This window comes from Phaenicophaeus curvirostris, chromosome 8 (assembly GCF_032191515.1).
Source record: "Phaenicophaeus curvirostris isolate KB17595 chromosome 8, BPBGC_Pcur_1.0, whole genome shotgun sequence".
In the NCBI taxonomy this organism is placed as follows: Eukaryota; Metazoa; Chordata; class Aves; order Cuculiformes; family Cuculidae; genus Phaenicophaeus; species Phaenicophaeus curvirostris.
Genome location: NC_091399.1, coordinates 40,914,758 through 40,985,861, shown reverse-complemented (window position 1 = coordinate 40,985,861; position 71,104 = coordinate 40,914,758). Strand labels below are relative to the sequence as shown.

At 43.7% G+C, this 71,104-nt stretch overlaps 2 protein-coding genes across 2 annotated transcripts; both read left to right on the top strand.

The window, feature by feature from the left end:
• Nucleotides 1-13,813: 13,813 nt before the first annotated feature.
• On the top strand, nt 13,814-19,115 carry LOC138723412 (quinone oxidoreductase-like). The gene is made up of 8 exons (XM_069862364.1): nt 13,814-13,931; nt 14,261-14,413; nt 15,405-15,568; nt 16,344-16,395; nt 17,615-17,764; nt 18,166-18,267; nt 18,355-18,450; nt 18,709-19,115. Exons 1-8 carry the CDS (start codon nt 13,821-13,823, stop codon nt 18,865-18,867), a joined length of 987 nt encoding a protein of 328 aa, XP_069718465.1. The 5' UTR covers nt 13,814-13,820; the 3' UTR covers nt 18,868-19,115.
• Nucleotides 19,116-24,337: 5,222 nt separating this feature from the next.
• LOC138723744 (glutamate-rich protein 3-like) lies at nt 24,338-46,789 on the top strand. Its single transcript, XM_069863102.1, has 6 exons — nt 24,338-24,357; nt 32,088-32,181; nt 34,109-34,234; nt 34,846-34,917; nt 45,912-46,040; nt 46,697-46,789. Exons 1-6 carry the CDS (start codon nt 24,338-24,340, stop codon nt 46,787-46,789), a joined length of 534 nt encoding a protein of 177 aa, XP_069719203.1.
• The last annotated feature ends 24,315 nt before the right edge of the window (nt 46,790-71,104 follow it).

Genomic DNA, 71,104 nt, shown 5'->3' with positions numbered 1-71,104 from the left:
CCATTTGGTAAATCGTTATTATTTTAAAGGGGTGTTGGGAGGCTGTTGCTGTTTGTCAGACAGTTTGTCCCTGCTGCTGCGCTACCACTTCCACCGCACTGATTCTTGCTAATGTCGGACTAGAAGGAAAGAAATGCACAGCGCAAATATATAAGAAAGAAAAGCCCAGTGCGACATTCTGATCACAGGTCTTCAGCGAGTTACAAGTTTAGATGAAGGCACACAAAGAGAGAAGAAACGGCTCCTTTTTTGTTACTGTACAGTGCCCACAGCCTTCTGTTGGGATGAGGGCTTGTGCGGAGCAGGGATGCTGTTTCTACTCCAGGAGCTCCTGCTGGAGTTGTCTTGGGTGGGAAGCTCTCCACCTCAGAAAGGCCCCAAGCGCGCAGGGTGCTGCAGTGCCTGAGATGCTTCTGTGCCTGGGCTGCTGCAGTGCCTGGGTTGCTGTGGGGCCAAGGATGCTGTGGGGGTCGGGGTGCTGCGGCAGCCTCCTCGCAGGCCATCGAGGTGCTGGGGCAGCTGCCCCACTCCTGGATGGCGGTTGTGCTGCCTCGGCCCTCACGCTCAGGGTCTCCCCAGCCTAATGGGGACGAGGCTTTACTGGCCTGACACCACCTACACCGTTCCTCAGATGCAGTGCCACCAGAGCACATTAATTATTAAATTAATAATTTAACTGACAGGCTATCAGGAAGAGAAATGCAAGTTATATTAGTGTAGAACCCTGGCACCTTAATTACATTTATTGCACTTGTTTTCCCCTTTCAAGCATGCAGAACTGCATGTGTAAATATTTCAATATTTATGTAAATATTTATTTAAACATCTGCTCCAGATCTGTTGTGATTTTCATGTGGTTTTTTCTAGGGAGAAAGCCCTGAATGAGAGGATTTGGGCAATGTGCATTCCTGCCATGAATTTGGGGATTGCCACACCGCAGAACATGGGATTCCATCAGCCTCTTTTCCGAACGACAAAGCATTGAAAAACAGATGCAATGTGACCCAGAGTGAAAAGAATGAGGGAGATCTGTGCCCGGCTTTCCCTAGGTTACTGGATCCTGCTGAAATCATGACAGTGTTTTGATAACAGCAGGCATTTGTGACCAAAATACCTCTTATTTTAGAGAATCGAGGACAAAATGGGATGCCATAATTTCCCGCATGACTGTGATACATTTTGTAAATAGGACTGTCAGTAGGTTTTGGAGGAGCGCAAAATTTCATTCACTGACTCAGGAGTTAAATGCAGCACCAGCTTTAATGCACATTATAAACCTTACTGCTGGTTTGCCTCGTGAAGGGATCTGCTGCCACGGTTATTTCAGTCTGTCTTTTAAACATGATTTGAAGACAGACTGATTCGAAAATTTTCAGCGACCTAGTGAAATCTGAACTGCTTATTGCTGGACAAAAAGTATGATGCTTCCATCAAAATAACAACTTGGAATGTGTTTTATTAAAGGGACTCCATCTAATATTACCCTGGAGTGCTGGGGATTTGAAAACACATTCTTGAATTTGAATTTTTGTATCTAGGTAATAGGAATGAGGGGGAAACGGTAATTTGTAATATTTGTAAAATACGCACATTTGGGGCCAAATTCTGATCCTGCGTAGAACCAGCCACAGTGTTGCTGCATATATTTTCCAAAAGCGGCACATCCCTGGGTGCTGCCTATCATTCCAAGGCGAAGATGGTGCGGGGAAAACATGCAGACCCTGCACAGGGCTCTGTAAAAATTGCTGTATTTTGCTCTCTCCTCACTGCTCCATTTCTGCACAATTTCTGCGGTGAATGTCTTTTCAGTGAGGGAAAAACGAAACCAGGTTCAGTCTCTGTGGAAAAATTCTGCCTAAAATATGCCGCCAAGGGATGGAAAATAACGGGAAAAAGTAAATTGTGTGCATAAACTCTGAGCGCATTTCACTTGTAAATATTCCTTGGGTTTTGTTAGCAATGTTATGCAAAAATATGTAAATCAGCGGATTATAAAAGAGCAGTACTGCCAGTTTAATATTGATACAGGACCGATCGGGACGTAGAACACTACTTAGAAAGCAAAGGGATCCATTTACATCTCAGTTAGTGGAGAAACAGCGGTCAGTCCCAGAAAAAACGGGTTTTGCAGTCGAGCTGTTTGGTATTTCAGGAGTTTAAATGATTTATGCGACACGGGTGGGACAACCCCCAGGGGCTGATTTTTCTCTTTGGAAGATGGTGGTGTGAGTCCAACCGGCCCCAGAGACCACTGAGCCAGGCCGAGGCGAGGCCTGCGGCCGACGAGTCCTGACGTCGAAGTGCAGTGACAGTTGCGTTGGGGCCCTCGAGCGAGGGGGCCGTGCTCTGCCGTCTGCGTTGGGACTTCTCAGCCCTGTACCCAGAGCCGTGTTCCATCTTTGCCTCCTGCCACTGGTGCCGTGTCGCTGGGTCACTGCGGCGCGCAGGCATCCCGGGGCTGGGAAAGGGACACTGCGGCGTCCTATTCCCTCCAAGCAGACAAACCCAGGGAACGAGAGCCATTCCAGCGGAACAGCCCGAATAAAACACACGAGGGTTTGTTTAGGGGCTGTGAGTTCCAGATGCGGGGGGACCCTTGGCTTAACGTCGCGGTGTCACTGTTGGAATGATCACAGGGAGGGGGATGCGGGTGTTCCTGGCATCGGTGTCACGGGCACCGCGAGCAGGACGCTTCCCGGTTTCGGAAGCTGCCTCTGCAGTTCACGCACCGGGGCAGACGCGGTCCTGCTGAACGCGTCACGCGGGGCGCTCGGTGCGGGGTCGCTGCGGCGTCCGGAGGGCGGCGGGACGGGCACCGCAGGACGGGCTGGGGGCCACGGACGAGCCCCGGGGGGCTCCCCGCGGTGGGGAACGCGGCTGCGCTCCTACCCGAGGCGGAGGGCTCTGCCCCGGGTGATCGGGGCCGTGTGCGGGGGCCGTGTATGGGATCGGATCCGTGTGCGGGACTGTGTGCGGGTCTGTGTGCAGGCTCCGTGTGCGAGTCCGTGTGCGGCTCTGTGTGCGGGATCCTTGTATGGGATCCACGCGCGGGTCTGTGTGCGGGACCCTTGTATGGGATCGGGTCCAAGCGTGGGTCCGTGTGCGGGTCTGTGTATGGGATCGGCTCCGTGTGCGGGTCTGGCTCCGTGTGCGGAGTCCGTGTATGGGATCAGGTCCGTGTGCGGGATTGGATCCACGCGTGGCTCCGTGTGCGGGGTCCGTGTGCGGGTCTGTGTGCGGGACCCTTGTATGGGATCCGTGTGCGGGGTCCGTGTCTGGGATCGGCTCCGTGTGCGGACCGTGTCCGAGCTCTCCCCGCGGCGGTGGCAGCGCCGCCGGCACCTGCGACCCAGCGCCGCGCTCGCCCGTCACCGCGTTTCCCGTGCCGCGTCCAAAATGCCGTAAAATCGCATTTAAACGGTATTTAGAGAACTCAGCCAGGAAATAACGCGTTTAGGGGCATGAAAGAGCGCGTCCTGCTCGACCGGGCGCAGCCCCGACGCCTCGGCTGCCACCCGCCCCCAGCTCGGGCTGTTGGGCCCCCTCTCACCCCTCGCGACTCTCGGCTGTTGGATTTTACCCTTTCTGCTGCCCTGGCCGTGCCGTGTCGAGCCTCGTCCCAGCACAGCGCTGCGATTCCTCGGCTCCGTGCCGGCGGAGGGGAAAAGCCCCGAGGAGATGCGCGTCCACCCCGCGGGGAGGTGCTGGGAGCGGCGCGGCTGCCGGCGAGGGAATGGTTAAACGACCGGCTTGTTCGCTTCTAGTGGTCGTCTTCAAAGAAATCTAATTACAGTCACTACAAAGCTTGATTACGGCGTTATTCGAGGGAAGAAATTACCTTCTTTTTGATAAAAATTCAGTTGGCTTTGAGAACAGTATTTCTCTTCTCGTGGGGTCGTGCGGAATGAAAACAAAATAAGATCTATTTCTTTTCCCCGGTATAAAATTGACCAAAGTACTGCATCTGCTCAGTTACCAGAGAGAAACCTCATCCAGAAAGCAGAATAAAAGCTTATGTGTAGTTTCTGTGTGGAACAGGGTTATTGTTCTCTGTAGTTAAAAAGGGCTGAGGATGCTCTGCTCCTGATGTCTGGATGTCTGTCTGCTGCTGTCGCACCAGAGCTGGGCGGTTTAAAACAGCAGTTTTTACAGGATTTGCTTTCTCTTCCTGTAAAGAAATAAAGAAAAAAAAAATCGAGGAAAGTTTAGGTATACGATTATCTATTTTTTTTTATAGACTCAAATTTCTTTTCAAGGAGAAAAAGCACAGCGCACACCACTGGTGTTGCTTCCAACCGGAAAGTTAAATGTCCTCCTTAATATCACATTGTGTAAAATCAAATTGAGAAGATATTGCAAACTAATTGTGTATTTTCAGTAATCAGAAGTATTAAAGACTTTCTAAGACTCCAGGGCACGGTATATTTAAGAGTACAAAATTGTTTTAAAAATTTGAGACTAAATTTTATACAATTGCATGTAGTTGTTAAGTGCAGGGAAATTCAAGTAAAGGATTAATAGGAGTGGTGGCTGAGAATGGATAACCCGTCCCATCCTGAGGCTTTAACTCCATTTGAAAACAGTGCTTTTTACTGCAATCTGATGCTGTTACTGTTATGTTCTTGTAAACTGATCTAAGTACTCAAGTTTCAGAGGAAGAAGTCGTTTCAAGCAAATACTTGTGCTTGTGACACCTGTGATTTGTATATAAAGCATTATCGCTGAGTGACTCCCGTGCTGAAGTGCCTGCCCGATGCTGTTTGTGAGCAGGACTCTAATGCCAGGAACAGCAACTTGAAGTGATTTTCTGGTACGGATGACAAATGTTATGGTGAGAGAAGATCATCAGTTACTGGAGGGAATGAACACAGCTGCCTCGCTAGAAACAATTGAATGCAAAGTGAATGAGACTGTACTTTTAAATGTTCCAATATTTAGCAAAAGCAATTATGAAAGTTGGGCTGTAAATACCCTTTTGTTAACTATGGCTAAGCCCACTTAGAAGTGGTAAAGATTTGCCAGTTTTAGGAATCTTATTGCTTCTCAGTAAGTTTCTTTTCTGCCATGAACCCCAGAATTACCTTTCCAAAGGCTCCGTGCAGCCTTCCTGTCTGCTGGGATCCCTGCAGTCTGCAGTTGAGTAATGCATTTAGGGCATGACAGAATTAGTTGCAGGAGCTGGAGATAAAACACAGCTTGACAAAATTAATCTCAAAAGGAACTTGTGAAAGTCGAGTAAGACTCAGGAGAAGTGTGGTTATCCCCTAGAATTAGGGCTAATAGGGGCAGTGATGCAGGGAGCAAGGTGGTGCTGGCATTTGGCACCTCCCCAGCAAGGCTGCAGGACCCCTGAAACTCCCCTTGGTATCGCCTCTGGAACATTCAGGGGAGGAAAAAAATAAGAAAAATTTTGTTATAACTGTTTGATCATTTAGGCAGTGAGGTAACAGGATTCTCTAATTACACTGAGAATCACACAACTACATATTTTTTCTTGTTGTGGGGTCGTTTTGATTTTTTGTATGAGGTCCCCAACAGTCTGCAATAATTGGAGTTAACAGGTATAAAGCAACAAGATGGCCATAGTTAGGGTCAACTTTCTGGGTTAAGACTGTCAAAAAATGTTCCTGAATTTGATATATAACTTCTAAGAGGAACGTGGGATCACATTGCACTGCAGTTGCTGGCAAACCTTATTTCTGAGAACGTAAATCCTGTACGGGCTGTTACACGCTGTCAAGGTTTGGGCATTATTGTACTGCTTGGACTAATTTTTTAAAAGAAAACAAAAGTAAAAGGAGTTTCCCAAAAATGAAGTAGTTTCACTAAATACCTTTTCCTCCAATGCACAGCCCCACAGCTCTGCCCTTGAAAGCACACTGGCATCCTGGGTTATACATAAAATTAGTATCCCTGCTCCCTCTCCCACCTTGCACAGGTGCAGTCGTGACCATACACAGCTGGAAGTAAAGCCTTCTGAGTTCTGAGGCAGGCTGCCTTGGACACAGCAATGGCAACTCTTTGGGCTGGGGTTGAAGTCTGATGCAGTTTCTTCCAATCTCTGCTTTTTCAGTACTAAATTTTTATCTTCCCATACGTGGGGCAAGGTGACAGCACTGTGAAGTGCACGGCAATGGCTCCCGTTCATTAATGACATCTGCAATCCCTTGCAGGATTGCCAACAGATCAGAGCCAGACCTTGCCAGCATCGCTTTGGAGGTAGAAGGTTGTTCTGGCTGCTCCAAGCAAACCCTCTGCAATCCACACACACCCCGATAACGTGTGGCAGAGCCACATCCCCAGGCCTTGAGAGGCTGCTGACTCCAGCTGCTGTGGGGACCCTCGGCTGCTCCCACCCGTGGTCCTGCTGTTGCACAGGCTGTGGGATCCCAGGTTCACTTGTCCCTGTGGTGGCAGATTCTCTCTGCCCATTCCAAGCCCACCAGGACTCAGCACTTGCTGCAAGCCTCCCAGCAAGCAGCTCCTCAGCATTAGAAATGGTCTCCCCCTGGTTCAGTCAGAATTAAACAAGGATTAGTCCACCCAGATACGAAGGCTTCTTGCAATATTTCAAGATCTTATGTACACATTCACCTCACAAGCTGATTTTCTTTCATCTTCAAAAACTTATCACTAGTGCCTCACCCCCTCCACAGGAGGAAAATTGTAGCGACTACTTTTTCTGTTGTTTGTCCAATTTGTGCTTGCAGCCAGCAGCCAAGGGCAGCATCAGCCTCCAAGTACCTCACTTGACACAACCACAATCTTCTTGCATGGATGGAACCGCGTTGTCTTGATCACCTTGCCACACTTCTGCTGAGATCCTTCGAGCCACCAGAAACAGAGTGAAAGCACGTGCACCGAACTGCTCAGGCTGTACATTAGAAACACCACAAGCAACACAAAAGGCTCAAGTTTATTTTTTCTGGCATGCATGCTGCTGGAAACACAGCCCAACAGGTCTTCCAGAATCTATTTAAAACCCCCAATTACTTTTCCCTTTAGCTGCCACGTTGTATGTCACTTTTTTTTTTTTTTACGGTGGAACTAAAACATCCCCAAGACACAAGTTTACGTAATGGAAACAATGACAACTCCCTGCTACCGCACCAAATAAACCATTTTCCTTCAGTCAGGGCCTTGTTTTGCAGTGTTAGTGTATTACTAGGGGCATAAAAAGCAGGGCAGGCTCAGGATCCATTGCTGCAAATGTTCACAAATTCACCATTCTTCTGCAAAATACACCTGGAGTAAGGAGTGAATTTTCCAGGGGTGCAATACAGGAATGTGCACATTATTGCGCTGGTTTGTGCTTAACAGTTGTTGAGTGCCGATGCTTCACAGCCTGGGAAGAAAGCCTGTTAGGGTACACTTGGGATGACCTTATGCCCGACAGCTAGAACGGAGGCTGGGCACCAGCCACATGGAATGAGATGTAAGGGAGCAAAATCAATGTATGGAGCTGGCTACAAGACTCAAAGGAAAATAACACTTAACGGCCACTGGCCAAGGGAAGCAGAAGATGGCAACACACAGGGGGCTGGAGCCTGAAACACAGCAAAGTGCAGGAAAACAACATCAACACTGCTGCCCAGTGCAACGGCCAGAAAGGATCCAGGACACAGTGGCTGAAGCTGGCACAGAGCAGGACCCAACTTCTAGTTTTCTGTTCTTATCTCCACACCAGCAACTGTCCTTCAGCTGGCTGACACGTAGCTTTGCCCTGTTCTGTGGCGGGCATCTGTACTGCTGGCAAAGCTCCTACAGGGATTAAAAACCTTCAGGGATAACAACTAGGCTTTTAGAGTTTCTCTGGTCTGTGAAAATCAGAAGGCCTAAACTCAGCATATGGACACAAAACGCCACCACTGAGGACATAGCAAAAGGCTGTACCAAACCAGTTATTTCTGTGATAACTAGCAGACAGAGTAAAAGACAGTGCTTTTAAAAAAAACAACACCCAAAACCTTCTAAGGTTTTGTTCTCTGGCATTGAACCTGTGCACAATTCTGTTCAATTACCTTTTTTCTGGTAAACATCCATGGGAGTGTTACTGCTTAGAACAGAGCAGTATTTCTGTCTCTTACAAAGAGCATTACAATTGTTATTCAGTTTGCTTTAGTCTAGATCATGATATCAGAAAAATATCAAGACTGTTTTCTATATCATCCTCAGGCTCCAGCTCTTCATGCTGATCCTTGGGAGAGGGGCATACACTTTGTCTGTGAACTGTCTTCCTCTTCCTTCTACGAACATACACAGAGCGACTCCTCTCCATCCCCTCAGAATGCAAGTCATTTGCACCAGCGGCAGTTTGCAAAGCTGACTCTAAGCTTCTGTAGAATCTAGAAAGAAACAAATTATGTCAGTATTATTTTTGTAGGTTTGCTCAGGATCTGCAAAACTAAACAAACAAATGCTTTTGTAATATCACCAAAATGTGCCAAGAGAAGAAAATTGCTACTGACATTGAGATGTTCTAGCCAACACTGGAAGGATAATCAGAAATACCAGGGCGTGTCCTTGTGCGTGTCCTGCTACTCCACTCTGTAATGCCTGGATGTTAGCAATCAAGTGGTGGAGGCACTCAAGTGCCATGAAGACCCTGTTAACCTTACAGAAACTAGAAACGGTATCAGGTTAAATGTCTAATGACTGACAGCATTAGCAATCAGATGGACTGCTGCTATGAGCAGTCACTGCTGACTTTAACCACTACAGAGATTCCCAGTGGACATATAAAAAGAAACTCCTCTGGTTACGTATACATAGGTGCCTCACCAGTATCTGTGTCCCTCGCACTCTGGCACTTCTGCCTGTTCTCTTCCTCAGCTGGACACAATTGTACTGTGTGTAACTCTCCACCACCCTCAAAAATCCTCAGTTTTGCAAACTATGCAAAGCATTTAGTGGTTTAAAGCATGTATTGCCACCTGAATTCTGCTGAGATGGCCACTGTGTTAGAATAACAAATGCTGTTAACATGAGAAAAGAAACTCAAACCACACTTAATAACAAAGTCTGCAAACTCATGTCGCTTACAGGTTTTTCCTTAAATACTTTATAGCCTTTGGAGCTCCTACAATTAATTGAAATTGTATTTTAGACTTTGTAAGAGCTGTCTAGTTTGTGTTTTGGTTTTTTTTAATTTAAACAATCTCTCCTGTGCATTTTTCACTTTCAGATTTAGATGTAATGAACAGGACTAGTGGAATCCAACAATTCAAAATATTCTTCAGAAACCATCAGTTTCCCCTTGTGTCTCAATGGAACTTCTAAGCAATGAGTGCTCCGGACAGCCTAAAAACACACAGAGAAGGATTTCTCTAGAATAAAGTTTTTTATTTTATTAAGGTTGTTTGAATATTATGGGGAATTTACTAAAGGAAAAAAACCACTCTCCCACACAATTGGTTAGTTTGCTGTTAAATGAGGCAGAAAGAATTTGCAGTGCTACAGCATGGCCTGTGAAAGCAGTCAATCACGTTACAGCACAGATCTTGGCTTGTAAAAAAACTGAGGCTACAAGTAATGATGGGATTCTGTTATATTCCTTACAGGTCAGTAGAAAAGTCCTTACCATCATAATTTTTCCTCCTCTGCCAACTGTAATACCAGAGTTCCTGAACCCAGAATCAACAGCCACTGAATGCTGAGGAAAAAAAAAGATACCTTAAACAAGTCTCACACACTTTCACAGCAAGGAAGAGCTTGCTCAGGAGCCAACATTTTGACCTTTGCAGCACGGAATATAAGAGAACAATATTATGATACTGTTACTCAATGTAATTTTACCAGAAGCTGTGCATCCTGCATCTCTTGACACTGCACATGAAGAACAAATGGTTCAAACTTGAGCACAACATCACCAGTAGCTTTCTTGAGTGCTGCCATCTGGAAAAAACACCAAAATATTTATATTAACACTGGAGATGGGCTACAAAAAAAAAAAAAAAACCAAAAAGAAAGAAAAAAAGTACCTAGTTAAAGTTGAAACTAGATGCATAAATACACAAGACAAGGGAAAAAAAAAAAAAAGGGAAGTAACTTCATAACTGTAAAATGCAAGACATCACCTTCAGACCCCCTGAGCTGTGCCAGAAGACTGAGACGCTAATGGCAATTTTTCCTGGACTTGCAAGCGTGGAGAAAGCTGTATGACATTCTACAGGGCTTATCAGTACTTTTCTATGCTATCTTTTTTGCAGAGCGGCCCTAAGGGCTGATACTACTTTTTTCCACTGAGAAAAGTTGCTTTGAGGCATTTATATTACTTATTTCATTTTATGATTATTTAACCATAAGCACCATCCCCCCCCGTTTGCCTTCACTTGCTCAATTTACAGCACTAAGAAATGTGATGCATTAACTGGAGAGATGTCAGCTGTTACCCTTTCCGTTCCTGTCTTGTCCAGCCCTTCTCATCTTTCTTGTAAAATGAAAATATTCAATAAAATAATCAGATTCATATGCTTTTTTAAGACACGATGGCATAAAAGAAAACTGCTGAAGTAGCACTCTCCACTTCCCTTCAAAAATTGAAAACTACTTAAATGTGTTTGTGTAGAATCTCCTCCGTAAATGTTCTTATTTTAAGTTGGAAGCCGGTCTTTCTGAACAGCTAAGTTAGTAATTCCTATTTTCTCTGGAGCGCTGCTTTTACAGAAAGCATCATCTCAATGCTGCCTGATACAGAACTTCCACCAGTGAAATGCGTGGTTTGATACAGCAATTGTCACTGTGGTGTCAGTGAGGAATACGTTTTTTGTATTTCACCCTGTGGCACCTGCTAATGACTCTTATATCACTGCCCAAAGACCAGCAAGCATTCGACAGAAACTGAGCTTATTTCACTTCTGGACAGGACAGCTTTCATTTTGAACAGAGCCACGGCTTTGCAAAACCAAGACTCACTTCATCCGAGATTTTCATAAATCATTTTCTGAAAGTCAGTGTTCTGTGACAGAAGCAACACCTATTCCTGACTTCCTGAGAAGCTATTGAGACGTGGGGATTATGTGACTTCTGACCATACAAAATCAGTCACATTTCATATTGGCTGCATTTACAACTACGCAGGGAACTTGGTCTTAAGCTTAAAAGCGTTCTCCTAAGAACAGCTCTTGAGAATCTGTTAAGTAGAGCAACTAGAGGACAGTTTATTTTTTAATTAGAGTGCTGATTCATCTCAGTAACAGTCATAAAAACACCTGAACATTTCTTTCCATTTACATGCCATTTTTTCCATGACATTAGGAATCCTGCATTACATAAATACAGAAGTTGTACCATAATGTCCTCTTACCACATCGTCTTTGTTACACATTTCATGTGTTACCGTGAGCCAGGTGCAGATTTTCTTCTGGATCTCAGACCTGTTTATATCCTGGAGACAGAGAGAAAGAATTAAAGCGGCACTACAGATACATGATCTTTGATTTTGTGTAAAGAAAACAGTCCTTCATCATAAATAACGTTGCTTTTAAAAAAGCGTGTTTTCTCAAGGTACGAAAATATATTCATATAGGAGTAGTTTAAAACGGATTTATCCATGCTCCTCATAGAAGAACAGAATGTAATCCAGAGGGACCTGGACAGGCTGGAGAAATAGGCCTGGGGAAACCTCATGAGGTTCAACAAGGCCAAGGTCCTACACCTGGGTCAGGGCTATCCCCAGTTTCAATACAGGATGGAGGACGATGTGATTGAGAGCAGCCCTGCAGAGAAGGACCTGGGGGTGCTGGTTGATGAGAAGCTCGACATAAGCCAGCAATGTGCACTCACAGCCCAGAAGGCCAACCGTGTCCTGGGCTGCATCAAAAGAAGCGTGGCCAGCAGGGCGAGTGAAGTGATTCTGCCCCTCTATTCCTCCCACCTGGAGTATTGTGTCCATGTCTAGAATCCTCAACATAAGAAGACTATGGAGCTGTTGGAATGGGTCCAGCGGAGGGCTACAAAGATGATCAGAGGGCTGGAGCACCTCTGCTATGAGGACAGCCTGAGAGAGTTGTTGTTGTTCAGCCTGGGAGAAGGCTCTGAAAAGACCTTCTAGCGACCTTACGGTACCTGAAAGGAGCTACAAGAAAGCTGGAGTGGGACTGTTCACAAAAGTTTGTGGTGACAGGACTAGCTGCAGTGGATATAAACTGGAGAGAGGCAGATTTAGGCTAGACATAAGGAGAAATTTCTTCCCAATGAGGATGGTGAGGCACTGGCACAGGTTGCCCAGGGAAGCTGTGGATGCCCCATCCCTGGAAGCGTTCAAGGCCACGTTGGACAGGGCCTTGAGCAGCCTGGTCTGGTGGAAGGCGTCCCCCGCCATGGCAGGGGAGTTGGAACTGGATGGTATTTAAAGTCTGTTCCAAAGCAGACCATTCTATGATGTTATGATCCCGAGGGGCAGAGCTCTCTGTACGGGCTGTGCTGCTGCTGCTTTCCCTGCTTCCCCCACTCTCAGGCCCTGGGCCCTGCCCCATTCCGCAACTGGTTTGTGCCGATGAGTCTGGGGTTCCCCAGGTGCTTGGAGCCACTGGGATGATGTCTGCCTGCCTGCAGCCACTCCAGCCAGTACCGGGCTGCTTCCAGTCCTCTGAAGGCGGCCCCATACTAGGTTCATCACCGGGCTGCAGAATAGTTTATTAAAACTTATGGGTCCATTTTTTTTCTGAGCAGAATAGAAGCTGCTTTTTGGTTTGTTATCACAACATATAAAAGTGACCTGTACTGCAGAAATTGCTTGGCAGAGTGGATTTTTGCCACGTCCTAAGGGAAATCTTAGTAGTGTACATCCCTGTGACCAGTGCTCTTTCTGGCTTGAACAGACAACCAAAACTATGCAGGCTTCTTACAGACTAGAGTTAGGAAAAAAATAATGTTGAAGTCAGGTCCTTGTGAAAGCTGTAATCAGCTTTGGGAAAAGCCTGCCTCTGTCTGCAGCCCTGAAGTTCCATAACTGGAGTTGGCCAGCAGTGGGATCTCCTGATACCTATAAGGTTCCTATGTGCCTCTGCTGTTCCGTGATTTTTTGCTAGGTCACCAGTAAAGTGCTCCTCTCTGAGTGGATCAGCTTCCTGACAGACCTGTGTGTAACTGTCCTGTGGTGGGAGTACCGTGCTCATGGTGGTTTGTTGGAGCCCATCAGGAATGAGTGTGGTTGGAGCAGTTGCACCTCCCTGTGTTGATAAGCTCTCCTTGTGTCCAGCAATGCCTGTGAGCTGTGAGCTGCAGCACAGGGCTGTCACATACAGATGCAGTTGTGGAATTAAGGACTGGAATCTTAAATGTCTGCATTTCAGTCTTTCCTGGCTTGTTTTAATGTTCTAGGGGTACCTTTGTTTGTGATAGCTGATTAATAGATTTTTTTTGCCTTTTTTACCTGGAGGTTTGACAGCCTGCAGGAGCGGTGACTGGAATGTCACTTGGTTAGACAACCCTGTTGGCCTGTGTGTAGCAGGCTTTTTTTTTGGCAGAGTGTAGCAGTAAGTTGTAGCAGTTTTCCCCCCAAAGTGCTGTATATCTGTACAGATGTGACAGCTCCTGTTCACAGGAGCTGCTGTAGAAACATTGCTATGGGAAAATTATTTGCATGTGGTTCTCTTAATACCCATAAAGCCCTGCAAGTGGTGGGGTAAATGTTCTGCGTTTTGCAAGTTTTGGGAAAAAAGCCCAAACCAACTCTCCTTCCCCCAGTTTAAATAAAGAGTGAAGCTCTGTTTAATCAGTTGCTTGGCAGGTGGTTGTTTGATTTCTTTATTTTGAAAATGCGAAATAAATTATGATGGCAATACCATATTTTTTTTCCTGCAGATATTCTGATAACTATGGCAGCCACAAGAAATCTGATGAGAGCTGTCAGAGTTTTTGAATTTGGTGGCCCTGAAGTGCTTAAAATCCAGTCAGACGTCGTAATTCCTGTTCCAAAAGAAAATCAGGTATATATGAGTTCTGTGTACTGAAATAATGGCATTGAATGATAATAGGCTACTCAGAACAGAATGAAGAATGCAAACCGAAACTTTTCATCTTGAATATGTAGTTTTTGGTCAGTGTATTGGTACAACCTGAGACATCATGTTTAACAAGTGTGGGCTTTTTACTTTTACATGGGCTACATAATCTATAGAAAGGATTTCCTGAAAATAGCCTCAGTTCAGATTTTTGCTTACTCTGTTAAAAATCTAGTTAAAGTGCCATGATCCTGTGCTGTGGATTCAATTTCTAAAACTCTTTAATTATTGCTTAAGGAGCATCTTTTCTTTAGGTGCTAATTAAAGTCCACGCCTGTGGGGTGAATCCTGTCGAGGCATATATTCGTTCTGGGACTTATGCTAGAAAACCAACTTTACCCTACACTCCAGGCTCAGATGTGGCTGGTGTAATTGAAGGGGTTGGAGAACATGTTACTGCATTCAAGGTAGGTGTAGAAAATACATTCATTTTTAATTCATGATTGTTTATGGGATCATCTTTGTGTGGTTGCTCTGCTGCTAATCCTGTTTCTATTGCTTTGCTGGCTTTTTTCACCTTTGCCGGCTAGTGGCAGCACACAGTGGGGTCACCCTGACAGTCCAGAGTGAGAGCTGATGCAATGCGTGTGTGTGCCCCAGACAGACATCCCAAAAATGCCGAGTGGCCAAGCTCGTGCATTTGCATGCTCGAGCTGCTTGGGAAACCATTGCACTACCCTGCAGCAGTTACTACCCGGTGTCCGCAGACCGGACCCACCCCATCCACATGCTGGATGTTTATGGAGGTCACCATGCTGGCAGCAGAAGACTCAGAGCTGTGTATCTGTGCCTTCTGTGGGCCCTGGCATTGCTCTGCCAGTGGCCAAGGGCCAGGCTGGGTGCTGTCTTGGCCCCACAGCTGGTGTCGTGCCACGGCGCTGGGCATACATAGGTGACGTGCTGCCCGCTGTGCATGTCCACATCGCCTGTGGGATTTTGGCTTGAGCCGGCCCTTCTGCAGAGCAGTGGCAATATTGAGGTGTTGTAAGGTTTATTAAGAGAATATCTCTTTTCCACGTTTAAGCAAAAATAATTGAGAAATGTTTATTTTGTGTTTGTGAAAACTTTTTAGGTTTTGCATTTGGAATCTGTGTTTGGAATTCTCTAGTGTTCAGGTTCATTAAGGTCAATATTAATGAGACAGTAGGTTTGTGTGTTACCCTCTAGAGCCGGGGTTCTAATTATGACACTTTAGGTGTATGAAATTATATGGTTTGTATTGCATGGATTGTATGTATTAGCATTATAAAAATCCTCTCTGTGACAAATATAATTGGTTAGTTTTAATAGGAGAGCTGTTAGAAATCACCTTAACATCTGTGAACTGGTTCTTAAACTATATTAAAGAAAATATAAGCGAGATGATTAATGTCTCTATTTTTTTTCCCTCCTTTCTAGAAAGGTGACAGGGTTTTTACCATTGGTACGATCTCTGGAGGATATGCAGATTATGCAGTTGCTGCAGCTAATAAAGTGTTTCCTTTGTCGGATAAACTGGACTTTAAACAAGGAGCAGCAGTTGCAATACCCTACTTCACTGCTTATCGTGCTCTTTTCCAAAAGTAAGGTGTCAAATCTAAGTTTATCCATTTTGCTTATGAATATTTAAAATATTGAAGCCCGCATTTTCATTGCCCTCTAAAAGGAGAGGAGATCAATGAGTGGAAATGTTTAAAACTCTTAAGTTAAATTTGTTATGCTGATGGCATTGTCATATCATTGTCAACTAGAAGCTAGCAACGGTGTTCTCCTGTTACACATTTCTTCTCAAGAGAACAGGCCTGGAAAGGCTTCTCCAATAAGATTCTTGTAATAAAATGTATAACTCTCTCTCAGTGCTAATTGTTACTTTAGCCAGTGAAGAACAGGAATAGTTCTAATTTCTTCTAATTTCTTCTTCTAATTTCTCTTCTTCCTGAGCCTCTGTGCCAGAGAGGCTTCATGTACAGCCCTGTCTGTGCCATAGGGCAGGGTAATGAGTTAAAGCCAGGCTTCATGTCAGCTAGGTGAGAGCTTAGGTCTGGACATCTGGTTTAGTTTGATGGAACAAATTGTTAGAACCAGCATGGTTTACTTTTATGTTCTGTAACAGGTGAAAATCTTTAAGTTCAGTACCAGACCATGACTTGCTGCTAGGTGCACAACATAACTGTGCAGTACGTAAATTTATAAGTGATATAGTTTATTTTGCCTCCAGCTGATTGTACCTGTTTAGCCATAACATGAATTGGAAATCATACTGTGTGAAAGATGAGATTTGACGTTGGTTTATACAATCTGACGCGTAACGGCTGTGTACTGCAATCTTCATGCCTATATTTTCTGTTTTCCACTCAGAGGGCATGCCAAAGCAGGAGAGAGCGTGCTAGTGCATGGAGCCAGTGGGGGGGTAAGTATTTGGAGAAGGCAGCTTATAAGAAATGCTGCTTTCTGTCTTTGCATCTGCTTTTGTCTGTGGTATGATTTATGGTCACATTTATATCAATTAGTGGATTAACAAAATTAGGTTTCTGTTTCAGATGATTTAGATGCTTTTTTTTTCTGGAGCGTGTCCAGAGAAGGGCGACAAAGATGATGAAGGGGCTGGAGAACAAGCCTTACGAGGAGCAGCTGAGGGAACTGGGGTCGTTTAGCTTGGAGAAGAGAAGGCTGAGGGGAGACCTCTGTAACTACCTGAAAAGAGGTTGTGGAGAGGAGGGAGCTGGCCTCCCAAGTGACAGGGGACGGGACAAGGGGCTGTGGCCTCAAGCTCCACCAGGGGAGGTTCAGGCTGGACGTCAGAAAAAAATTTTTCGTGGAAAGGGTCATTGGGCACGGGAACAGGCTGCCCAGGGAGGTGGTTGAGTCACCATCCTTGGAGCATGCGTTTCGGAACATATCCTGTAACTGTGGCTGCTGTGGGAGCTGCTGAATCGGTAGCCTCCGGGAGCTGACCAGCTGGGACTGAATCCTGGGCAGGCAGTGTCTGTGTTCCCCCATCTTGGTCTCCCATGCTGTTGCCATGACACAGAGCAATGCCAAGAGATGGCATTGCTGTGCCTGGATGACCATTGGCTCCAGCACCAGGTTTTTGTGGAGGCATCCAACACCTCCAGACGTCCTCTGGAGTGCAGAGCTGGTACGAGACCCAGAGAATTTGGTTTCTAAAGGAACAATTTATCTGGTTGTGCAAGGTTCATAATGTTAACAAAATTTCTGCTTGCAGGTTTTCTTTGCAGTATGTAGTGCTGGTATCAATAGCAGATGATTCTGTGAAGGCAAGAATTTCCTTGGCTTTGTATCAAGTATCTATGGCCCAGCTTTAACAAACAGACTGCATTCTACGTGGATTTATATTAAATGCTGATATCTCTTCAAAAACCCCACAAAGTTTTACCACATCTCTGTAAATATCTTTTCTTTATTAGACTGATTCTAAGGTGCAAATAACTTATGGCTAAAAAAATGTTTCCAGGCTAACTTTTTAAATTGGTAAGTTCCAATTTGCAGGTGAAATATATGAAATCGATGCTAAGAAAGAAAGAGAAAAAAGACTTAATTACTTAATTTTTCCTTTTTGTGTTTTTTTTTTTTTTTTCCTTTTCTTCCCTCCCCCTTCATCCCCTCAGGTTGGAATAGCGACATGTCAGATTGCCAGAGCTTGTGGTTTAAAGGTTTTGGGTACAGCAGGAACTGAGGAGGGCATGAACATAGTCCTGAGAAATGGTGCTCACCAAGTATTTAATCACAGAGAAGCAAATTACATTGATAAAATTAAGGTAAGCATGTATCAGGGCTAGGTGATTCTTGTTACTAACAGAATGAGCAGTCATTTGCAGAAGTTTTTTTTTAAGTAGATTTATGTGGGAGCAATAGCGTACTGTCTTTGTCATTTCTACACAAGATAAAACTTTCCCAGGCTAGAAGAGCTGAGCTTTCTTCACTGGCGATGGAATTTAGAAACTCTTGCATTCCAGCAATTTCCAATATGGTAGCATATTACAATTCATCAGATCAAAATACTCTAAAATTAAATTTATTACCTGTCAGTCTTAGTACAAAGGCTGTATTTAAAATGTAATCAATAAACTGTAAAATGTGTGTTATTTATAGGATATGAAATAAACGGTAGTACCCAAGCACTAATTGGACTGATAATAAGGTATTATATCCTGTATAGGAATACACAAAGATGGAAGGAGTTGATATAATAATAGAAATGCTCTCTAACATCAATCTTGCTGCTGACTTACAATTGCTGTCCTGTGGAGGAAGGGTGATGGTAAGTGGTTTTGTCACTTACTTTGTGCACGTAACACCGCAGTTGAATAGTTACGAATGGAACTCGATCGTAACTTATTTGTAACAGGTTGTGGGCTGTAGAGGTCCCATCGAGATAAATCCCAGAGACACGATGACTAAGGAATCTAGTATAATTGGAGTCAGTCTGTTTCTTGCAACTGAGGCAGGAACATTTTCATTTTAAAGCATGTTTTGTTGGCATATTCCAACACTTCTCTGTTTTCAGTTAAAACCTATTGTAGGGATCATTTCACCGTAAATAACTTGTTGGTTCATTCCTTTACATTTTTATCTAATCTCAGAACATCATAAAATATTTTTGGGTTGTGAAATTTGGTTTAACTTTTGCATAAACAGTAAATACATTTCTAGAATGTAAAGGCCCTGCGGTGGTAAATGCTGTCTTTATTACATGCCGGAGGAGATGCATGAATGTGCAGCGGCACTTCTTGATGGCATAGAAGCTGGCTGGCTGAACCCAATTGTGGGCCCAGAATATCCACTGGAGCAAGTAGCTAAGGCTCATGAAGACATTATTCATGGCAGTGGTGCACGAGGAAAGATGGTGCTCCTTCTGTGAAGCCTTTTCCCATTTATTTTGTAGCTGTTCTAACTGCATCTTTGCTTACATGATTAATTGGATGTATGGTATAAAACTTACTTCTAATCAGGTTTAGCAGTAACAGCAAATGCTGATTTACATTAATTATATCAATCAATTACCGATCGGTTTTCTTTTTGTAATAAGCAGAGTTGTGTATACTTTAAAGTAATTTTTGTAGCTCTTTTGGCTGATGTGGAAATAATAAATTTTCTCTGGTGATGTGGCCTTGTGGTACAAGGGAAGCGAATACCTCAGGCAGGATTGGATCTCTTGCTCTCTGAGAAGTTACAATGAAGCTGCTGTGGGCAGTGCAAAATGATTTTTAACAGATACACATATGTCTAGAACTAGCTATACAGATATAACTAGGACTTCGTTAATTTTTTAACCGTAATTAGTCTTATTCCATTTTTGTCACATAATTTACTTGGAATAAAAGCTTTTACTGTCAAAACAATTCACTTTTGAGCTCATGGCCAAAGAATCTGTCAAATGAGAACTACTAGGACGCAGAGGCATTTTTGTTTTGCTACGTTTGACTTAGTATCTGAATTGCAAATGTCACAGATAATTCAGAGGGACTGTAACTCTGAAGTTACTTGCTGTTATTGTATTTGCTACTCTGTAGCTGATGATATTGGGAGAAACAGCTAATTCCTTGATGGTAAGTAGCTGGGTAGCGAGGATTTAAATTCTTCCTGCAAACTTTATTAAATTTAAAGTCACCTGAATCTGTGGCTAAAGTGAGGAGAAGAGAAAGGCTGAACAGCTTTCATTGGTGCTGAGAATTGTGTTAGTTCATAAATGAATGTGGATACATTGTTGTCCATATCCAAATACAATGCAGTTAAGGAAGAACAATTTCTTTGTGTTGACAGTTTTTACACTCAAAATGTTTGGTATTACAGGCACTTCCTTTTAATGATCCAATTCTCTAATGAGTCATGAAGTCATCACTTGCAGATGAGTTTTCTCAACTTCAAGGAGAACTTCTGTTCCTCTGAGGAAAAGTGAGTCCTTACTGACCATAAATTTCAATATAGAGGCATTTTTGTCTGCGAAACTTGTTTTTTAACGTTTGGTTTAGATTTGTTTACTGTCATACTATCACAAATCAGCACATGTTCTCTCAATCCAAGTGTAGTTTCCTCAGGCATTGCACTACCTTCTTTGAAGCTGTGATTTTATTTTTTTTTTCTGAGACGGCATTAATTTCTACTGATGTTTTGCTTAATCCCAACTAAGAAAATAATTGGCAAAATCTTTTGAAATGTCTGGATTTCTCCCCTAGGTTTGTCATCCCCTGTTAAAATATTAAGGTGAGAGAAGAGTATTTTACAGGGAGGCTTACGGAACTAATTCAGTTAGTATTGGTGGTGAAAGAGCAAGGTCTCAGTGTCAAAGAGGAAAGGAATGTTCTTCTAATGGAAGTTAAGTCATGTAAGGAAGACATTGTCCAGCACCAAGCTTGTCCCTGTGGAAGTGCATCTCTGGTGTTTTGCATTAACCTCTCAGTAGAGAGGAGAGCGCTCCAAGTCACCGATTCAGACTTGCAATATCAGCCTTTTTCAGGTATGAAAGCGTCTCTTTTAATGCCATGTTTGGGATTGCTACTCAAGTGATAATTTAAACTTACAGGTGAGTAAATTTTCTAACATAGCATAAATATACGCACCTCTAAAAAGCTCTACCTATTTTTCCCAGCAGGAATTAAGAAAGTGTTTGAATTTCTGATGGGGGGGGATAATGCTAAGATATTATAGCTATTAAACATAGGTCTAAAGGAATATGCTGGGTGACTGAGTTAAGTCCTCATTTCTTTCAAGATGTGTGTAATTGGTTTGGTAAACTACTTGAGCTCCGTCTTCTATAGCAGGCAGATCACAGTGCTGTTTCTTCTGTGCAAATGTAAATGTGAGGTCCTTCTGCTATTATACGGAGTCATTTAACTGTTCCTTGTTCATACAACCCTTATAGCCATTGCATCAAATGGATGCTTTTGCCAGGGATAAAGATGGGAGTGTTTCTGGAGTTAAGTATTTCAAACTAATATTTTAGTAAGTGCTTTTGAAAGTAGTTGCTGGGGAAGAGAAGGATTATGCGAACTTGGCTGTAGGAGTGCAGTAGCGTGGTCCTTGCCTGCCAGTGTCACAGGTTTGGCATCTGTCACAGCTGGAGGCTGTGTGGATGTCCCAGTGGCCAGATGCTGGCTTCCCTGCAGGTCAAAATTCCAACATGAGTAGGGAGCTGCATTCCCACTTGCTCTGAATTTGAAGGTTTAAGAATGATTAGCCTAGTGTAAATGATGTGGGTAGGTAGTGTTTAACTGATTATTAAGGTAAAAGATGCTGATTATTCCTGTTCCTTCTGGTGAAATTACGGCAGGTAGGGAATCTGTGATTCTGCTTGGCAGCACTGTTAGAAAAAGTAAAACATCTCTTAATGTGAAGGTACTAAATAGCAGGTCAAGCATAGCAGTTAATGGTTGATATGATGATGTGTGTATGAAAATACACATTTTCTTTATACACGGTATGTTTTAAAATCTGTGGTTCTTTTTAATTTGTCCTTTGCTCAGAGGGTGTTACAGGAATGAGAGGCTTATGGTTTACAGTGACTCCTTTCTTGCTTCATGCCGCCTCTGTGCTGGAGCTAATGCTCAGAGATGAAATTCAGAGCAGTTTCCCTGTCAATGCATTTGCTGATGTTCATAGGACAGGGTTTGTTACAGGCTCCTGACCAGAAGGTGTCAGAGGAGTTCTTCTGTTTCTCTGACGCTGCAGGCTTCTCCCGGCAAAGCTAAGCACATTGAACCCGCAGCACTCAGACAGCTGTGTCACAGAATCACAGAATCACTAGTTTGGAAAAGATCCACAGAATCATCAAGTCCAACCATTCCCATCAACCATTAAACCATGCCCCTCAGCACCTCATCCACCCATCTTTTGAACACCTCCAGGGATGGTGACTCAACCACTTCCCTGGGCAGCCTGTTCCAGTGCCCAATGACCCTTTCTGTGAAAATTTTTTTTTCTGATGTCCAGCCTGAACCTCCCCTGGTGGAGTTTGAGGCCATTCCCTCTCGTCCTGTCCCCTGTCACTTGGGAGAAGAGGTCTCCCCTCAGCCTCCTCTTCTCAAGGCTAAACAACCCCAGTTCCCTCAGCTGCTCCTCGTAAGTCTTGTTCTCCACCCCCCTCACCAGCTTCGTTGCCCTTCTCCGGACACACTCCAGAGCTGCAACATCCTTCTTGTAGTGAGGGGCCCCAAGAAGACATGCAATAGAGCATCTAAATTCTTGGTCTATATCTGATGTATGGTACAAATGGAAGGGGTTGTTTTCATTTTGGGACACGCAGTGTGAATAAAAATTACAGCATAGCACTGACCACAAGGTACAGGGAGGAACAAGGAGATGCAGTGGCTCTTTGGGACTGTGGGCAGGAGGTGGGCGTGAGGGATGAGAGGGCAGTGTTGTCAGTGCTGTGGCAGACATGAGCCTGGGCTGCGGCTGTAGGTGGAGGTGCAGCGCTGTGAGATCTTGTCATGCTGAAGGTGAGGGGGCCAGGGCTTGCCCACAACTTAGTTCCAGTAGCCCCAGCCTCGCATTTCAGTGCAAACCCGCTCTCACTGTAATCTGCCAGGGGGAACGGTTGAAAGTGTCCACGGATGTTCCGTGCTGTGTTCGTTGTTAGCAGAACACTCTTGTCACTGGAGGGGGAACCACTTTGGCTTGGGAACTGCTGCAGCTGAGCTTCTTGGAGACGTTGCTTGTCACATTTCTGACTAATCCTTCAGCTGCGTCTGGTCTGTCAGGGCACCCATCTGCAGAGTCTGTCAACCTAGAGATCCCTTGGTCCAGCTCTCTTTTTAGAACGTGCCATCCCCTCCACAGAGCGGAGAGTATGGAGGAAAAGGATAGCAGACAAACAAACTAGGCAGAATAATTCTGTCAGGTTGGCTGGTTTTGAGTTTAATCAGAGGAGGGGTCTGAATCAGCGAATGGTGGTGCTCTCTGTGATGGGGCTGTGAGTGGTGGGAGAGGCTACACCGGCTCTCACTGTTGTGCTCAACTTCGCACAGACAGGCAGGGCTTGGGGTTCCACGCTTGCCACATGTTATCTGTGTATCTGTGTGTGCCATGTGTAGCCATGGCAGCATCTGGAAAGGGCAGGTACGTGTATTTCTGAAAGACAGAGGGGTGGAATTGCAGCTGTGGTTCGTTAATATCATTGTGCCCAAAATAAATGGTGCTTCAAAAGTATCCCCTCTCCGTTGTAACCGAGTGGTTCCCTGCATGTGTTCCTGCCGCCTTGGTGTGTTCCAGCAGGATACAATAAATTAATGAGACTTTAATTGCAGGGTTGGGAAGATAAAAAAGTCTGGAAGATGTTGATGTTCTTGATAGTTGCTTCTTTTACAAGAGACAATTCAGTATTCCATGTGGGTGGATCATGGCACAGAGGACCATTGAAGGACAGCTGAAGTCCTTCAATGTTTTGGAGCTGGTTCATCAGCAAGGGAGGGCTGGCCCTGCTCTTCCTCGCCTTCTCAGTTCAGTTGTGCTGCAGCCTTGAGAGGAACCGCTGTGATGCAGAGGAAAAACAGGAGCGGGGAAGGATGATGATATCTCCTGTATCAGAGTCAAGCTGGAGGCCACTGAAATGCACCCTTTGGAGCTTTCCTGTCATTTGTGCTGAGAGAATGGAAATGTGGATGGATATTTGAGCAACTAATCTGGCGAGGGGGCTGGAGAACAGGCCTTATGAGGAGCGGCTGAGAGAGCTGGGCTTGTTTAGCCTGGAGAAGAGGAGGCTGAGGGGAGACCTCATTGCTCTCTCCAACTACCTGAAAGGAAGAGAGGAGGGTGCTGGCCTCTTCTCCCAAGTGACAGGGGACAGGATGAGACAGAATGGCCTCAAGCTGCACCAGGGGAGGTTTAAGGTTGGACATTAGGAAAAAATTTTCACGGAAAGGGTCATTGGGCACTGGCAGAGGCTGCCCAGGGAGGGGCTTGAGTCACCTTCCCTGGAGGTGTTTAGAAGATGGGTGGATGAGGTGCTGAGGGGCATGGTTTGGTGATTGACGGGAATGGTTGGACTCAACGATCCGGTGGGTCTTTTCCAGCGCGGTGATTCTATGAGTCTATGATTTGAAACAATCGAGCATCCTCTCATCTCCCACTGTGTTTTTAAGTTCACAGGCGTGTATTGTACCCAAAGGCCTTCTTCATCCTTCCCTTCTCCTTGCCTTTCTCTTCCTTTACCCTGGCAGCTCGCTGGTACTGCAGGGGAAGAGCCCGTTGCAGCGTCTCCTGCCAGCTCGGGGTCGGCGTCACAGGCGGCCGCCGCCGGGGGGTTGGGGGGCGGCCCTGGCAACCCCGCCCCTCCCCGCTGTGTCCTAGCGACGCTCGGGACGCGGCCAATAGCGCCGCTGGGAGCCGCCGCGATGGGAGCTCCGCAGACGGGGTGAGTGGAGCGGGGGCCGGGCCGTGCTTGCCCGGTTCTGTCGGGACGCGGAGCGAGAGCCTGGGGGGGAAGGAGGGTGGGGGTGCAGCCGGGGGCTGGCTCCGCGTAGAGCCGCGCCGCTCCGAGCCTTGGGAACTCGGGGACCGCCGTGTCGCTGCGTCCAGCGCGGGGGGGATGCGCCGCCTGTCCCCTCACAACGAAAGCGCCGGCCAAGACCCCGAGAATTCGTTGTATCCCCTCCGTCCGTGAAGGGGCTGGCGGCAGGTGTGCCCCTCCTCGGTGTCTGGCTTCGCAGCCGCGGGCTGGAACGTTCAGAGCATCCACACGGCCCCGAGGCGGCACGAATTACAGATCCTGAGGACCTGTGCACGTCCCCGTCTCTGTAACGTGATTTGGCACGTCCTGTATGCTGAGCGATGCTCTGGGTAAAGAACCGACCGAGCCCCTTGCTCCCGGCCGTGTCACAAATCGGTAGCAGAACAAGAGCCTTTTGGCTCCCGTTTCCATGCCAAGTTGTGCTCAAGATTGGAACCTGTAGAAAGATTTGCTTGTATAAAAGCCTTTGGAAAAAAGAGTGTTTCTTGTATGCAGAAATATATAGGACTCCAAACAAAATACTTAAAACCTTATTCTTGGAAGATTGTTTCCCTCTAGTTACCGTGAAAGGCACTTTTGGAGTCGGGATGATAGTTTGTTAGAACAGTTTTGGGGAAACAGTTCTGCCGTGGCTGATGGCATTTATTTCACAGATGTATTGAGGAATAGCTCCAATCTCTACCTTACAGGGAAAACACTGGAAATTGCAGAGCTGTGACTTGCAAAGACCTTGCTGAAGTGGAGAGGCCACCACATGTGGGGTTTGCCTCTGCTCCTCACTCTGGGAGCCGTTCAATAGTGCTAGCTTAGTACAGCAGTCAAATGAGCCACAGGATCACAAAATAATTCACTCTGCAAAAGACAAGGAAGATCTCTTGTCTGGTCTGCTCATGGGGTCAGCTGACATCAGACCAAGTTGCTTCATTCAGACTGACCCCTGCTCCGGCTGCGCAGCCTCTCCTCCTTCAGCCTCTCCTCACAGGGCGTGTGCTCCAGCTCCACCATCCTGGTGGCCTCCTTGAGCTCACTTCAGTGCATCCACGGCTCCTGTGCACTAGGGCCCAAACCTGGATGCAGCCACGCACATGGGGTCTAGTGGGTGACAAGGAAAGGGGACAATCGCTTCCCTCCTGCCAGCTGTGCTCCTCTTATTTCAGCTCAGGATGCTGCTGGCCGTCCTCGCTGCCCGGTGCTGTGGCTGACTCACCTCATCCAGCTTGTGTCCCCAGGACTGGCTGATCCTTTCCAGTAGAGCTACGTCCAGCCTGTCTGTCTCCAGCTTGTGCTGTTTGTAGCACAGGGTTGTTCGTTCCTGGGTGTAGGACTTTCACCTGGCCATGTTAAACTTCCTAAGGGTCCTGTGTAGCCTTTGGGCAGTGCTGGGCGAGCCACTGTCTGTGTTCCAGAGCTTCGTGACTGCCTTTGGGTGCAGGCAGAGTAAGCTCATTTCTGTCTGCTTGTTAGATCTCTGGCTGCCTTTGAGGTCATTGACCATGCCCTGGGGCAAAGTATTCATAAAATAAAGTAATTTTCACGGAGTATCTGGCCAAAGAATCTTCAGTGGTTTGGCCATGAAATAGTTCAGGTTAGGCAAAGAGTAAAGAGAGCAGCTTGAAGCTTTTGAAACAAAAGTGAAAGGTGAATGTAGCCTGTGTGTCCATGAGGCAAACAACTGGTAGTCTCATTGAGGTCAGCTGGCCAAGGCTGGAGGGGACGTGCAACTATTTAAGCAGAGATGCAGTGTGGTTTGGAGAGACTGTGACCTTCCCCTTCCTTGTTATCACCTGAGGAAGATTGTACCTGGGCTTCAGGGTTTTGTGAGCTTGAAATAATGCAATTAATTATCATTAGACTGCACAGCCCCATCCAGATTTCAAGTCATCTACTGACTTCAATGAAGTTTGGTTCAGTAGCTGGGTTCCAGCGTGGCTTCTTATTCTTATAAGCACAGCAGCAGAGGTTGAAATCAAAAAATACAGAAGCCAGAGCTGTGCCTCAAGTCCAAAGGTGGTGCAGCTGAGGGTCTGCCAGTGACCCAGCTGCACAGCAGCAGCTCCCCATATTTTGAAAAGGGCCACGGCCTAAGGCTGTAGTTGGAAAAGTCAGTTCGCAAGTGTTACAACCCTGCCACCCTACAAAGCAAGATCCTCTTTTTGCGGAGACTGGGGATTGTTTTCCTGGCTTTTCATCTTCTGGTCCTCTTTCACAGAGAGAGGAATCCAAGTGCAGTGTAGTCACTGGCCGTATTCACTTGGCTCAAGCTTGGAGGCACCAAACGGAACAAGCATTTATGTTGAGTTGTGTGGCAATGCCAGCAGTTGTCTTCTAAATGCCTGTACTGGTGGGTTGATGGCAAAATCCCATCCTCTGTGATGGAACTATGCTGTCTTTGGAATCTTAGGCCCACATGTGCCTGTTGGGCTATTCCCAGCTAAAATTCACAATGTCCTGACCTTCAGGACTTCGTGTCATATTCCAGTCCTGCAGAAAATCACTTTGCCACCATCTGCTTTCCTCTGTGGAGACCCTGACGGCATTGTTTTTTGAAATGGGATGTACTTAATGGTGGCTGAAGAGTTTCCTTAGGGAGGGTATTGCAGGCAGTGGCCAGGTGTCTGGAAAGTCTCCTGGGAGGAGTCTTTGCTCCCAAATGGAACATGTTGGGCAGGGGCCTTGCCTTGTGGGGTTCTTAACTGACAGTCTGTGTTTGAATTTGTTCTGTCTGGAGGCTGGCTGAGCCTTTCTTGTTTATGTCCCCAGCAGAAGCAATGCCAGATCCATTAGCTTGTTAAAGCGAGGAATGGTCTCCGTTAGGGCAGGACTCTTTGCTTGATTGAAGGAGCAACGAACTCCAGTGATCATGTAAAACATGGGAGCTGTAATTCCCTGTGACTCTACCGATCAATAACTAGAGCTTTGATGCTCTCTTAGATTATTTCTTTGGTGAACGGTCACTGATTTAATTGCACTGTAAATTATTAACTGTGAACATGTGCTTTACAAAACTGATGCTGGATGCCTACTGTGACTTAGTCCTTTCAAATGAATAAGAGCGGTTTTAAAGATCCTTTTGATACACAGCACAAGCTCTGCACGCAGTGCGTTGCGCTGTAAGCAGATCAAAACCAGATACTGTTAATAAATAGTAATGGTAATGATAATGCAATGAAAATCTGGTATAATACAGAGTTCTAAGTGGACACTTCCTTAATTTACTAAAATCCTAGTCACTGGCTCTGGTGTATTTTTTGTTTTGTGTACTTAGTCATCTGCACAGCTGGACTCCCTGCCACTGCAGACGTAATTCCTTCTGCGGGGCTTTGGGCTGATAATTGGTTTACTTTGGCCCTCAATACATTCTTTTAAAGCAGAACAAATTGTGGCTTTTTTGGTTTGTGCCTCCGTTCTGTGTGTTGATTTGTGTCCTTGTACTTGGCTTTATTAATTTATTACTTTTGGGAGAAAAGCAGAGTTGTCTCTAGCAACAGCAGTTTGTTTTCATGAACAGGCAGTTAAGGTGTTACCTAGGAGCGCAGATGGTACCGAAGGGTGAGTGAGCACCTGGCATGCTGCTGGTCTCAAAGGGTGGGAGGTCAAGATGCCCACATAAAGCAGAGACAGACCTGGGAATGGGATGCATCTGCCTCCCAGGGTCCCCTCCTTGTGCCAGCGGGTGGGGAACTCCCTTCATGTACTAAGTTCTTCAGGGTGTCCAGAGAGAACATGTGCTCCATGCGCATGATGGTATTTGGTAGACTTCCTTGGTGCCTGGGGGAAGGAAGTTACCTGGTTTGGTAACTCGCCCTGGCTGCCCTTGGGCTGGGAATTGCACCTGCACCTCATCCTCTGGAGTGCCGAGTCGGTCTAACTCTTTGGTGTCAGTGGGATACTCCAGGGGGACTTGGGAGAGGTGTCAGCATGGCCCGCTCCGGCTGCACTTGCCTAAAGTCTGACAGGGGAGGATGAACCAGTCAGTCAGCATGAGCAGGAACTGGGCAGCAGCTGCTAGTGGGCACAGACTTGCAGGGCTAGATGCTGCTTCTGCACACAGTTTGAACCCAAGCTTGAGCCAGTGCCCGGGTGTTCAGTGAGGCTCTGCTTGTGCTGCTCTTCTAGGCAACTGAGGCATTCACCTGGGCAGAGAGCTTGGGTGTCTCTGGGAAGTCAGGCTCTGCCAAAGCCTAGTGGATGCCCTTCCATTCTTTCCAGTGGTTTCCTGGGTTTTGTTTCAGGCCCAAAACATTTCCTCGTTTTCCCCAATACTCTCTGAACTTTGAGTTTAATTCAGCATTTTTAAAGACCAGCCTGTTCATAATTTAAATGAGAAAACGTGTGCAGAGTTGTCTTTGAAACTAAAGTTGCTGTGTCACCGTACTCAGGTGGGAATTGTGTTTTGACTAGTTACATGGTCCATGAAATATTAGATGGAAGGGAGTAAATGAAGAGGAGTTGGATTGAGTTTCTCCTCTGCCTCTGTATGCAACTGCCAGGGCGTACTGTAAGTCAACATTTAGCATAATTGATGTAATCTGATGGTTTCAAATGCAAATGGTTTTAAAAAGTAATGTAGAACAGTTGCTATAGTGCCGGTATTTGATCAACGTGCATAACAAGGTAAGCTAAATTGTTTGTTTAAAGTTTAATTTATTGTTGGTAGGCTACTTGGGCGATTATTGTGAAACCCCAGATAAAATTCCTGTAAATTCATGATCTCCTTGCTTTTTTAAAATTTTTTTTTAATCAAATTGTTCTTTCTTCCCCTGAACATGCTGTTGTGTGTGGTGCCCTGGCCTAATAATAGACATTTTTCATGAATCGTCCCATTGAAAGACAGGCAAGAGAGGTACAGTGGCATTTAAATTTAAAGCCAAAGAAAACCAGAGAGATCAATCTCTTGTTGTGTAATTAAAATATTTCCTGCCCAGAGAGCCTGAAGGTCAGGCTGAACACTATGCAATGTGTGGCTGAGTGTGTGCATTTAACAACGTGAATGGATCTAGACTATTAAAAACTTCAGCTGACTGAAATGTATTTTGTTGTTTGTCCTCTTTCCAGAGGGTGACGTACGATAAGGTTGTGCTAAGAACTCTTAAAAAAGGTATCTGCTAGTTACGGATGCTTCTGGTTTTGTGTTTAACTCTCATATCTTGGGTTCAATTTTTTGAAGCTCTGATCTTTGGCAGCTAGGAAGTTGTAGCTCTGTTGGCATTCCAGAGGTGCAAGGCATTTCTTGTGTGGAGCAGGGGAGGGCCTTACTCTGACAATCTACATGATCAGGGTCTCTATGTTTGTTGATTTGGCGGATTTTCACCAATAAAGAGAAGAGAGATGCAGTTTGTTCACTTTGGATTGCTCAGTGTATGCATTAAAGACAATCCTGAGTATTTTAGCATGGGAACTGGAAAATACTCGAGAGGTTCTTGCATTTCATATTGGACCCATGTTTATTGCTCCAAATACAGAAAAGGACTTTTGCATAACATGAGGGGTGTTTTGAGGGGCAAAGATTGGCAGCAGGTAGTGTAGCCCAGCCACGCTGGCCGCTACGACTGCCTAGTCCCAGGACTCTTTTAGACTGAGCAGCCCTTCAGAGCTGTTGTGCTACTGGCTAGTCAGTCTCGTTAAAATCTTGAGAGCATGGTGTGGCAAAAGCCTTGGGTCCTTGGCTCTGAGCTGTGCAGGCTGGTACCGAACTGAGCGATGGGTTGCCCGGTGTCTGTGCTTTCTAACCCAGGAAGACCTGGGTTCTCAAGAGAGATCCTTCATCACTTGCCTCTTTTCTGACACCTGGGTCTGGAGGGGGACTTTCTTCGGTCCTGCCAGTGCAAAGCGTGCTCTCCACAGAAAGGCCGAGGTGGTGAAGAGGTGGTAGCTGGCTGAGGGCTGGAGCAATAGTGATGGGATTCCTGCAGACACAGGAGTCTGCTTGCTGCCCCAACTTTGGCACAAACTCTTTGCTTTCCTGCAGAGCGTGTTTGGATTTTATTGAGTTTGAGGAAATAGGCTACACAGAGCAGATCTGCTGATTTTTGGTAAAAGGTAATAAAGTAAATGTAAAAATGTAAAAATGTAAAAATGTAACACAGTAACTGTATTTAGAGAGCAAAATTGTTCTCATCAATGCAAGTTGCACTTCAAACTATAGCCATGTGGGGCCAGCCAGCAAAACCGTAATGCCGTACCGTAGGCTTCCTGGCCTGTATATACCATGGAAGTTATGAATCTTGCCCTGCACAAGTTTTGTGCAATTGAATTTATCAATATGTTTGTGGGATAAACATTCTTGTCTGTCTGTTTAAATAATAGCCTGGAGTCACTGTTGTGTTCACATAAATGCTCCCTGAAATGGTTTAGGATGGTTCCTAATGTTGCTGTTGTAGATTCGTTTTCCTGAGTTGTTTGTGAGTTCTATTTGTGTAAAGGCCAAATGGAGAAATGCTTTTTGAGGCAGGCTTTTTTGTTCATGAGCAAATTAGTGGTTAGCCAGACAACATTGTAACAGATACGTAGCTGAATCCCAACTGAGAAAATTGTTCAAAACAGAAGGTTATATTTAAGCCTATTTTTTGACATCTGCAATTGAAGCAACCTAGTTTTCTGTATAGGTGTTTGAAGTGGCAAATTTGATGTACACTCCCTCTGATGGAGGGAACATTAAAGAAGGGGAAATAGCTGTTAAAATAAAAGGTTGGAAATGTGGATACAGAAGGAGGCTTCGGCTAAAAAAACAAATAAATAGTCCCTTCATCAGAGCAGAATTTGCATCCAAGTTAATAACATGTCTGCTAACTTTCAAGGCAGTGAAAATAACACGGAAACAGTGTTCTGTCTTGAAAATATATTTTGGTGCTAGCAGTTTCTGTTAACCTGAGTAGATGGAAGAAAGCAATTTTTTTGGTGTTAGAGACCAGACAATAATGGCTCAGAGCTGGCTATGAAGACTGCAGGAAAATTCTTTTGTAGAGATAAAGTTGTATAAGTGATCTGTCTGGAGCTGGGATCTGGATTAGGTGGCTTCTGAAGATCCCTCCCAAGCCAAGTTATTATTATAGGTCTTTGCGCAAGCTGCCAGAAGCTCTATCACTGCCATGCCTACCACGAGTTGGGAGGCGGGAGGAGGAAGGGGAGCATGAGGTGCATGGTAGGGCAGTGCAGTGGTGCAGGAGTTATGGGACATCCCCCTCCCTGGAGATGTACCATATACTGCACTTCTGACAAAGCCCATGGCTGGGTAGCAAGGGAGCTGGAGTCCATGCCAGTAATCCAGCTCCAGATGTTGTATGATATGGTGATGGCCTGGTGAAGGTCACCTGAGGAGGCTGTTGCGAGAGTCGGTCTTGGAGGAGACTTTCAGAGCTGGGCTTTCTTGGACCCTGTGCCTCAGTGGTGGGATGCTGGTCAATGCTGAACTGCTGTATCTTACGTAGAAGTCAGTTGTTTCTGATAGGAACATTCCACAGACAGTAAGATCTTGCTTTTACATAGTCTGATTAGCATTTATCTGACAAAATGTTGGGCTTGATTCATCAAGATAGCATTTTGTGCAGCAAACTATTGGGTAAGTATGTATAACTTAAGCTGTAATAATTTGACTATCAAAGGGATTATATGCATCTATATTGATTTTATTTCAGATTTATTGGAACCTACAATAGCCTTACAGACAAACACCTGGTTGGATATTTCAGCAATGCCAGGATAAGACGACATCTTGTGAGATCAGGACTGGTGAGACTGAAAAGTTTCCTTTTCTGAGAAAAAAAAAGAGGAGAGTTCTTTGTTTCCTCTAATAGTGGACAAATCAAACCACTAATGGATTTGTTGTTTGTTTGTTAGAGGTATGTGTTGGTGAGGAGTTGACCAGCTAGCCAAATGTGAAATCATGCTGTGCCAGATCACAGCCATGCGATCACACTGAGACTGAGGGCAGGTTTGTTTAATCCAGGCATTTTCTGCTGCATTATTACCTACCGTAGGTCATCTAGATAACAGAATCACAAGGTTGGAAAAGACCCACAGGATCGTTGAGTCCAACCGTTCCCATCAGTCACTAAACCATGCCCCTCAGCACCTCATCCAGCCGTCTTTTAAACACCTCCAGGGATGGTGACTCAACCACCTCCCTGGGCAGCCTCTGCCAGTGCCCAATGACCCTTTCCATGAAAAAAATTTTTGATGTGCAGCCTGAACCTCCCCTAGCGGAGCTTGAGGCCATTCTGTCTCATCCTGTCCCCTGTCACTTGGGAGAAGAGGCCATCACCCTCCTCTCTACAACCTCCTTTCAGGTAGTTGTAGAGAGCAATGAGGTCTCCCCTCAGCCTCCTCTTCTCCAGGCTAAACAACCCCAGCTCTCTCAGCCACTCCTCGTTAAGTCTTGTTCTCCAGCCCCTTCACCAGCTTCGTTGCTCTTCTCTGGACTCGTTGCAGAGCCTCAACATCCTTCTTGTGGTGAGGGGCCCAGAACTGAACACAGGATTCGAGGAGCGGTCTCACCAGTGCCGAATACAGAGGGAGAATAACCTCCCTGGACCTGCTGGTCACGCCGTTTCGTCCTAAGGCTGCATTACTGAAATCCGAATGACAGAAAGCCAGAGCTCGGAGCTTAGCTCTGTGTGCTAAGCAGTTTTGAAGACAGTAGTTGCAGCTGAGGAAATGCTTCACCTGACACTGAGCGTGTTTCAGGATGACAAGGCCCAAGGGCCACCTGGGGCTCTCAAAGTGCTGCCATGGGGGCTGCTGGTGAACGATGATTCCACACAAGAAGGAATGTGCTAAGAGTCAATATGGAGGCCATACTCCATGGAATATCAAGCTTATGCTTCCACTGCAGCTTCTGTAATGCAGCAGTCATAATGCCTGTCTGCCTGAAACTGCGAAGAGTTGCTGACATGGATTGATGATGTATCTAAACATTGGAGAACTTTGGCTTAGCCCTGAGCTTCTGCTCAGTAAATGCATTTCCAGTAAGAAGTTACATGTGGCACTGTATTACTGTACTGTTCTGGTGATGTGAGAATGCTTGTCAATCTGCTTGCATTTCACATCCAGGCAGAAGAAGATCTTTCATGGAGGTGTTTTGATAAATTTAGAATGTTTTATGTTTTTTGGTCTGTATTTCTTTTTGCTTACTGGATTTTTTCTCTGCAAGATCTTTCAGTTTGCAAATATACAGACTCATATTGATTCTCTTGGTTTTTTTTTTAAACTGTGAGATCTAAGCATCTTTGACTCTATTAGCAGTTTAAATAGCTTCAATGTTATTTTTCAAAAGTGTTTAATGGAAAACTGAAGGATTTGGTAAAGGTGAATGTGCTGAATATTTTAAAAAATACCTATGCACTCCTAGGTGTGATGCTGGTTAGCACAGGCAGATGCAACCCTCACACAGTGGGAAGGCGAGTGTTTAATTACCCTTCACTGACTTGGGCGATGGCCCGTGAAGAGTAAGGGTGAGCCCTCAGTTGTTAGAAAACGTGACTGCTTCTCTCCTGCTCTTGTTTGGCTGGTGGGGTCCATGCAGTCAAAGAAACTACAGTTTTGTGCTGGGAAGGTGAGCTCCAGCACCACGACAGAAAGCAGAGGTGCTACTCTGTTTGAAAACATACTTTAGTCTGTTTTCTGTTCTTTTTAGTCACTTTATATTTGATTACCACAGATCTCAAGGAGTGGAAGAATAATACCTGATAAAGAATACTGGCAAAATGTTCGGAGGAAGGATCAGCAAAGATACGCAGAGGAGTGCCTGGCTCAGGCCACGTTTCAGAAGATCCTTGATATGGAGGTATGCATTTACTAGGGATCTGTAAGCCTTTTCAAATACTTCCCAGCAGACAGACAGTGGCTATTATCTCATAAAAGTCTGTTTTCTGTAGCTGTGCCCTCATGCTCTCCTGAAAATGTATCTCCTGCTGGGAAGAGGGACAATCTTTGTACTTGGCGTCCCCCACATGGAACCTCCACTGGCCTCTAGCTGTTAAACCATACTGCCATTAGAACAGACACTATCTTGGCTCACTTAATGCATGCTGGCAGTTGTCAGATTCTGGGGTGATAGTCACAGGCTAGTTTGCTTAAAAAATTCTAATAAAACCAAAATAATTTGAACATGGTTATATATGTTACCTGAGTACAAGATTTGGTCACATTCCCACTACGTATCAAGAGTGCAGCTGGTCCCTAGAACTTTACAAATGCTCAGTTGTTCCCTTTCTGATATTAATACACATGGATGTAATGCAAATGGATTGAGTCAGTAGTAGTTTCATAGCTGGGCAAAATGAGGATAATGGCCAGGGAGCAGGTGAGTGATAAGCAGAACAGAAGCAAATGCTCTTACATTCACTGACATCTCATAATGTCTGTTAATGAGATTTCTTTCTCTGATATTGATAGCGTTATCACGAGCTGGAAATGAAAAGGAAACTTGAAAATTCTGTGAAGAAGGTGAGGGTGCAGAAAATCAAGGTAAGGCTTGAACGCTATTGAGTACTGATGGGACTTGCTAGTTTTGCCCTGTGCTAAATAACAGCCCTGAGTCAGGCCAACGATTCATTGAATCAAGCATCCTGTCTCTGTGGGTTATGGAAAAAGTACAAGGAACAAGCAAGTAGAGGATGATCCTGCCCCAGGTTACCTCTTCTAGCTCTATCGAATGGCTCAGGAGCTCCCATTCATAAACATGATTCCCTTTGAATCAACTTATTATTTTGGTTCTGCAGTATTCTTAGTTGTGGAATTTAATTGCAAGTTGAATAAAATGGTACTTGCTTGAATTTCTGCACAATAATTACTGTATCTGCTGTCTGATAATTCTGTTTGATGCTCCATTGTTCTCATTATGAACAAAATTAATAACTATTCCCCTTTTCCAAGACATTTGTGATTTTACATGCGTTTTTCATATTCCTTCTCATTTTCCCAAGCTGAAGACCCTCAGTCTGTTTTCAGTCGTTTGCCTCTCCTCACAATGTTTATCTGAACCAGCATGTAACTAATGAAAAGAGTTTGGTGTTGTGTGGGTAGAGCTTGATGCTGTAGTTGTTACAGTAGTGGAAATCCCAGAGAAGTCAATGGTTCTCCCTATGAAGTCACTTGGACGCGTATGGGAAAAGTTGTCATTTTGGCTGACATGTCCTCAACATCCTATCTCTTCGTTAGAGCCTGCATTGAGAAGCATGCGCTGAGAAGCTAGCTGCTTCTTTGAGCAGTTAAAGAACAGTTTTGAATCTTTTTAGTTTTAATAATGCGTTTGTGAGCAATTAATCAGGTAAAGAAAGGAGGAGATTTTAATGAAAACCACTGCTCACTATGATAAGTGCAAAAGCATTATTTACTGACTGAACTCCTGCTGGTAGAAAGTTGCCACTGTGTAAGCAGTGACCAAGGCACCCTATTAAGGGATTCTGGAGTTGGGTACTTTTGGAACATAAAGCAAAACTGCTTCCTTCAGTGAGAAGTGTAAAGGAGACGCCTGCAGATATACGATCTGTGTCTTTGCTGTGATGCCACGCTAGGACACAGGAACCTGTCTGCAATTAGTATTGTAATTTAATTCTCCCTTCATACATTCAGTGAAATTGGTTGAGTAGCTAATCTGAAAGGAAAGGAGAAAACCTGATGACTGGGCAAGGGAGGATAAGAAGTGTAGCTATCTATGTCCAGGAGGGTAATCGGCCCAGTGTGGAGCTCTTGAGAAGAAAAGGCAGGGAGGGGCACTGTCAGAGCAAGGAAATGGCAGATGCACTCAGATTTTGAAAAGAAAAAGGCCTTCGACTAAATCAAGAAATGGGAGATCTACAGAAATAGGCAGAGGAATTGAACTTGGGGAGATGTGCAGCTGTAGAAGGGTGCAGGGGAATCAATCAGAGACTGGAACAAGTCTTTTCCCTCATCTCTCTCTCATTCCTTAAGCAGGTGTTCAATTGGATCTGGGCAATTTGGTTATCATAGCTGTCTGATGAAAGACAGAGGGAAGGCAAGCTCAGACATTGCTGTTAAGGATATTTAGCACCTCAGAGACATACATTTCTATTCTTTTAGGTGGAAAAATCCAGAAAATCAGAGGAAGATGCTAGCTCTGTGTACACCCCACATCCACCACTCGTTCCACGAAATCATTATAGGCGCCATCCTTTTGTGGTGGGAGAACCATCTGGTCAGTCACAACTGGTGAGTTTCACCAAATGCTCTATATGCTATAATGTAAGCATGCACAGCCAAAAGTGTGTACGTACACCTATGACATCTATGCCTAGTGTAAAGCAATGATCACCCTGATTGTTCTACCTGAAGGCTTCGTCTTGCCCGACTCGAGGCTGATTTCCTTTTTGCAGGATTGTGTAGTTAAAAAGAAATCTCCAGAAGCTGAGGTTGCAAGAATGTCAAATCAGAACCTAGAGAAAAATGGCTTTGCTTTGTGATAAATCTACTTTAATATTTCCTTTTTGTGTGCCTCGTCACCCAAGGCTAGGCTGGTATCCTTACCATAAGTATTGTCAATGACTACTGTGGCTGCAGACAAGCTTACGCATGTTATAAAACCCTGAAAGCATGGGAGGATTTTTAGAGAACAGAGTTGAAGGGGCGAAGTAAGACTAAAGTTCATTCCAGAAGGCCATGCTTTGGAGTGCTGGCTCAGAAATTTCTTACTCTGTTGATGGGAAGAGAAGGAATCTTAATATACTGTTGAAAAAGAATGATACTGAAGTCCAAGGTCAACTATATAGCGCAGTTTTATCTGGTTCTCCATTTCTATAATGATAGTTGGTGCGGACTGAAGAAAGTTGTTCAGTCCTGAATGACCTTCTCCTCTCCATCCCATACAGAGGGCACGTAGGGCTGTAGTTGATGATCATGGTGAACATCCTTCTCGTCAACACCAAGCCAAGGAGTTTGCCTTTTCCAAGATGGTGACTTGAGTCAGTTAAACAGGTTTTTTTTTTGGTGGGGGGAGGTGTTTAACATTTCAATGCGGTATTCTGAAGAGTATACAAGGAAAAGATAAAATAAAAAGTCAGAAAAGTGTTCAGCATTGAACAGTCGTGCTTTTGTGGTGTAGTGTCTGAATGTCCATGTGGTGAAGCCACCGAAACAGCATGCTGCTACAGTTCCTTTCAGTTCATTACATTTGCTTCAAGGCTGCACTGTGAAGAGACAGTAGCAAAAACTATATTTATGGCCAAGAATTCTTTTGGATGCTCCAGTTTGTGGATACTCGGTTAGAGATGCCTAAAGTGGTCTGGCTCTTTGGAGGCAGTCCAGGAAATTTTGTTTCCCCAGGGTACCTGAGAGTCACTCATCACTTCCAAATATATTGATCAGTGCTATTTTTTATTTTAAGAGTCTACTCTGCACTGGAAGTGATCCACTGAGATTTTGTAGCTGTTTTCTTTTTCCTTTTTAGACTTCTTGGCGACGAAATACAGCTCCAGGAAATACGCTACAACCTCTTCGCCTCCCGCCAGTTTGTATCTCTGCTGCCATAGGGTCTGCGCCGAAGGCTTCAAGCTGTAAACAAAAGCACCACACACTTGAGCCTGATCAGCAGTTTGCCAGTGGGGTGAGGCTGGATTTCATTCTGGAGGTAATGCAGATTCATGGAGAGTTTTATAATAGTGCTTTAGTACTGCAGTTCGCAGAACTGCATACTGCAGGCAACACGCCTTCCAAATATTTATCAGCTTTTATTTAAATGCTCCTTTTTGATCTCTGTTTAATTTTCAAGACATTGTCTTAGTGGTCTAATGCCCAGTTTTTCATCACAGCCCGGAAAAATGTGGTGACTTGTCTTTTATAGTCTAAAATCTCTCTATGTGCAAATTTTTCTACCTCTACATAGGTTTTCCTTTATGTAGAGAGGGAAGCAGCCATCTGGGTAAGATCAAGAACTCAGGAATATTTTCACACAGTCTTACAAGATTTCATCTTCATCTACAGCTGAAAAGTAGCAAAAACCATCTTTCTTTTTTTACCATTACTACTACTAAATCACACTAGCGGGTTCAGAGAATGAGAGCTTTTTGGTGTAGCCAAACATGATCTTAATATGCATTCAGTTATTTTCAGGTGAGATTTGGAGTTGTCTTCTCTTCTAGGAAAAGCATTATGTAATTGACTGTATGATAGGAGTTCCATGGGAATGGAGGATGTTGGATCTGTGACCACTGACAGGCAGGAAATGCATGAATAACTTTGTGCTGCTGTGCATTTGTTCCATATTATGATGGTCATGATCTTCCCTCCAAGAATTTGCTGACACTTTCTATGTCTTCTATAATTATGGGTGATTTGCATTGTTTCTTTAATGCTCACAACAGACAAAACAGCTAAATCAGTCATAAAGCATGAAGATGATGCAGAACTCGGATCCAGAGCACGCAATGTTTGCAGAATTTATTCTCTAGAGATGTTTTGCTTTTCAGGGCCTTGGTCCTCTGTTTGCAATTCATTCAGAAGGAGGACTAAACCTCTGCTGCAAAGGCAAAGAAGCGTTTTGAACAACTTCTTGTATAATTGGTGCCAAATAGTGTTACTGTTGGAAGATTCTGGGTGACTGCTTTGGAATTTGCTTGCCATCGGAAAGAATGCAGCAGTGCTGTGGGGTTGTGCAGTATTGTGCCTGCCTGGAAGCAGAACTCTGCATGGTTACGAGTAGTATGTGTTTAACAATGATGTTGTCTAGATCTATAAGGGCCACATTTTCAAGCCGCCTGTCCGTTGCTTTGCAAATTAAACCGAAGAGGTTTAGCGTATAAGTGTTTTCATAAACGTAATGGCAAGCACCAAGTGAGGAAATTGTTCGAGAGGCATGAGTGTTACTAATTGTAAAGAGCAGTCAAACCATGAGTAGTTCAATATGCTTGGTAGCTATTTTTTGTGTCACCTACTTAACCTGGTTAACATGTTTTTGCAGGGGGAGAGGAGTGAGTTAACACTTATGAATTCAGTGGAACACGTAACTGGTATATCCCCGTATCAACTCCCAGTCATCAATCATATGATACCAGTGCCACCTCCCCCTCTGCAAAAGGGAGACAAGAGCGTAAATGCAGTGAGAGCAGTGAGAACTAGGATGCTCAGAGGCGGATTATTCCATCCCACCACTGCAGCAAATGACAGAGGGCAGCTTTTACCAAAGGTGAGTTATTCCTGTCTGCTTCTCTGTTTATTGTTACGTTACCTTCCCTGTGGGTGTATTTGCCTAAAGCTGAAAGATGTGGCTATCTAGTTTGCATAAAGATTCCCTGAATTTTTGAAAGAAAAAAAAATTATAACTATTAAAATACATAGCTGCCACCCTTTTCTCTGTATACTAAACCATTGGGTGTTTTTCATCAGCTGGGGCTAAAAAGGTGCTTGAACAAAAAGGCGTAGGAACTCTTACTCATGGCCTTCTGTCTTCGTCAATCCTTCTGTCTTAGTCAAGATCCTGCCTCTGACTGTATCTGGTGCCAGAACTTCAGCAGGATGGGGGAAATGCTGTGAGTGTGTGAAAACTTCTTCTGTTACACTCCAGCCAGTCTTGACTGCTGCAAGGAAATTGTAGGAACCCAGGACTGGGAGAGACAATCAAACTTGGTCCCTGCCATTCTGGGAAATTCAATTTCTAACGACTATCCACTTCTGACTGCTGCTGAGCACTGCATTCAAATTTTCAGTCGTTTGCCTCTCCTCACGATGTTTATCTGAACCAGCATGTAACTAATGAAAAGAGTTTGGTGTTGTGTGGGTAGAGCTTGATCCTGTAGTTGTTACAGTAGTGGAAATCCCAGAGAAGTCAATGGTTCTCCCTATGAAGTCACTTGGACGCGTATGGGAAAAGTTGTCATTTTGGCTGACATGTCCTCAACATCCTATCTCTTCGTTAGAGCCTGCATTGAGAAGCATGCGCTGAGAAGCTAGCTGCTTCTTTGAGCAGTTAAAGAACAGTTTTGAATCTTTTTAATTTTAATAATGCGTTTGTGAGCAATTAATCAGGTAAAGAAAGGAGGAGATTTTAATGAAAACCACTGCTCACTATGATAAGTGCAAAAGCATTATTTACTGACTGAACTCCTGCTGGTAGAAAGTTGCCACTGTGTAAGCAGTGACCAAGGCACCCTATTAAGGGATTCTGGAGTTGGGTACTTTTGGAACATAAAGCAAAACTGCTTCCTTCAGTGAGAAGTGTAAAGGAGACGCCTGCAGATATACGATCTGTGTCTTTGCTGTGATGCCACGCTAGGACACAGGAACCTGTCTGCAATTAGTATTGTAATTTAATTCTCCCTTCATACATTCAGTGAAATTGGTTGAGTAGCTAATCTGAAAGGAAAGGAGAAAACCTGATGACTGGGCAAGGGAGGATAAGAAATGTAGCTATCTATGTCCAGGAGGGTAATCAGCCCAGTGTGGAGCTCTTGAGAAGAAAAGGCAGGGAGGGGCACTGTCAGAGCAAGGAAATGGCAGATGCACTCAGATTTTGAAAAGAAAAAGGCCTTCGACTAAATCAAGAAATGGGAGATCTACAGAAATAGGCAGAGGAATTGAACTTGGGGAGATGTGCAGCTGTAGAAGGGTGCAGGGGAATCAATCAGAGACTGGAACAAGTCTTTTCCCTTATCTCTCTCTCATTCCTTAAGCAGGTGTTCAATTGGATCTGGGCAATTTGGTTATCATAGCTGTCTGATGAAAGACAGAGGGAAGGCAAGCTCAGACATTGCTGTTAAGGATATTTAGCACCTCAGAGACATACATTTCTGTTCTTTTTGGTGGAAAAATCCAGAAAATCAGTGGAAGGTGCTAGCTCTGTGTACACCCCACATCCACCACTCGTTCCACGAAATCATTATAGGCGCCATCCTTTTGTGGTGGGAGAACCATCTGGTCAGTCACAACTGGTGAGTTTCACCAAATGCTCTATACGCTATAATGTAAGCATGCACAGCCAAAAGTGTGTACGTACACCTATGACATCTATGCCTAGTGTAAAGCAATGATCACCCTGATTGTTCTACCTGAAGGCTTCGTCTTGCCCGACTCGAGGCTGATTTCCTTTTTGCAGGATTGTGTAGTTAAAAAGAAATCTCCAGAAGCTGAGGTTGCAAGAGTGTCAAATCAGAACCTAGAGAAAAATGGCTTTGCTTTGTGATAAATCTACTTTAATATTTCCTTTTTGTGTGCCTCGTCACCCAAGGCTAGGCTGGTATCCTTACCATAAGTATTGTCAATGACTACTGTGGCTGCAGACAAGCTTACACATGTTATAAAACCCTGAAAGCATGGGAGGATTTTTAGAGAACAGAGTTGAAGGGGCGAAGTAAGACTAAAGTTCATTCCAGAAGGCCATGCTTTGGAGTGCTGGCTCAGAAATTTCTTACTCTGTTGATGGGAAGAGAAGGAATCTTAATATACTGTTGAAAAAGAATGATACTGAAGTCCAAGGTCAACTATATAGCACAGTTTTATCTGGTTCTCCATTTCTATAATGATAGTTGGTGCGGACTAAAGAAAGTTGTTCAGTCCTGAATGACCTTCTCCTCTCCATCCCATACAGAGGGCACGTAGGGCTGTAGTTGATGATCATGGTGAACATCCTTCTCGTCAACACCAAGCCAAGGAGTTTGCCTTTTCCAAGATGGTGACTTAACTCAGTTAAACAGTTGTTTTTTTTTTGTGAGGGGAGGTGTTTAACATTTCAATGCGGTATTCTGAAGAGTATACAAGGAAAAGATAAAATAAAAAGTCAGAAAAGTGTTCAGCATTGAACAGTCGTGCTTTTGTGGTGTAGTGTCTGAATGTCCATGTGGTGAAGCCACCGAAACAGCATGCTGCTACAGTTCCTTTCAGTTCATTACATTTGCTTCAAGGCTGCACTGTGAGGAGACAGTAGCAAAAACTATATTTATGGCCAAGAATTCTTTTGGATGCTCCAGTTTGTGGATACTCAGTTAGCGATGCCTAAAGTGGTCTGGCTCTTTGGAGGCAGTCCAGGAAATTTTGTTTCCCCAGGGTACCTGAGAGTCACTCATCACTTCCAAATATATTGATCAGTGCTATTTTTTATTTTAAGAGTCTACTCTGCACTGGAAGTGATCCACTGAGATTTTGTAGCTGTTTTCTTTTTCCTTTTTAGACTTCTTGGCGACGAAATACAGCTCCAGGAAATACGCTACAACCTCTTCGCCTCCCGCCAGTTTGTAGCTCTGCTGCCATAGGGTCTGCGCCGAAGGCTTCAAGCTGTAAACAAAAGCACCACACACTTGAGCCTGATCAGCAGTTTGCCAGTGGGGTGAGGCTGGATTTCATTCTGGAGGTAATGCAGATTCATGGAGAGTTTTATAATAGTGCTTTAGTACTGCAGTTCGCAGAACTGCATACTGCAGGCAACACGCCTTCCGAATATTTATCAGCTTTTATTTAAATGCTCCTTTTTGATCTCTGTTTAATTTTCAAGACATTGTCTTAGTGGTCTAATGCCCAGTTTTTCATCACAGCCCGGAAAAATGTGGTGACTTGTCTTTTATAGTCTAAAATCTCTCTATGTGCAAATTTTTCTACCTCTACATAGGTTTTCCTTTATGTAGAGAGGGAAGCAGCCATCTGGGTAAGATCAAGAACTCAGGAATATTTTCACACAGTCTTACAAGATTTCATCTTCATCTACAGCTGAAAAGTAGCAAAAACCATCTTTCTTTTTTTACCATTACTACTACTAAATCACACTAGCGGGTTCAGAGAATGAGAGCTTTTTGGTGTAGCCAAACATGATCTTAATATGCATTCAGTTACTTTCAGGTGAGATTTGGAGTTGTCTTCTCTTCTAGGAAAAGCATTATGTAATTGACTGTATGATAGGAGTTCCATGGGAATGGAGGATGTTGGATCTGTGACCACTGACAGGCAGGAAATGCATGAATAACTTTGTGCTGCTGTGCATTTGTTCCATATTATGATGGTCATGATCTTCCCTCCAAGAATTTGCTGACACTTTCTATGTCTTCTATAATTATGGGTGATTTGCATTGTTTCTTTAATGCTCACAACAGACAAAACAGCTAAATCAGTCATAAAGCATGAAGATGATGCAGAACTCGGATCCAGAGCACGCAATGTTTGCAGAATTTATTCTCTAGAGATGTTTTGCTTTTCAGGGCCTTGGTCCTCTGTTTGCAATTCATTCAGAAGGAGGACTAAACCTCTGCTGCAAAGGCAAAGAAGCGTTTTGAACAACTTCTTGTATAATTGGTGCCAAATAGTGTTACTGTTGGAAGATTCTGGGTGACTGCTTTGGAATTTGCTTGCCATCTGAAAGAATGCAGCAGTGCTGTGGGGTTGTGCAGTATTGTGCCTGCCTGGAAGCAGAACTCTGCATGGTTACGAGTAGTATGTGTTTAACAATGATGGTGTCTAGATCTATAAGGGCCACATTTTCAAGCCGCCTGTCCGTTGCTTTGCAAATTAAACCGAAGAGGTTTAGCGTATAAAGGTTTTCATAAACGTAATGGCAAGCACCAAGTGAGGAAATTGTTCGAGAGGCATGAGTGTTACTAATTGTAAAGAGCAGTCAAACCATGAGTAGTTCAATATGCTTGGTAGCTATTTTTTGTGTCACCTACTTAACCTGGTTAACATGTTTTTGCAGGGGGAGAGGAGTGAGTTAACACTTATGAATTCAGTGGAATACGTAACTGGTATATCCCCGTATCAACTCCCAGTCATCAATCATATGATACCAGTGCCACCTCCCGCTCTGCAAAAGGGAGACAAGAGCGTAAATGCAGTGAGAGCAGTGAGAACTAGGATGCTCAGAGGCGGATTATTCCATCCCACCACTGCAGCAAATGACAGAGGGCAGCTTTTACCAAAGGTGAGTTATTCCTGTCTGCTTCTCTGTTTATTGTTACGTTACCTTCCCTGTGGGTGTATTTGCCTAAAGCTGAAAGATGTGGCTATCTAGTTTGCATAAAGATTCCCTGAATTTTTGAAAGAAAAAAAAATTATAACTATTAAAATACATAGCTGCCACCCTTTTCTCTGTATACTAAAACATTGGGTGTTTTTCATCAGCTGGGGCTAAAAAGGTGCTTGAACAAAAAGGCGTAGGAACTCTTACTTATGGCCTTCTGTCTTAGTCAATCCTTCTGTCTTAGTCAAGATCCTGCCTCTGACTGTATCTGGTGCCAGAACTTCAGCAGGATGGGGGAAATGCTGTGAGTGTGTGAAAACTTCTTCTGTTACACTCCAGCCAGTCTTGACTGCTGCAAGGAAATTGTAGGAACCCAGGACTGGGAGAGACAATCAAACTTGGTCCCTGCCATTCTGGGAAATTCAATTTCTAACGACTCTCCACTTCTGACTGCTGCTGAGCACTGCATTCAAATTTTCAGTCGTTTGCCTCTCCTCACGATGTTTATCTGAACCAGCATGTAACTAATGAAAAGAGTTTGGTGTTGTGTGGGTAGAGCTTGATGCTGTAGTTGTTACAGTAGTGGAAATCCCAGAGAAGGCAATGGTTCTCCCTATGAAGTCACTTGGACGCCTATGGGAAAAGTTGTCATTTTGGCTGACATGTCCTCAACATCCTATCTCTTCGTTAGAGCCTGCATTGAGAAGCATGCGCTGAGAAGCTAGCTGCTTCTTTGAGCAGTTAAAGAACAGTTTTGAATCTTTTTAATTTTAATAATGCGTTTGTGAGCAATTAATCAGGTAAAGAAAGGAGGAGATTTTAATGAAAACCACTGCTCACTATGATAATTGCAAAAGCATTATTTACTGACTGAACTCCTGCTGGTAGAAAGTTGCCACTGTGTAAGCAGTGACCAAGGCACCCTATTAAGGGATTCTGGAGTTGGGTACTTTTGGAACATAAAGCAAAACTGCTTCCTTCAGTGAGAAGTGTAAAGGAGACGCCTGCAGATATACGATCTGTGTCTTTGCTGTGATGCCACGCTAGGACACAGGAACCTGTCTGCAATTAGTATTGTAATTTAATTCTCCCTTCATACGTTCAGTGAAATTGGTTGAGTAGCTAATCTGAAAGGAAAGGAGAAAACCTGATGACTGGGCAAGGGAGGATAAGAAGTGTAGCTATCTATGTCCAGGAGGGTAATCAGCCCAGTGTGGAGCTCTTGAGAAGAAAAGGCAGGGAGGGGCACTGTCAGAGCAAGGAAATGGCAGATGCACTCAGATTTTGAAAAGAAAAAGGCCTTCGACTAAATCAAGAAATGGGAGATCTACAGAAATAGGCAGAGGAATTGAACTTGGGGAGATGTGCAGCTGTAGAAGGGTGCAGGGGAATCAATCAGAGACTGGAACAAGTCTTTTCCCTCATCTCTCTCTCATTCCTTAAGCAGGTGTTCAATTGGATCTGGGCAATTTGATTATCATAGCTGTCTGATGAAAGACAGAGGGAAGGCAAGCTCAGACATTGCTGTTAAGGATATTTAGCACCTCAGAGACATACATTTCTATTCTTTTAGGTGGAAAAATCCAGAAAATCAGTGGAAGATGCTAGCTCTGTGTACACCCCACATCCACAACTCGGTCCACGAAATCATTATAGGCGCCATCCTTTTGTGGTGGGAGAACCATCTGGTCAGTCACAACTGGTGAGTTTCACCAAATGCTCTATACGCTATAATGTAAGCATGCACAGCCAAAAGTGTGTACATATACCTATGACATCTATGCCTAGTGTAAAGCAATGATCACCCTGATTGTTCTACCTGAAGGCTTCGTCTTGCCTGACTCGAGGCTGATTTCCTTTTTGCAGGATTGTGTAGTTAAAAAGAAATCTCCAGAAGCTGAGGTTGCAAGAGTGTCAAATCAGAACCTAGAGAAAAATGGCTTTGCTTTGTGATAAATCTACTTTAATATTTCCTTTTTGTGTGCCTCGTCACCCAAGGCTAGGCTGGTATCCTTACCATAAGTATTGTCAATGAATACTGTGGCTGCAGACAAGCTTACACATGTTATAAAACCCTGAAAGCAAGGGAGGATTTTTAGAGAACAGAGTTGAAGGGGCGAAGTAAGACTAAAGTTCATTCCAGAAGGCCATGCTTTGGAGTGCTGGCTCAGAAATTTCTTACTCTGTTGATGGGAAGAGAAGGAATGTTAATATACTGTTGAAAAAGAATGATACTGAAGTCCAAGGTCAACTATATAGCACAGTTTTATCTGGTTCTCCATTTCTATAATGATAGTTGGTGCGGACTGAAGAAAGTTGTTCAGTCCTGAATGACCTTCTCCTCTCCATCCCATACAGAGGGCACATAGGGCTGTAGTTGATGATCATGGTGAACATCCTTCTCGTCAACACCAAGCCAAGGAGTTTGCCTTTTCCAAGATGGTGACTTAACTCAGTTAAACAGGTTTTTTTTTTTTGTGGGGGGAGGTGTTTAACATTTCAATGCGGTATTCTGAAGAGTATACAAGGAAAAGATAAAATAAAAAGTCAGAAAAGTGTTCAGCATTGAACAGTTGTGCTTTTGTGGTGTAGTGTCTGAATGTCCATGTGGTGAAGCCACCGAAACAGCATGCTGCTACAGTTCCTTTCAGTTCATTACATTTGCTTCAAGGCTGCACTGTGAGGAGACAGTAGCAAAAACTATATTTATGGCCAAGAATTCTTTTGGATGCTCCAGTTTGTGGATACTCAGTTAGCGATGCCTAAAGTGGTCTGGCTCTTTGGAGGCAGTCCAGGAAATTTTGTTTCCCCAGGATACCTGAGAGTCACTCATCACTTCCAAATATATTGATCAGTGCTATTTTTTATTTTAAGAGTCTACTCTGCACTGGAAGTGATCCACTGAGATTTTGTAGCTGTTTTCTTTTTCCTTTTTAGACTTCTTGGCGACCAAATACAGCTCCAGGAAATACGCTACAACCTCTTCGCCTCCCGCCAGTTTGTAGCTCTGCTGCCATAGGGTCTGCGCCGAAGGCTTCAAGCTGTAAACAAAAGCACCACACACTTGAGCCTGATCAGCAGTTTGCCAGTGGGGTGAGGCTGGATTTCATTCTGGAGGTAATGCAGATTCATGGAGAGTTTTATAATAGTGCTTTAGTACTGCAGTTCGCAGAACTGCATACTGCAGGCAACACGCCTTCCAAATATTTATCAGCTTTTATTTAAATGCTCCTTTTTGATCTCTGTTTAATTTTCAAGACATTGTCTTAGTGGTCTAATGCCCAGTTTTTCATCACAGCCCGGAAAAATGTGGTGACTTGTCTTTTATAGTCTAAAATCTCTCTATGTGCAAATTTTTCTACCTCTACATAGGTTTTCCTTTATGTAGAGAGGGAAGCAGCCATCTGGGTAAGATCAAGAACTCAGGAATATTTTCACACAGTCTTACAAGATTTCATCTTCATCTACAGCTGAAAAGTAGCAAAAACCATCTTTCTTTTTTTACCATTACTACTACTAAATCACACTAGCGGGTTCAGAGAATGAGAGCTTTTTGGTGTAGCCAAACATGATCTTAATATGCATTCAGTTACTTTCAGGTGAGATTTGGACTTGTCTTCTCTTCTAGGAAAAGCATTATGTAATTGACTGTATGATAGGAGTTCCATGGGAATGGAGGATGTTGGATCTGTGACCACTGACAGGCAGGAAATGCATGAATAACTTTGTGCTGCTGTGCATTTGTTCCATATTATGATGGTCATGATCTTCCCTCCAAGAATTTGCTGACACTTTCTATGTCTTCTATAATTATGGGTGATTTGCATTGTTTCTTTAATGCTCACAACAGACAAAACAGCTAAATCAGTCATAAAGCATGAAGATGATGCAGAACTCGGATCCAGAGCACGCAATGTTTGCAGAATTTATTCTCTAGAGATGTTTTGCTTTTCAGGGCCTTGGTCCTCTGTTTGCAATTCATTCAGAAGGAGGACTAAACCTCTGCTACAAAGGCAAAGAAGCGTTTTGAACAACTTCTTGTATAATTGGTGCCAAATAGTGTTACTGTTGGAAGATTCTGGGTGACTGCTTTGGAATTTGCTTGCCATCGGAAAGAATGCAGCAGTGCTGTGGGGTTGTGCAGTATTGTGCCTGCCTGGAAGCAGAACTCTGCATGGTTACGAGTAGTATGTGTTTAACAATGATGTTGTCTAGATCTATAAGGGCCACATTTTCAAGCCGCCTGTCCGTTGCTTTGCAAATTAAACCGAAGAGGTTTAGCGTATAAATGTTTTCATAAACGTAATGGCAAGCACCAAGTGAGGAAATTGTTCGAGAGGCATGAGTGTTACTAATTGTAAAGAGCAGTCAAACCATGAGTAGTTCAATATGCTTGGTAGCTATTTTTTGTGTCACCTACTTAACCTGGTTAACATGTTTTTGCAGGGGGAGAGGAGTGAGTTAACACTTATGAATTCAGTGGAACACGTAACTGGTATATCCCCGTATCAACTCCCAGTCATCAATCATATGATACCAGTGCCACCTCCCGCTCTGCAAAAGGGAGACAAGAGCGTAAATGCAGTGAGAGCAGTGAGAGCTAGGATGCTCAGAGGCAGATTATTCCATCCCACCACTGCAGCAAATGACAGAGGGCAGCTTTTACCAAAGGTGAGTTATTCCTGTCTGCTTCTCTGTTTATTGTTACGTTACCTTCCCTGTGGGTGTATTTGCCTAAAGCTGAAAGATGTGGCTATCTAGTTTGCATAAAGATTCCCTGAATTTTTGAAAGAAAAAAAAATTATAACTATTAAAATACATAGCTGCCACCCTTTTCTCTGTATACTAAAACATTGGGTGTTTTTCATCAGCTGGGGCTAAAAAGGTGCTTGAACAAAAAGGCGTAGGAACTCTTACTCATGGCCTTCTGTCTTCGTCAATCCTTCTGTCTTAGTCGAGATCCTGCCTCTGACTGTATCTGGTGCCAGAACTTCAGCAGGATGGGGGAAATGCTGTGAGTGTGTGAAAACTTCTTCTGTTACACTCCAGCCAGTCTTGACTGCTGCAAGGAAATTGTAGGAACCCAGGACTGGGAGAGACAATCAAACTTGGTCCCTGCCATTCTGGGAAATTCAATTTCTAGCTACTATCCACTTCTGACTGCTGCTGAGCACTGCATTCAAATTTTCAGTCGTTTGCCTCTCCTCACGATGTTTATCTGAACCAGCATGTAACTAATGAAAAGAGTTTGGTGTTGTGTGGGTAGAGCTTGATGCTGTAGTTGTTACAGTAGTGGAAATCCCAGAGAAGTCAATGGTTCTCCCTATGAAGTCACTTGGACGCCTATGGGAAAAGTTGTCATTTTGGCTGACATGTCCTCAACATCCTATCTCTTCGTTAGAGCCTGCATTGAGAAGCATGCGCTGAGAAGCTAGCTGCTTCTTTGAGCAGTTAAAGAACAGTTTTGAATCTTTTTAATTTTAATAATGCGTTTGTGAGCAATTAATCAGGTAAAGAAAGGAGGAGATTTTAATGAAAACCACTGCTCACTATGATAATTGCAACAGCATTATTTACTGACTGAACTCCTGCTGGTAGAAAGTTGCCACTGTGTAAGCAGTGACCAAGGCACCCTATTAAGGGATTCTGGAGTTGGGTACTTTTGGAACATAAAGCAAAACTGCTTCCTTCAGTGAGAAGTGTAAAGGAGACGCCTGCAGATATACGATCTGTGTCTTTGCTGTGATGCCACGCTAGGACACAGGAACCTGTCTGCAATTAGTATTGTAATTTAATTCTCCCTTCATACATTCAGTGAAATTGGTTGAGTAGCTAATCTGAAAGGAAAGGAGAAAACCTGATGACTGGGCAAGGGAGGATAAGAAGTGTAGCTATCTATGTCCAGGAGGGTAATCAGCCCAGTGTGGAGCTCTTGAGAAGAAAAGGCAGGGAGGGGCACTGTCAGAGCAAGGAAATGGCAGATGCACTCAGATTTTGAAAAGAAAAAGGCCTTCGACTAAATCAAGAAATGGGAGATCTACAGAAATAGGCAGAGGAATTGAACTTGGGGAGATGTGCAGCTGTAGAAGGGTGCAGGGGAATCAATCAGAGACTGGAACAAGTCTTTTCCCTCATCTCTCTCTCATTCCTTAAGCAGGTGTTCAATTGGATCTGGGCAATTTGATTATCATTGCTGTCTGATGAAAGACAGAGGGAAGGCAAGCTCAGACATTGCTGTTAAGGATATTTAGCACCTCAGAGACATACATTTCTATTCTTTTAGGTGGAAAAATCCAGAAAATCAGTGGAAGATGCTAGCTCTGTGTACACCCCACATCCACAACTCGGTCCACGAAATCATTATAGGCGCCATCCTTTTGTGGTGGGAGAACCATCTGGTCAGTCACAACTGGTGAGTTTCACCAAATGCTCTATACGCTATAATGTAAGCATGCACAGCCAAAAGTGTGTACGTACACCTATGACATCTATGCCTAGTGTAAAGCAATGATCACCCTGATTGTTCTACCTGAAGGCTTCGTCTTGCCCGACTCGAGGCTGATTTCCTTTTTGCAGGATTGTGTAGTTAAAAAGAAATCTCCAGAAGCTGAGGTTGCAAGAGTGTCAAATCAGAACCTAGAGAAAAATGGCTTTGCTTTGTGATAAATCTACTTTAATATTTCCTTTTTGTGTGCCTCGTCACCCAAGGCTAGGCTGGTATCCTTACCATAAGTATTGTCAATGAATACTGTGGCTGCAGACAAGCTTACACATGTTATAAAACCCTGAAAGCAAGGGAGGATTTTTAGAGAACAGAGTTGAAGGGGCGAAGTAAGACTAAAGTTCATTCCAGAAGGCCATGCTTTGGAGTGCTGGCTCAGAAATTTCTTACTCTGTTGATGGGAAGAGAAGGAATGTTAATATACTGTTGAAAAAGAATGATACTGAAGTCCAAGGTCAACTATATAGCACAGTTTTATCTGGTTCTCCATTTCTATAATGATAGTTGGTGCGGACTGAAGAAAGTTGTTCAGTCCTGAATGACCTTCTCCTCTCCATCCCATACAGAGGGCACATAGGGCTGTAGTTGATGATCATGGTGAACATCCTTCTCGTCAACACCAAGCCAAGGAGTTTGCCTTTTCCAAGATGGTGACTTAACTCAGTTAAACAGGTTTTTTTTTTTTGTGGGGGGAGGTGTTTAACATTTCAATGCGGTATTCTGAAGAGTATACAAGGAAAAGATAAAATAAAAAGTCAGAAAAGTGTTCAGCATTGAACAGTTGTGCTTTTGTGGTGTAGTGTCTGAATGTCCATGTGGTGAAGCCACCGAAACAGCATGCTGCTACAGTTCCTTTCAGTTCATTACATTTGCTTCAAGGCTGCACTGTGAGGAGACAGTAGCAAAAACTATATTTATGGCCAAGAATTCTTTTGGATGCTCCAGTTTGTGGATACTCAGTTAGCGATGCCTAAAGTGGTCTGGCTCTTTGGAGGCAGTCCAGGAAATTTTGTTTCCCCAGGATACCTGAGAGTCACTCATCACTTCCAAATATATTGATCAGTGCTATTTTTTATTTTAAGAGTCTACTCTGCACTGGAAGTGATCCACTGAGATTTTGTAGCTGTTTTCTTTTTCCTTTTTAGACTTCTTGGCGACCAAATACAGCTCCAGGAAATACGCTACAACCTCTTCGCCTCCCGCCAGTTTGTAGCTCTGCTGCCATAGGGTCTGCGCCGAAGGCTTCAAGCTGTAAACAAAAGCACCACACACTTGAGCCTGATCAGCAGTTTGCCAGTGGGGTGAGGCTGGATTTCATTCTGGAGGTAATGCAGATTCATGGAGAGTTTTATAATAGTGCTTTAGTACTGCAGTCCTTAGAACTGCATACTGCAGGCAACACGCCTTCCAAATATTTATCAGCTTTTATTTAAATGCTCCTTTTTGATCTCTGTTTAATTTTCAAGACATTGTCTTAGTGGTCTAATGCCCAGTTTTTCATCACAGCCCGGAAAAATGTGGTGACTTGTCTTTTATAGTCTAAAATCTCTCTATGTGCAAATTTTTCTACCTCTACATAGGTTTTCCTTTATGTAGAGAGGGAAGCAGCCATCTGGGTAAGATCAAGAACTCAGGAATATTTTCACACAGTCTTACAAGATTTCATCTTCATCTACAGCTGAAAAGTAGCAAAAACCATCTTTCTTTTTTTACCATTACTACTACTAAATCACACTAGCGGGTTCAGAGAATGAGAGCTTTTTGGTGTAGCCAAACATGATCTTAATATGCATTCAGTTACTTTCAGGTGAGATTTGGACTTGTCTTCTCTTCTAGGAAAAGCATTATGTAATTGACTGTGTGATAGGAGTTCCATGGGAATGGAGGATGTTGGATCTGTGACCACTGACAGGCAGGAAATGCATGAATAACTTTGTGCTGCTGTGCATTTGTTCCATATTATGATGGTCATGATCTTCCCTCCAAGAATTTGCTGACACTTTCTATGTCTTCTATAATTATGGGTGATTTGCATTGTTTCTTTAATGCTCACAACAGACAAAACAGCTAAATCAGTCATAAAGCATGAAGATGATGCAGAACTCGGATCCAGAGCACGCAATGTTTGCAGAATTTATTCTCTAGAGATGTTTTGCTTTTCAGGGCCTTGGTCCTCTGTTTGCAATTCATTCAGAAGGAGGACTAAACCTCTGCTACAAAGGCAAAGAAGCGTTTTGAACAACTTCTTGTATAATTGGTGCCAAATAGTGTTACTGTTGGAAGATTCTGGCTGACTGCTTTGGAATTTGCTTGCCATCGGAAAGAATGCAGCAGTGCTGTGGGGTTGTGCGGTATTGTGCCTGCCTGGAAGCAGAACTCTGCATGGTTACGAGTAGTATGTGTTTAACAATGATGTTGTCTAGATCTATAAGGGCCACATTTTCAAGCCGCCTGTCCGTTGCTTTGCAAATTAAACCGAAGAGGTTTAGCGTATAAAGGTTTTCATAAACGTAATGGCAAGCACCAAGTGAGGAAATTGTTTGAGAGGCATGAGTGTTACTAATTGTAAAGAGCAGTCAAACCATGAGTAGTTCAATATGCTTGGTAGCTATTTTTTGTGTCACCTACTTAACCTGGTTAACATGTTTTTGCAGGGGGAGAGGAGTGAGTTAACACTTATGAATTCAGTGGAACACGTAACTGGTATATCCCCGTATCAACTCCCAGTCATCAATCATATGATACCAGTGCCACCTCCCGCTCTGCAAAAGGGAGACAAGAGCGTAAATGCAGTGAGAGCAGTGAGAACTAGGATGCTCAGAGGCAGATTATTCCATCCCACCACTGCAGCAAATGACAGAGGGCAGCTTTTACCAAAGGTGAGTTATTCCTGTCTGCTTCTCTGTTTATTGTTACGTTACCTTCCCTGTGGGTGTATTTGCCTAAAGCTGAAAGATGTGGCTATCTAGTTTGCATAAAGATTCCCTGAATTTTTGAAAGAAAAAAAAATAACTATTAAAATACATAGCTGCCACCCTTTTCTCAGTATACTAAAACATTGGGTGTTTTCCATCAGCTGGGGCTAAAAAGGTGCTTGAACAAAAAGGCGTAGGAACTCTTACTCATGGCCTTCTGTCTTCGTCAATCCTTCTGTCTTAGTCAAGATCCTGCCTCTGACTGTATCTGGTGCCAGAACTTCAGCAGGATGGGGGAAATGCTGTGAGTGTGTGAAAACTTCTTCTGTTACACTCCAGCCAGTCTTGACTGCTGCAAGGAAATTGTAGGAACCCAGGACTGGGAGAGACAATCAAACTTGGTCCCTGCCATTCTGGGAAATTCAATTTCTAGCGACTATCCACTTCTGACTGCTGCTGAGCACTGCATTCAAATTTTCAGTCGTTTGCCTCTCCTCACGATGTTTATCTGAACCAGCATGTAACTAATGAAAAGAGTTTGGTGTTGTGTGGGTAGAGCTTGATGCTGTAGTTGTTACAGTAGTGGAAATCCCAGAGAAGTCAATGGTTCTCCCTATGAAGTCACTTGGACGCGTATGGGAAAAGTTGTCATTTTGGCTGACATGTCCTCAACATCCTATCTCTTCGTTAGAGCCTGCATTGAGAAGCATGCGCTGAGAAGCTAGCTGCTTCTTTGAGCAGTTAAAGAACAGTTTTGAATCTTTTTAATTTTAATAATGCGTTTGTGAGCAATTAATCAGGTAAAGAAAGGAGGAGATTTTAATGAAAACCACTGCTCACTATGATAATTGCAGAAGCATTACTTACTGACTGAACTCCTGCTGGTAGAAAGTTGCCACTGTGTAAGCAGTGACCAAGGCACCCTATTAAGGGATTCTGGAGTTGGGTACTTTTGGAACATAAAGCAAAACTGCTTCCTTCAGTGAGAAGTGTAAAGGAGACGCCTGCAGATATACGATCTGTGTCTTTGCTGTGATGCCACGCTAGGACACAGGAACCTGTCTGCAATTAGTATTGTAATTTAATTCTCCCTTCATACATTCAGTGAAATTGGTTGAGTAGCTAATCTGAAAGGAAAGGAGAAAACCTGATGACTGGGCAAGGGAGGATAAGAAATGTAGCTATCTATGTCCAGGAGGGTAATCGGCCCAGTGTGGAGCTCTTGAGAAGAAAAGGCAGGGAGGGGCACTGTCAGAGCAAGGAAATGGCAGATGCACTCAAATTTTGAAAAGAAAAAGGCCTTCGACTAAATCAAGAAATGGGAGATCTACAGAAATAGGCAGAGGAATTGAACTTGGGGAGATGTGCAGCTGTAGAAGGGTGCAGGGGAATCAATCAGAGACTGGAACAAGTCTTTTCCCTCATCTCTCTCTCATTCCTTAAGCAGGTGTTCAATTGGATCTGGGCAATTTGGTTATCATAGCTGTCTGATGAAAGACAGAGGGAAGGCAAGCTCAGACATTGCTGTTAAGGATATTTAGCACCTCAGAGACATACATCTCTGTTCTTTTTGGTGGAAAAATCCAGAAAATCAGTGGAAGATGCTAGCTCTGTGTTCACCCCACATCCACCACTCGTTCCACGAAATCATTATAGGCCCCATCCTTTTGTGGTGGGAGAACCATCTGGTCAGTCACAACTGGTGAGTTTCACCAAATGCTCTATACGCTATAATGTAAGCATGCACAGCCAAAAGTGTGTTCGTACACCTATGACATCTATGCCTAGTGTAAAGCAATGATCACCCTGATTGTTCTACCTGAAGGCTTCGTCTTGCCCGACTCGAGGCTGATTTCCTTTTTGCAGGATTGTGTAGTTAAAAAGAAATCTCCAGAAGCTGAGGTTGCAAGAGTGTCAAATCAGAACCTAGAGAAAAATGGCTTTGCTTTGTGATAAATCTACTTTAATATTTCCTTTTTGTGTGCCTCGTCACCCAAGGCTAGGCTGGTATCCTTACCATAAGTATTGTCAATGAATACTGTGGCTGCAGACAAGCTTACACATGTTATAAAACCCTGAAAGCAAGGGAGGTTTTTTAGAGAACAGAGTTGAAGGGGCGAAGTAAGACTAAAGTTCATTCCAGAAGGCCATGCTTTGGAGTGCTGGCTCAGAAATTTCTTACTCTGTTGATGGGAAGAGAAGGAATGTTAATATACTGTTGAAAAAGAATGATACTGAAGTCCAACTATATAGCGCAGTTTTATCTGGTTCTCCATTTCTATAATGATAGTTGGTGCGGACTGAAGAAAGTTGTTCAGTCCTGAATGACCTTCTCCTCTCCAACCCATACAGAGGGCACGTAGGGCTGTAGTTGATGATCATGGTGAACATCCTTCTCGTCAACACCAAGCCAAGGAGTTTGCCTTTTCCAAGATGGTGACTTAACTCATTTAAACAGGTTTTTTTTTTGGTGGGGGGAGGTGTTTAACATTTCAATGCGGTATTCTGAAGAGTATACAAGGAAAAGATAAAGTCAGAAAAGTGTTCAGCATTGAACAGTCGTGCTTTTGTGGTGTACTGTCTGAATGTCCATGTGGTGAAGCCACCGAAACAGCATGCTGCTACAGTTCCTTTCAGTTCATTACATTTGCTTCAAGGCTGCACTGTGAAGAGACAGTAGCAAAAACTATATTTATGGCCAAGAATTCTTTTGGATGCTCCAGTTTGTGGATACTCAGTTAGCGATGCCTAAAGTGGTCTGGCTCTTTGGAGGCAGTCCAGGAAATTTTGTTTCCCCAGGATACCTGAGAGTCACTCATCACTTCCAAATATATTGATCAGTGCTATTTTTTATTTTAAGAGTCTACTCTGCACTGGAAGTGATCCACTGAGATTTTGTAGCTGTTTTCTTTTTCCTTTTTAGACCTCTTGGCTACCAAATACAGCTCCAGGAAATGCGCTACAACCTCTTCTCCTCCCGCCAGTTTGTATCTCTGCTGCCATAGGGTCTGCGCCGAAGGCTTCATGCTGTAAACAAAAGCACCACACACTTGAGCCTGATCAGCAGTTTGCCAGTGGGGTGAGGCTGGATTTCATTCTGGAGGTAATGCAGATTCATGGAGAGTTTTATAATAGTGCTTTAGTACTGCAGTCCTTAGAACTGCATACTGCAGGCAACACGCCTTCCAAATATTTATCAGCTTTTATTTAAATGCTCCTTTTTGATCTCTGTTTAATTTTCAAGACATTGTCTTAGTGGTCTAATGCCCAGTTTTTCATCACAGCCCGGAAAAATGTGGTGACTTGTCTTTTATAGTCTAAAATCTCTCTATGTGCAAATTTTTCTACCTCTACATAGGTTTTCCTTTATGTAGAGAGGGAAGCAGCCATCTGGGTAAGATCAAGAACTCAGGAATATTTTCACACAGTCTTACAAGATTTCATCTTCATCTACAGCTGAAAAGTAGCAAAAACCATCTTTCTTTTTTTACCATTACTACTACTAAATCACACTAGCGGGTTCAGAGAATGAGAGCTTTTTGGTGTAGCCAAACATGATCTTAATATGCATTCAGTTACTTTCAGGTGAGATTTGGACTTGTCTTCTCTTCTAGGAAAAGCATTATGTAATTGACTGTGTGATAGGAGTTCCATGGGAATGGAGGATGTTGGATCTGTGACCACTGACAGGCAGGAAATGCATGAATAACTTTGTGCTGCTGTGCATTTGTTCCATATTATGATGGTCATGATCTTCCCTCCAAGAATTTGCTGACACTTTCTATGTCTTCTATAATTATGGGTGATTTGCATTGTTTCTTTAATGCTCACAACAGACAAAACAGCTAAATCAGTCATAAAGCATGAAGATGATGCAGAACTCGGATCCAGAGCACGCAATGTTTGCAGAATTTATTCTCTAGAGATGTTTTGCTTTTCAGGGCCTTGGTCCTCTGTTTGCAATTCATTCAGAAGGAGGACTAAACCTCTGCTACAAAGGCAAAGAAGCGTTTTGAACAACTTCTTGTATAATTGGTGCCAAATAGTGTTACTGTTGGAAGATTCTGGGTGACTGCTTTGGAATTTGCTTGCCATCGGAAAGAATGCAGCAGTGCTGTGGGGTTGTGCAGTATTGTGCCTGCCTGGAAGCAGAACTCTGCATGGTTACGAGTAGTATGTGTTTAACAATGATGTTGTCTAGATCTATAAGGGCCACATTTTCAAGCCGCCTGTCCGTTGCTTTGCAAATTAAACCGAAGAGGTTTAGCGTATAAAGGTTTTCATAAACGTAATGGCAAGCACCAAGTGAGGAAATTGTTCGAGAGGCATGAGTGTTACTAATTGTAAAGAGCAGTCAAACCATGAGTAGTTCAATATGCTTGGTAGCTATTTTTTGTGTCACCTACTTAACCTGGTTAACATGTTTTTGCAGGGGGAGAGGAGTGAGTTAACACTTATGAATTCAGTGGAACACGTAACTGGTATATCCCCGTATCAACTCCCAGTCATCAATCATATGATACCAGTGCCACCTCCCGCTCTGCAAAAGGGAGACAAGAGCGTAAATGCAGTGAGAGCAGTGAGAACTAGGATGCTCAGAGGCAGATTATTCCATCCCACCACTGCAGCAAATGACAGAGGGCAGCTTTTACCAAAGGTGAGTTATTCCTGTCTGCTTCTCTGTTTATTGTTACGTTACCTTCCCTGTGGGTGTATTTGCCTAAAGCTGAAAGATGTGGCTATCTAGTTTGCATAAAGATTCCCTGAAGTTTTGAAAGAAAAAAAAATAACTATTAAAATACATAGCTGCCACCCTTTTCTCAGTATACTAAAACATTGGGTGTTTTCCATCAGCTGGGGCTAAAAAGGTGCTTGAACAAAAAGGCGTAGGAACTCTTACTCATGGCCTTCTGTCTTCGTCAATCCTTCTGTCTTAGTCAAGATCCTGCCTCTGACTGTATCTGGTGCCAGAACTTCAGCAGGATGGGGGAAATGCTGTGAGTGTGTGAAAACTTCTTCTGTTACACTCCAGCCAGTCTTGACTGCTGCAAGGAAATTGTAGGAACCCAGGACTGGGAGAGACAATCAAACTTGGTCCCTGCCATTCTGGGAAATTCAATTTCTAGCGACTATCCACTTCTGACTGCTGCTGAGCACTGCATTCAAATTTTCAGTCGTTTGCCTCTCCTCACGATGTTTATCTGAACCAGCATGTAACTAATGAAAAGAGTTTGGTGTTGTGTGGGTAGAGCTTGATGCTGTAGTTGTTACAGTAGTGGAAATCCCAGAGAAGTCAATGGTTCTCCCTATGAAGTCACTTGGACGCCTATGGGAAAAGTTGTCATTTTGGCTGACATGTCCTCAACATCCTATCTCTTCGTTAGAGCCTGCATTGAGAAGCATGCGCTGAGAAGCTAGCTGCTTCTTTGAGCAGTTAAAGAACAGTTTTGAATCTTTTTAATTTTAATAATGCGTTTGTGAGCAATTAATCAGGTAAAGAAAGGAGGAGATTTTAATGAAAACCACTGCTCACTATGATAATTGCAGAAGCATTACTTACTGACTGAACTCCTGCTGGTAGAAAGTTGCCACTGTGTAAGCAGTGACCAAGGCACCCTATTAAGGGATTCTGGAGTTGGGTACTTTTGGAACATAAAGCAAAACTGCTTCCTTCAGTGAGAAGTGTAAAGGAGACGCCTGCAGATATACGATCTGTGTCTTTGCTGTGATGCCACGCTAGGACACAGGAACCTGTCTGCAATTAGTATTGTAATTTAATTCTCCCTTCATACATTCAGTGAAATTGGTTGAGTAGCTAATCTGAAAGGAAAGGAGAAAACCTGATGACTGGGCAAGGGAGGATAAGAAATGTAGCTATCTATGTCCAGGAGGGTAATCGGCCCAGTGTGGAGCTCTTGAGAAGAAAAGGCAGGGAGGGGCACTGTCAGAGCAAGGAAATGGCAGATGCACTCAAATTTTGAAAAGAAAAAGGCCTTCGACTAAATCAAGAAATGGGAGATCTACAGAAATAGGCAGAGGAATTGAACTTGGGGAGATCTGCAGCTGTAGAAGGGTGCAGGGGAATCAATCAGAGACTGGAACAAGTCTTTTCCCTCATCTCTCTCTCATTCCTTAAGCAGGTGTTCAATTGGATCTGGGCAATTTGGTTATCATAGCTGTCTGATGAAAGACAGAGGGAAGGCAAGCTCAGACATTGCTGTTAAGGATATTTAGCACCTCAGAGACATACATTTCTGTTCTTTTTGGTGGAAAAATCCAGAAAATCAGTGGAAGGTGCTAGCTCTGTGTTCACCCCACATCCACAACTCGGTCCACGAAATCATTATAGGCCCCATCCTTTTGTGGTGGGAGAACCATCTGGTCAGTCACAACTGGTGAGTTTCACCAAATGCTCTATACGCTATAATGTAAGCATGCACAGCCAAAAGTGTGTTCGTACACCTATGACATCTATGCCTAGTGTAAAGCAATGATCACCCTGATTGTTCTACCTGAAGGCTTCGTCTTGCCCGACTCGAGGCTGATTTCCTTTTTGCAGGATTGTGTAGTTAAAAAGAAATCTCCAGAAGCTGAGGTTGCAAGAGTGTCAAATCAGAACCTAGAGAAAAATGGCTTTGCTTTGTGATAAATCTACTTTAATATTTCCTTTTTGTGTGCCTCGTCACCCAAGGCTAGGCTGGTATCCTTACCATAAGTATTGTCAATGAATACTGTGGCTGCAGACAAGCTTACACATGTTATAAAACCCTGAAAGCAAGGGAGGTTTTTTAGAGAACAGAGTTGAAGGGGCGAAGTAAGACTAAAGTTCATTCCAGAAGGCCATGCTTTGGAGTGCTGGCTCAGAAATTTCTTACTCTGTTGATGGGAAGAGAAGGAATGTTAATATACTGTTGAAAAAGAATGATACTGAAGTCCAACTATATAGCGCAGTTTTATCTGGTTCTCCATTTCTATAATGATAGTTGGTGCGGACTGAAGAAAGTTGTTCAGTCCTGAATGACCTTCTCCTCTCCAACCCATACAGAGGGCACGTAGGGCTGTAGTTGATGATCATGGTGAACATCCTTCTCGTCAACACCAAGCCAAGGAGTTTGCCTTTTCCAAGATGGTGACTTAACTCATTTAAACAGGTTTTTTTTTTGGTGGGGGGAGGTGTTTAACATTTCAATGCGGTATTCTGAAGAGTATACAAGGAAAAGATAAAGTCAGAAAAGTGTTCAGCATTGAACAGTCGTGCTTTTGTGGTGTACTGTCTGAATGTCCATGTGGTGAAGCCACCGAAACAGCATGCTGCTACAGTTCCTTTCAGTTCATTACATTTGCTTCAAGGCTGCACTGTGAAGAGACAGTAGCAAAAACTATATTTATGGCCAAGAATTCTTTTGGATGCTCCAGTTTGTGGATACTCAGTTAGCGATGCCTAAAGTGGTCTGGCTCTTTGGAGGCAGTCCAGGAAATTTTGTTTCCCCAGGATACCTGAGAGTCACTCATCACTTCCAAATATATTGATCAGTGCTATGTTTTATTTTAAGAGTCTACTCTGCACTGGAAGTGATCCACTGAGATTTTGTAGCTGTTTTCTTTTTCCTTTTTAGACCTCTTGGCTACCAAATACAGCTCCAGGAAATGCGCTACAACCTCTTCTCCTCCCGCCAGTTTGTATCTCTGCTGCCATAGGGTCTGCGCCGAAGGCTTCAAGCTGTAAACAAAAGCACCACACACTTGAGCCTGATCAGCAGTTTGCCAGTGGGGTGAGGCTGGATTTCATTCTGGAGGTAATGCAGATTCATGGAGAGTTTTATAATAGTGCTTTAGTACTGCAGTCCTTAGAACTGCATACTGCAGGCAACACGCCTTCCAAATATTTATCAGCTTTTATTTAAATGCTCCTTTTTGATCTCTGTTTAATTTTCAAGACATTGTCTTAGTGGTCTAATGCCCAGTTTTTCATCACAGCCCGGAAAAATGTGGTGACTTGTCTTTTATAGTCTAAAATCTCTCTATGTGCAAATTTTTCTACCTCTACATAGATTTTCCTTTATGTAGAGAGGGAAGCAGCCATCTGGGTAAGATCAAGAACTCAGGAATATTTTCACACAGTCTTACAAGATTTCATCTTCACCTACAGCTGAAAAGTAGCAAAAACCATCTTTCTTCTTTTACCATTACTACTGCTGAATCACACTAGCGGGTTCAGAGAATGAGAGCTTTTTGGTGTAGCCAAGCATGATCTTAATATGCATTCAGTTACTCTCAGGTGAGATTTGGAGTTGTCTTCTCTTCTAGGAAAAGCATTATGTAATTGACTGTATGATAGGAGTTCCATGGGAATGGAGGATGTTGGATCTGTGGCCACTGACAGGCAGGAAATGCATGAATAACTTTGTGCTGCTGTGCATTTGTTCCATATTATGATGGTCATGATCTTCCCTCCAAGAATTTGCTGACGCTTTCTATGTCTTCTATAATTATGGGTGATTTGCATTGTTTCTTTAATGCTCACAACAGACAAAACAGCTAAATCAGTCATAAAGCATGAAGATGATGCAGAACTCGGATCCAGAGCACGCAATGTTTGCAGAATTTATTCTCTAGAGATGTTTTGCTTTTCAGGGCCTTGGTCCTCTGTTTGCAATTCATTCAGAAGGAGGACTAAACCTCTGCTACAAAGGCAAAGAAGCGTTTTGAACAACTTCTTGTATAATTGGTGCCAAATAGTGTTACTGTTGGAAGATTCTGGCTGACTGCTTTGGAATTTGCTTGCCATCGGAAAGAATGCAGCAGTGCTGTGGGGTTGTGCAGTATTGTGCCTGCCTGGAAGCAGAACTCTGCATGGTTACGAGTAGTATGTGTTTAACAATGATGTTGTCTAGATCTATAAGGGCCACATTTTCAAGCCGCCTGTCCGTTGCTTTGCAAATTAAACCGAAGAGGTTTAGCGTATAAAGGTTTTCATAAACGTAATGGCAAGCACAAAGTGAGGAAATTGTTTGAGAGGCATGAGTGTTACTAATTGTAAAGAGCAGTCAAACCATGAGTAGTTCAATATGCTTGGTAGCTATTTTTTGTGTCACCTACTTAACCTGGTTAACATGTTTTTGCAGGGGGAGAGGAGTGAGTTAACACTTATGAATTCAGTGGAATACGTAACTGGTATATCCCCGTATCAACTCCTAGTCATCAATCATATGATACCAGTGCCATCTCCCCCTCTGCAAAAGGGAGACAAGAGCGTAAATGCAGTGAGAGCAGTGAGAACTAGGATGCTCAGAGGCAGATTATTCCATCCCACCACTGCAGCAAATGACAGAGGGCAGCTTTTACCAAAGGTGAGTTATTCCTGTCTGCTTCTCTGTTTATTGTTACGTTACCTTCCCTGTGGGTGTATTTGCCTAAAGCTGAAAGATGTGGCTATCTAGTTTGCATAAAGATTCCCTGAAGTTTTGAAAGAAAAAAAAATTATAACTATTAAAATACATAGCTGCCACCCTTTTCTCAGTATACTAAAACATTGGGTGTTTTTCATCAGCTGGGGCTAAAAAGGTGCTTGAACAAAAAGGCGTAGGAACTCTTACTCATGGCCTTCTGTCTTCGTCAATCCTTCTGTCTTAGTCAAGATCCTGCCTCTGACTGTATCTGGTGCCAGAACTTCAGCAGGATGGGGGAAATGCTGTGAGTGTGTGAAAACTTCTTCTGTTACACTCCAGCCAGTCTTGACTGCTGCAAGGAAATTGTAGGAACCCAGGACTGGGAGAGACAATCAAACTTGGTCCCTGCCATTCTGGGAAATTCAATTTCTAGCGACTATCCACTTCTGACTGCTGCTGAGCACTGCATTCAAATTTTCAGTCGTTTGCCTCTCCTCACGATGTTTATCTGAACCAGCATGTAACTAATGAAAAGAGTTTGGTGTTGTGTGGGTAGAGCTTGATGCTGTAGTTGTTACAGTAGTGGAAATCCCAGAGAAGTCAATGGTTCTCCCTATGAAGTCACTTGGACGCCTATGGGAAAAGTTGTCATTTTGGCTGACATGTCCTCAACATCCTATCTCTTCGTTAGAGCCTGCATTGAGAAGCATGCGCTGAGAAGCTAGCTGCTTCTTTGAGCAGTTAAAGAACAGTTTTGAATCTTTTTAATTTTAATAATGCGTTTGTGAGCAATTAATCAGGTAAAGAAAGGAGGAGATTTTAATGAAAACCACTGCTCACTATGATAATTGCAGAAGCATTACTTACTGACTGAACTCCTGCTGGTAGAAAGTTGCCACTGTGTAAGCAGTGACCAAGGCACCCTATTAAGGGATTCTGGAGTTGGGTACTTTTGGAACATAAAGCAAAACTGCTTCCTTCAGTGAGAAGTGTAAAGGAGACGCCTGCAGATATACGATCTGTGTCTTTGCTGTGATGCCACGCTAGGACACAGGAACCTGTCTGCAATTAGTATTGTAATTTAATTCTCCCTTCATACATTCAGTGAAATTGGTTGAGTAGCTAATCTGAAAGGAAAGGAGAAAACCTGATGACTGGGCAAGGGAGGATAAGAAATGTAGCTATCTATGTCCAGGAGGGTAATCGGCCCAGTGTGGAGCTCTTGAGAAGAAAAGGCAGGGAGGGGCACTGTCAGAGCAAGGAAATGGCAGATGCACTCAAATTTTGAAAAGAAAAAGGCCTTCGACTAAATCAAGAAATGGGAGATCTACAGAAATAGGCAGAGGAATTGAACTTGGGGAGATGTGCAGCTGTAGAAGGGTGCAGGGGAATCAATCAGAGACTGGAACAAGTCTTTTCCCTCATCTCTCTCTCATTCCTTAAGCAGGTGTTCAATTGGATCTGGGCAATTTGGTTATCATAGCTGTCTGATGAAAGACAGAGGGAAGGCAAGCTCAGACATTGCTGTTAAGGATATTTAGCACCTCAGAGACATACATCTCTGTTCTTTTTGGTGGAAAAATCCAGAAAATCAGTGGAAGATGCTAGCTCTGTGTTCACCCCACATCCACCACTCGTTCCACGAAATCATTATAGGCCCCATCCTTTTGTGGTGGGAGAACCATCTGGTCAGTCACAACTGGTGAGTTTCACCAAATGCTCTATACGCTATAATGTAAGCATGCACAGCCAAAAGTGTGTACGTACACCTATGACATCTATGCCTAGTGTAAAGCAATGATCACCCTGATTGTTCTACCTGAAGGCTTCGTCTTGCCTGACTCGAGGCTGATTTCCTTTTTGCAGGATTGTGTAGTTAAAAAGAAATCCCACCACTGCAGCAAATGACACAGGGCACCTTTTACCAAAGGTGAGTTATTCCTGTCTGCTTGTCTATTTATTGTTACCTTGCCTTTCTTGTGTTCTCTGCTCTGGCCCTGCTGGGGCTATCGTCCTTTCCCTTTACTGAGTGCTCCCATTGCCTGCTGTAACTGGCTGACCTTGCCCTTTTTGCATGAATCCCATCTTGTTTCAGTTGACAGAGATTTAAAACAAAAAAAAAGACTGGGGAGAGGCTGCCCTTGCTGAAGTTTGTCCAGGGCTGTTTCTTGTGGCAAACCAAGATATTTGTGGTATAAAATATTTGTGATATAAAAATGATGCATGGCAGGTCCAGCTGCATGCTCAGGATGTGCCATTTCCCAGTGCCACCTCAGGCCAGTCGCTGTGGCCAGCAGGCTGCCTCCAACTCTGCCTGCCCCTGTGGGAGAGGTGGTGAGCTCAGGCTGTGCCTTGACTTGCTCCTTATTGTAATGCCTTTTTCAGAGAAAGTCAAATTTAGAGAGAGACTTTAATTTTTACTTCCTATTCCTATTTTTACTTTTGTAATTCTGCAGTGCTACTGCTTAGCTTCCTCATTAATCCCTGTGGATGTGTGTTTGTGATTAATCACGCCTTTTTCCTTCCAGGAGGTGGGCACCTTTCTGACAGGTGCCTAAGGAGGCCTCAGTTCTAACAACACAGTTGGAATCTCAAATGATTTTTTATACGGAAAATAAATCTCCTTATTCCCTTAATTCTCACTGTCTGGGTAATTGTTTATTTGCCTAATTGGTTCTGCATCAGATACTCTTCATTTCTGTCCTTGGCATTCTGTCACTTCAGTACTTGAGAAGCATTGATGGGAAGAAAAAGAGATGAGCAATAAAATCGGAAAGGTGAGAAATGATGGCCCTGAGGGACAGCTGGTGTGTCAGCAGTGGCAGCTCTCCCTCACAATTTAGCTTTGTGGCCTCGCTGCTCTATGTGCGGTGAGCTCACTGTAGCCGTGGAATGACTGAATTTTAAGTGGAAATCACTGACATCCCTGTGTCTGCTGGTGCCTGAGATTTCAAACAGTGCAGCCTTGGCTGGAAAGAGAAAGATTCTTTTATGCGTATGCATGAAGAAAGTCTTTACCTGTAGATCTGAGCAAAGTTATCTGTCAAACATTACAACTCATCAGGCTGGTAGCTTGGAATGAAATCTAGACCTTGTTGATGTAAGAATGCTAATTCTGCGGTAGCGTCATTTGTTTTAGGATTTCACTTGGGACCTGAGTGAGGAGATGAGAGTAATGTGATAACAGACCATTCCTCTGCAGAAGCCTTTGGCTGGATTTAATTAATTCATTTAGTTTGTAAGCCACTTTGTTACTAATTAGCCATGTCAATCCACATTTATCTTACTTTGTGCTACAATATGTTAGCTTTCTCCAGCTTTCTCCATTACTTGTATTTTTTTTTCATCACAACAGATTTTTCTCCTGTAATGAAAATATCTTGCATTTTACTTTTGACTTTGCCCAGCTCTTAATTTTTCTGATCCTTTCAGTGGCTACTGATTTTGTTTGTTTTGTTTTTAATGTGTTAATCATACTTGATGCATCATTCAGTAACTTTATTACATTTTTGCTACTCTGTCTGTGAAGAACATGATACTTTTTGATGATAGTGTGCTCCTGTGATTCCTGTCTGTAGTCTTAGATTCTCTAATGCCTTTAAAAAGAGCAAATGCAAAGGCAAAAGGAGATTACTGAAGCTAACTTCTGTTTGCTTAAAGAGAACTTCATTAGTTGTGAATTCCGTTTCCTGTCTCACAGTATGATTGTTTTATTTTAGAGTATGAGGAACATTTTGAAGCAGATGAAGAAGGTAATGATTAGGAACAAGCTAGCGAGCAGATGAATGGAGTGTCAAAGTCATCTTCAGATGATAAAAACCTTGATTTAGACTATGAAAAGGAGAGTAACTTATCACAGAAGGCAACGCGGGCCTCTGACAGTGAGAAAGATGAAAGTGACAGTGCGTCAGAGGATGAAGGCATCGAGTGCACCCTTAGCAAGTTTGCGGACGACACTAAGCTGGGTGGAAGTGTCGATCTGCTGGAGGGTCGGGAGGCTCTGCAAAGGGATCTCGACAGGCTGGACTGCTGGGCTGAGTCCAATGGCATGAGGTTTAACAAGGTCAAATGCCGGGTCCTGCACTTGGGGCACAACAACCCTGTGCAGTGCTACAGACTAGGAGAAGTCTGGCTGGAAAGCTGCCTGGAGGAGAAGGACCTGGGGGTGTTGGTTGACAGGGACTGAACATGAGCCAGCAGTGGCCCAGGTGGCCAAGAAGGCCAATGGCATCTTGGCTTGTATCAGAAACGGCGTGACCAGCAGGTCCAGGGAGGTTATTCTCCCTCTGTACTCAGCACTGGTGAGACCGCTCCTCGAATCCTGTGTTCAGTTCTGGGCCCCTCACCACAAAAAGGATGTTGAGGCTCTGGAACGAGTCCAGAGAAGAGCAACAAAGCTGGTGAGGGGGCTGGAGAGCAGGCCTTACGAGGAGCGGCTGAGAGAGCTGGGGTTGTTTAGCCTGGAGAAGAGGAGGCTGAGGGGAGACCTCATTGCTCTCTACAACTACCTGAAAGGAGGTTGTAGAGAGGAGGGTGCTGGCCTCTTCTCCCAAGTGACAGGGGACAGGACAAGAGGGAATGGCCTCAAGCTCCGCCAGGGGAGGTTTAGGCTGGACATTAGGAAAAAAATTTTCACAGAAAGGGTCATTGGGCACTGGAACAGGCTGCCCAGGGAGGTGGTTGAGTCACCTTCCCTGGAGGTGTTTAAGGCACGGGTGGATGAGGTGCTAAGGGGGATGGTTTAGTGTTTGATAGGAATGGTTGGACTTGATGATCTGGTAGGTCTTTTCCAACCTGGTTATTCTATGATTCTATGATAAACAAGGTTAGTTTTTTCATAATGAATCTTAGAGAAGTTGACCTAATGCATACTTTACATTTTGTGCATGTCCAGTATGGATGTTGAGTCTGTGTAGGAAACTCATGCAATTCCTACTGAATTTGTAAAAGATGGACATTTTATCTGTTCTTGTTAATTCTGCCATCTGTCACTGAAATGCAGCCAAACCCACTGGCCATGTAAGCATGTGCCAGTCCACAGCAGGCCCTGCTGAACTATTTAGTTACAGAAATGGAGATGGAGCCAGTCAGAAAATTAGCTCTAAATACTTAGGGCAGATCAGCACTTCAGGTCAATGGTCACTGACACCTGAGAAGCTGTGACTACTTACGCTTCCTGAGGATTTGCGCTTATATCCAAGGAGTCACCAGGAAACCCAACATCCCATCTTGTATTTTAGAAGTGCTGTCTTTAATGGCCCTGAATAGTCAGAACCTCAGCTGTGCCCTTGGGTGCATGACTGACTCAGTCCTGGCCCTGGGAGGAAATGCTGTCAGCTCAGCTGACTGTTCTCCTGCAGCGGTCAGGCGGTTTGGGAGGATCATTCTTCAAGACTGGCTGTTAATGAGCAAGAGCTGGAGTCAGTGAGATAGTTCGTGGTTCTTGATCCAAATGTAGGTACAAAAGTGTGCAGTGAAGTGTCCAAGGCAGTCACTATTAATTCAGAAAGATTAAACTGCTCTGGAATCATTTTTCTGTAGAATAAATAGCGTTTCCTGCCATTCACTTTTTTTGGGTCAGCACTTCTAATGTCTAGTGTTTTAAATATTGACCTTCATGCAGTCCAAGTCATACATCTTCATAAATTATCCCAGAGAAAACTTGCAGGCAATTTCTCATTTATTAGACAAACAATGAAATTCCATCCACCACACAGTGAATAAGTCAGGAGTGTCTTTTCCTTCTAGAACAGGGGTTTATTGCCCTCTAACATTTCTCCTCAATGGCTTTGTTAGATCCTGAACTGACTTACATGCCTCTTGCTTGTCATAATGTACCAAGACTTCTCCATTTACTGCTAGTTTAAAATTAATTGCTTTATCTTCCTTACATTTGAGAGTCCTATTGTGCAAACTGTTTCTCGAATTAAATGGAAACGTTACTTTCACATTTTTGTTTCCCGGTGAATTAAATAAAGGTAATATAACTGTTTGTGAGAAGGTTGAGGCTGCAAGAGAGATGCAGTCTTTCTATAGAGTATAAAATCCAACAGAAATTCAAATGAGGTTTGAAAAATGCTTGCTTATAAAATCACTGCAGTGATCGAAAATAATCTTAATTTATATTTTCTTGTGATTGAACACAAACTGCCTATGATCTGCGATGAAATAGGAGTGATGATAGGAATGGTTGGACTCGATGACCTAAGAGATCTTTTTCAACCTAGTGACTCTGTGATTCTGTGTGATTCTGTGATCTTTTATTCCTCTTTCCTATTTGTTCATTTTTAATATTTCCCCCTTTGTTATAATATCTTTTTATGTTAAGATGTCACTTCATAAGCAATTTAGTCCACAAGATGTGTTCATTTTAAGTGCAGGTTTGTTTTGCATCTACTCATGGAGTCAAGCACAGCACACAAAATGCGTCATTGATGTCCTCAGTGCTCCTTCCTGTGTGATGGAATTGATGTTGAGGCCCCTTGCAGATCCTCCAGCATCCAATGCTGTGCATGCAGAGCATGTGCTGAGGGCAGGGAACTGGTGTGAACTTAATTGTCCGCTGAGACAGGGTGTGGAAGTGTGATCCTGAGGTTGTAACAGATTGCAGCGAATCCAGCCTTGGTCTGTCCCCCTTTGGTGGCGTAGCTGTACTCATAGCGTGCATTCAAAGCAGCCCTGCTGCTATCTTTATATTCTGTTTCTAGCTCTCATCTGTGTTAAATCATGCTAGGCACATGAAAACTGTTCTGGGAGTTCCTTAGCTGTTCTATTTCTTAGCCCTAAAGCGTGACGTGTTTCCCATTGCTTTAAAACTGAGTTGCCATCTGGACTGGCGAGGCTTATACCTGGGTGCGATTTGCCAACTTTGTATAAGCGTAGTTACATAAACACCCTGTGACTTGATCTCTGCAGCTAGAGCCGTGTCCTGTCCAGAGGGACGTTTGCCAGTTTGATCTGGCAAAGTAGGTCTTCATGGGAAGCATTACTGGGACATTGTGCTGTTGATAGTAACTTGTTTTCTCTTGGCTTGCAGGGGATAACAGAGCTGTGCTGTTTTTTAGATCTGTTACCTACAGAACCTACAGTTCTGTCCTAGAGACAAACACAAACCTATGACCACCTGGAGATTACCTACGCCCTGTGTCTCTGTGGAATTTAACTTTAATTGCTGCTAGCTTCAACTTTCATCTCCTTGTAACCTGAAATTCCATGTGCTCCGTGCATTTACTGTGCCTTGAATTCATCTGCTGAGCCTTTGACCTGTACTTTTTTTTAAAGAACTCCCTTGCTTTCACTTGAGCTCGTGTGTTAGTATTGGTGGACCAAGATTTTAGACAGCAAGCTTTTGGGCATACACGCTATGTTTTTGTGTTTTGTTTCAGTAATCGGTGCACTAATCCACTTGTAATAGGTGAGTGCTGCTACGGTAGAACTGACTTGCTAATAGTAATAGGACCTGGATTTTTATAAGTATATGCTGTGGACAGATTCTGTTTCATCTTAGTTCAGTGTATCGTTACACTTGGTCAAGACTATCTGAGTTCATTAGGCCCCTTGGGTCAGTTCAGCACAGTTTTGGCATAATACTCAGGTGCCAAAGATGTTATTTTTGCATACAGTGTTATGAATCGGACATGAATCAAGACTGTATAAGACAGACTTTGGCATTCAGATCCCCGTAGACCATAAGCAGGTGAATAAATTGGAAAGAATCACTGACAATTCCTGTAGTACAATATGTAAACTGCATATTTGAGTTGTTCTGTCACTGAACTTGCTTGTTTGTATGCTTCAGGAGTGATGGTGCTTTCTGGGAGTCTAAACATACGTCTCATTAGAACAGAGGTGCAAAGCCAGTAAAAGCTGGAAGTGCCTGAGATTCGTAACTGGGTGTTGGCTGCCTGGTAATTTGTGCCTGAAATCCATTGCAACAGAGATCCTAGAGGATCCTGCATTG

Excerpts from the sequence above, each read along its gene's own strand:
- LOC138723412 (XM_069862364.1), top strand. The coding sequence starts at position 13,821 with ATGGCAGCCACAAGAAATCTGATGAGAGCTGTCAGAGTTTTTGAATTT. Across the intron at positions 15,569-16,343 it reads TATCGTGCTCTTTTCCAAAA|AGGGCATGCCAAAGCAGGAG; the intron begins GTAAGGTGTCAA and ends TTTTCCACTCAG. Across the intron at positions 18,451-18,708 it reads GTCTGTTTCTTGCAACTGAG|GAGATGCATGAATGTGCAGC; the intron begins GCAGGAACATTT and ends TACATGCCGGAG.
- LOC138723744 (XM_069863102.1), top strand. The coding sequence starts at position 24,338 with ATGGGAGCTCCGCAGACGGG. Across the intron at positions 34,235-34,845 it reads AGAAGATCCTTGATATGGAG|CGTTATCACGAGCTGGAAAT; the intron begins GTATGCATTTAC and ends TGATATTGATAG. Across the intron at positions 34,918-45,911 it reads TGAGGGTGCAGAAAATCAAG|GTGGAAAAATCCAGAAAATC; the intron begins GTAAGGCTTGAA and ends CTATTCTTTTAG.